Source organism: Cibotium barometz, chromosome 9 (assembly GCF_041138505.1).
Source record: "Cibotium barometz isolate CiBa-2024 chromosome 9, ASM4113850v1, whole genome shotgun sequence".
In the NCBI taxonomy this organism is placed as follows: Eukaryota; Viridiplantae; Streptophyta; class Polypodiopsida; order Cyatheales; family Cibotiaceae; genus Cibotium; species Cibotium barometz.
Genome location: NC_141054.1, coordinates 33,547,607 through 33,619,695, shown reverse-complemented (window position 1 = coordinate 33,619,695; position 72,089 = coordinate 33,547,607). Strand labels below are relative to the sequence as shown.

Below are 72,089 nucleotides of genomic sequence, written 5' to 3'. Positions count from 1 at the left end.
TAAGTCACCGTTCACATTGTATACTAAACTCCCCAAACCATGCCATTTCATGTCGAATTTCTATCTTCAAGCCAAATCTTGTACCAGCCAATAAAAAGACAAATTATTACAATAATGTTTATTAATGCCATACTTTGAAATTTTCCATCATAAGATTTACAATGTATTAAGTCTAAGGCTTTTGCCAAGAGTCTATCTTTTTAATTTATAGAGTCTATGTAAAGGAGACTGCTGTTATAAAGCCTTAGCCTTTTTTAGCCTTTTAAGGGATGTCAAGCTTAATATGAACACATTAGGCTGGGCATAGTATATAGGTGACTTTTTCACACATTATACATATTGTTCTTCCACATAATAGGAGAAAGCTCTTAGCATACTCATGTTGGGGGGGGGAGAGAGAATTCCATTATGTGTTGCATCTTTCATCTTTTTGTATTTGTGTGAGAGAGAGTGAGATATCATGTGACAGAGCAATTGCAGTGATGAGTGACATAGTGGAGCGGAAGAGGAGAGTAGTGTTATAAAACCGAATTATATCGTAATATTTTATGGAGTCCAGGGGCTGATCTTTTAAAGCCATGGTCTTTTTGAGTCTTTTAATAGATGTCCGGCCTAATGTGAGGCCTAATGTGAACACATGGGCATAGTGTATAAGTGACATCTTATTGTACATATTCTTACACATAATAAAGAAAGCTCTTGAGAAGAAAAGCTTGAGAGAGCATTCCATTGTGATGATAAGCTTGAGATAGCATTCCATGGTGTGTTGTGCCTTTCATCTTCTTGCATCTGTGTGTAAGGGAGTGAGTGAGAGTGAGAGAGTGAGCCATCTCATGTGTTGAAGAAACCACATTGCGATACATATGACGAGGAGAGTAAGCGACCAAACAGAAGTAGCACCTTGGAGCATAGCTCAATATGTATAAATGATAAGTTCCCAATGACAAGTTATGCACTTATTTTAGCTTAGACCGAGGTGGGGAGTAACATCTGTCGTTGTTGGGAATGGCTGGTTATCTTCTCTTTTCTTATTTGCCAACTAAGCACACTTGAGAGGTGTATTTCTTCTTGTGTTCTTTAAACATAGTGTTATAGTGGTATGTGTGTTGAGAAAATAAGAGTTTTTTCTATTGTAAAGTTATTGTTTTTAATTATTTTCATTGGCATTCAAAGGTGAAAACCATTGGAAATAGTGGGAAAACCAAGTAAATGCTCTTTCTATTTAATTTTGTGTTTAATCTCTTACTTCTTCATTTCTTTGATTTTTTAAATAAAAATTATGCATACCAATTGGTAGCAAAATTGGGTGCTTGCTACATTCATTGAAATCTAAAAACAAGCTTAAAAACTCACATAACTTTGTAAAACAAAAATACACATTAGACCTTGAAATGTATGTGTACAATTTATATTATACACTATACAATATCATATTTTATGTGATAAATAACGATGATCTTATCTCCCATAGTCAGAATTTTTTTTTGACATGTGGCAAATGAAATCAATTAATCATTATGTGTCATCTGTATCCGTACAAGTTAAAATTCGTATATAAGATTGAGCATGTTGATTGGGTGTCACTAATTGTTATCATGTCAAAACAAAATGGAAAGCTCAAAGTATGTGCAAATCTAAAAAAGTTAATGCCACTACCTTGAAAGATAACTATCCACTTCCATAAGTAATGAACATGTGCTCTAGAAGAATCAGTACGAAATGAGACTTATATCTTCTATGGCTTCTTGGGATACAACAAGGCATCCATTTCCCCTGAAGAACAACATAATATATTAGCATTCACTATAATATAGATCACTTATGGGACATGTTAGATACTATAAGAGCTTTATTGTGTTTTATGCCATACCATTATATAAACGACTTGTACTTTGAATGGAATGAAGAATGTCATAAAGCATACAAAAAATTAACGAGAGAAATACTAGTGCACCCATCTTAAGACCATTAAACTAGGATCTCATTAACGCATCAAATTTTGCCATTGGATGTGTATTAGTACAACCTAGACTATCTAGTGAGCTTTTGCAAGTCAAGTCAATGGAGAGATGAACTACACTACTATGGAAAGAGAGGAATCATCTATGGTTTATATAGTAGTAAATAAGCATCAAAATTACCATTTTTCTAACAAATTTACATTATTTTTGTTGACCATCAAGTGTTGTTATACAAACCTTGTTCAATTAAATGCTAGACAGTTCTTTTGATGGAATTTAGCTTCAGTGTTATAGTGTAAAAAGGTTACATGTGCTTGCTAATCATTTCTCAAGAATCCCAAATGGTAAAACCATCTATGAGAGCATAAGATAATTTAACTTTATAGGACCCATTAGCCTTGCTATAAGAAATTTACAAAAGCTTGCTATATTATTATAATGATATTTATATTTAACTAAATGGCGGGTTTGCCAATGTCGATATGCGAGAGATGGTGGTCCGCCTCCCATAACATGATGTTTTGGTTGAAGTAGAATTCTACCCATAGAAACTCTTGAAGATTGGATGCTACTCGGATGTGGATAGATCAAGGAGATTCAGTGGACCATCAATTGGAATGAACCAAGTGCATAGTTAAAGCTAACCAAAGGAAAAACCACTATTCTCTGTGAGGGAAAACCACTATTTTTCTATGCGAGGGAAATCTTGATTCACAAAATCTCCTGACTATCAAGACACTACCAACAATATCTAGGACTGATTAACCCAAGGGTGAAGAAAAGACTTAGATTTGTTGCGCAAGGGTATGGATAGAATTTCCAATAGCAAGTGGTAAGTTAAAGAAGCAAGCTATTATCCATTATAAACCTGAGAATAATATAATATTTAAGCAAACATGGATAGACACAGGTACACTAGTGTGTTAATTGCTTGTGACATGTTGCATTAGGATTGTGAAGTAAACTACCTTTTTGTATGGATATTTTGAGCATGTATTATACCTTAGTCATAATTTGGGAGAGTAGACTTTTGTGATTGATGCTAGTGTTGTATAAGATATAATTGTGCCTTGACAAGAATGATTGAACCCACTTGATGCCACATTCAATTTGAAGAGAAGACAATAATGTTCCTACTGAGGTAAGAGAAGTTGATAACAAAATGGTGTTATGAAGGGAATGAGATTTCCTCAATCTCACCAATAATAGGAATTCAAACTCAAGTACCGACTTCTATAGCAACAAGAAATTCTGACAGCAAAGAGTCCTTACATTGCTTTGATAAACAAGGCACAATCCTCGTCATTGCATGATAACCCTTCCCCATCTACATATAACACTACTTGAAGATAGAATCGACAACATAAAAAACTATACCATTGAGACCCCTTCCATAACAACTTTATAATTTTCAACCCAACCTCTCTGAAGTTGAGCACCAACTCACCAACATCAAATAGACCTAACTAACATCAGTGGTGGTAGATGCTCAAAAGCTTACTACTAATAGCTTAAGGTTGTTATAAAGAGTAACATGGCCAAAACTTACAAAAAGCATAGTCAGAAGCAACCAGTAAAGCCAAATATATCAAAGCAACCAACAACATAAATTCTTAATTCAACACCTTGCTCCTCAAGGGATGTCAAACAAGAGAACCACAAGGGTGAAAAAAGCCATGATGGGCAAGATAAATGCATGTGAAAATCATACAATAATTTCATATAGAAGCCCATTATTATAGATACAGTATATTCCATTTCAATTGACTCTCAAGGAAAACCTCAATGGATGATGCCTTTCAAAATTGGTAAAAAAGATCAAAATAGACCAAAAATTACCAAAAAATATGTCAAGAGCAAAACTCTTCTAAACGCATACACCACATAAAGTTTGCCATACAATACCAAACATATGTGTAACTTTCATATTATATGCACATGCATGCACAATATTTAAGAGCTAATGAACAATATGAACTGGTAGTACGTATATGATTTCACATATACAACGTATGATTCAAAATGTATGGTGTGTGTAACCAATGGTCTGTTTAGCCAAAAGGGGGAAAAAAATATCATATCTCTAAGTGTTTTCCCATTTATAAGAAGCCAAGGTTGAAGCTACCTTAACACATTGGGCTTTGGCCATTTACTAAAGTGTGTGTATCATGCACATATAACCCATCCACCATGATTGGCCTTATCTCACTGCCAATGATAAGATGTAAGCGAACATCTATCTGGAGATCATTAGAAATACCTTTCATTTGTATGTAGTGCTTGAGAAGTTCAAGAGATAAGCTCACAAAGAAGGATAAATTGGCTTTATGTAAATTGCAAGGGCCAAACTTGAAAGGTTTTGAATATGACAATCTATTGCCACATCTTAGTAGCCTCGACCAACTGAGATCACCATAATCAAACCAGTGGATTGATACCATAGATAACGTGGTATGTTAATCCTTAAAGGGCATAAGGGCCAAAACAAAAAGGTTTGAAATATGACAATCCACTACCACATTTAGTAGCCCCAGCTAGAGCTTTGCAGCTAATCATCATAATCAAACCATTGGACTCGTGTAATTGATGATACTAACCTAGCTCATTGGATCCATAAAAGGCAAGTAATCAACTAGGCCAGCTTTTATCTTAATGAGATTTATATAGTCGCTAAACAAAGTTCAAGAATCTATAAGTCCTTGCCAAGGTTCTCTATCATGCCTTGGCATGGTCTACATCGGAACTAGATGAAGAAGAAGCTGCAAAGATATTTGGAGTAAAAGAAGGGCCACAAAGACATTAAGCAAGCTACCCATTAAAAGGCCAATTATCACACCTTTGAATACTAAAGGGGAGCTACAACCCAGAGTAGAAGCCCAAAGCACTCCATAATCCACTCAATAGTAAGAGTTAGGGCCCCAATAGAAGAGCTAGAGAGATGCAAGAGGCTACCAAGGTGACACCATGGTAGCCCCTTACATGAAGTGGCAAAGTTTTAAGAGGCTACCATGGTGACACCATTGCAGAAACCATTACAAAGCATATGAATGCTTAAGGATACATAAAGCATATTTGGAAACTACCTGGAAGCAACTAAAGACTACTTTAAGGGTATTATCCATTTGTATGCAAATGAATGGAGTCTGGTGAAGAAGAAAGGAATGAGAAATACTTTAGATTCCAAAGTCAAGCTTAAAGACATGCTTCAGGTACAAGATTGATGCAACCACACTTTCCTAGAAGTTGGAAGCTAAAAATAAACCCAAAAGCAGGAGAACGTGCTCAACAAGCTAATGGACAAATAAATAGCTACTTGGAAAGCTCAAGAAGTAGACGTTTGTTGAAGTACTGCAAGAGCAAGAGCAAGAGCAAGAGCAAGAGCAAGAGAAAGAGCAAGAGAAAGAGCAAAACCACAACTATCCAAGAAATGTACTTGGACAAATAGTTTGAGGACACAACTATAAAAAACCAAGGAGAAAGAGCAAGAGTTAGCTGAGCATCTTCATGAAGCCAAAAAGCTTAGAAAGCAACTTATTAAGAGTGTGCTCAAAGAGATGAAGAAACTCAATAAACAATTAAAGAGAGAAAAGAAGAGATAGCCTGACTCAAGGAGCAGTTGGTTCACTGCAACACCCAAGAAACTAGAGAAGGCAAGGGAGATTGACAAAAGATGAAGCAGGTGCTCATACAAGCCACAAAAATTGGTGGGCATCCTAGTACTCCAAGGACACCCCTTCACTCTTATTCTCTTGAATATTCATCACAATACTCTTAATTCTATGGTGTGTACATGGACCTTTTTGCCATAGTATATTATGCAAAAGGCCAAGGCTCATGATGAAAATTGATGCATGTACACACCGTCGGGTTCTCTCCCGTGTGTGCGAGGTTCTTTTTCTCTCCTCCGTCGAGATTTTCTTCTCTTTCTTCTTTTATCTGTTGGAATAAACTCTTATGAGGAGATTTATTATTACTTATTATAATAAAAAAATGCAAAAAAAGAGAGGAGAAGAAAGGCAAAGGAAGAAGAGGAAATAGATGGGAAGAGGGTGTGGAGATGGAGAAGGGAAAGTTGAAGGGAATGCTCCCCCCTCTCCCTCACGAATTTGCACACAGGGACCGGGGGGGGGAGGGGATTTTTTTGCTGGCTGCCGGCGCACAATGCCCCCCCCACGTTTTCTCTTAAAAAAAAAAGGCTTTCTAAAGCTTTGTTAAAGCTTTATTAGCTTTTGATTAAAGCTTTAAAAAAAGAGAAAAAAAATCTTCAAATTCATGATTAAAAAAAAAAATCATGTTGAGCCCTTTGGCCTTTGGAGTCCAAAATTTTTTGACCTTTCAAATTTTGGAGTTTTTTGTCTCTTCATTTTCCTCAACCCTTGGGTGTCCACATTTCGGGGTGACCATTCACGTTTCGAAATTTTTTGACGGTTCGTATTCTAATGTGTTCGAGTTATAATAAAAATTCTAAAAAATTTCTAAAAATTCATGGAAAATTAGACCAAGGTTATATTCCAATTTTAAAAATATCCGGGTTTGTCAATTGGCATGTGGCGTGTCCATTTGGGCACCCGTGAGACTATTTGAATTCTTAAAAAATCTATTTTTTGCCCAAAAAATTAGTAATTCCATTTAAAATTGGAGATTTGATTGGATTTAAGAATTGTTAGGCAAAATTAAAAAATTTTACCGATCGATGGGATTTTGGGGGTAATTTTTTTAATAATTACCAAACTTAGAAAAATTCTAAAAAATATTTTAAAAATCCTAGAAATTGGTATTTTTAAAATATTAATTGTATTTTGGTAAATTTATCACTAAAATTAGTAAATTTTGAGGCCCTAGAAAAATAGAAAAAATTAGAAAAAAAATCATGATAGTTATTTTTTCTCAAGAATTTAATATTTTCGAGGGTATGTAGTGTTGAAGTACGTTTTTTACGAGCTGACATTAGGTAGATGCGGGTTATTCGCATATAATTAATGCGAGTGTGTCTCATATTTGTAGTTATTTTCATTTGGATTAATTCTAGACGGTGTTTTCATGATTTATTACTGTTGTTTAGCCACCAAATGCTAATTAAAGCATTTTCCCTTCTGTGCAGTCAGTTCTAGCGAATTGATTTGCTAGATCATTTTGGTCAAGAGTGGGCAAGTAAAGTTGGTTTGAGTAAATTGTGATTTTTGAAGAACTTTATTATGATGGCTCATATTCACTTCTCAGTCAATGATAATGTCGATGAGATGAGTGACCATCCTAGGTAGGGAAGATCTTAAATTTCAAGTTGAAGAAGAGGAGGCTGTTGGAAAGAGTGAATTTTTGGAAGTGGCATAGCGTCTAAAGGCAACTATTACCGCCATGACGAGATGGAGTCACTGAAGATGCAGATCTTGACTTTGCAAAAAGCTCTTTTGGCGGCACCTCTTGGTCCTACCAAAGCAGTTGCTCCGTCGTTTGCACTAAAGGTGTACAATGGTGAGAAAAAGGAGAAGACTAAGGAATGTGTAGATGCTTGGCTCAATAGGTGGACTACACACTTTGCCTTTCATCCATTCACTGATGTGCAAAAGCTGCAGATGACGCATGGCTTATTGAAAGGGAAGGAATTAACTTGATGAATTCGAAATAATTGCCAAGCTTGTTAAAAATAGCATGGAAAATCAGTCTTTTGACAATTATGTGCAGAAGTTTAGACAATTGGTTGCCAAAGCCAAGTCCAATGATCATGCCTTGTGTGGGATTATCATCAATGGTCTAGCTCGTGACTATCAATACGAGGTAAAAAAATGCAAGGTCAAAATGGCTAAGGATGCTATTTAGGCAGCTCAAGTTTTTCATAAGACTATAGTCGGTGCCAACACTTCAAAACCATCGTTTAATGAAAAGAAATCCACATTCACTTTTTCAAATAGTGGACAAAAAAGAAAGTTGGTTTCACACCAAAACCAAAAAATTATGACAACGCCAGCAAACAAGAAGCATAAAATTGTGAGCAAGGATAATATCACATGTTTCAAATACAAGGAAAAGGGACACACGAAGAAATTTTATCGTTTGAATGGAGCTACAACACTTTCAACGCTTGGACAAAAGGTGGCATCGAAGAAGTTCATACCAAAGAAATCTGTACACATTACAGAACTTCAAGGTAAATTTTTTGAAGTCAATATTACATACTTAAAGGAAGCCAATGTTCAGATTGTACTTTCAATAAAGGTGTTTTTGGTCCAAATGAATTATTTTGTGTTTATGGATCAATAAATGGACATCAGGTTCATATTTTGTTTGATCCTAGTAGTACTCACAATTTTATTGACAATGTTGTGGTATAGAGGATGAAGCTGGAAAGCACACATAATGATCACATGTACAAGGTCAGGATGACTAGAGAACAAGTCCAATTCTGGGACAAGAAGGTATCAAAACTACCGTTAAACATCTAGTTATACTCAGATAGACTTGATTTTCATATCATAATCTTGGGTCATGTAGACATCATTTTAGGAATGGAATGGTTTCATCGAAAAAATAAGGATTTTTCTGTTGATTGGATCAAACATTTTATGTATTTCCATCATAATGGAATCCTTGTTACTCAGGGAAACATTTTTTACCCAAGGAAACTTTTATTAATGAGCTTGAGTTAATGGAAAATCTTTTTAACTATGAACTTTTCTAATTGGTTATGGATCTAGTGTCTTCATATGTTCATTTTGGTGTAAACACTGTTTCTTTGGATGTTTGGAAAAGTAGAGTGTTAAATTCCATTAAGAGCAAATTTCAAGATGTATTTTTTGATGAGTTACCTCACATATTATCTCCTAAACGAGAGGTGCACCATAAAATTGAGCTAGTGCATGCAAAACCTGTTAAAATTCCTCCATATCGGCTTAGCCAGATTGAGGAAGATAAGGTAGCAAAGCAACTAGCAGAATACTTGAGGATGGGTCAAATTAGACCAAGTAAGTCTCCTTGGGGTGTACCAGTTCTCTTGGTTTAAATAAAAGATCAAGATACTTGGCGGATATGTATTGATTACATGTCTTAACAAGGTTATAATTAAGAACAAATATCCATCGCCTAGATTAGACGATCTTATTGTTGATAGGTTGCAACAAGGAGCTAAGTATTTTATAAAGCTTGATTTGCGAACCAGTTATCATCAGATCCATATTGCAGAGGAAGATGTTCCTGAAACTGCTTTTAGGACACGTTATGGCCATTCTGAATTTTTAGTGTTACCCTTTGGTCTCGCTAATGCACCAGCAACTTTCCAATAGATGATAAATGATATATTTGGGGATTTGTTAAGAAAATCATGGTGGTTTTCTTATATGATATTTTGATATACAATAAAACTTTGGCTGAGCATGAGGATCATCTTAAAGACGCTCTAGGAAGACTCAAGAAGGAGAAACTGTATTGTAAATTATCTAAGTGTGATTTCTTCAAAAAGAAATTATTATACTTAGGTCATAAGATCTCTCGAGATGGCTTAAGTATAGATTTGGATCGGATCCAAAAGGTTTTGGAGGCAATTCAGCATACGATCAAGCAGTTAAGATCTTTTTTAGGTTTCGTGGTATTTCTTTGAAAATCTATTAAGGATTATTCGAAGTTGATAGTGCCTTTTACCAACCTTCTTAAGGGTAAAAATAAGAAGTCTAATTCTCCTATTGAGTGGACTGAGAAGCTACAAGAAACTTTCAATACTTTGAAATATAAAGTTCGACTTAGGGGAAAATGCAGTACATATATTTTATTTGGAAAATATTATAATTTGGCAAAATCAGGGTCCAACTATGAGGTAGATTAAAACCTGGTGAGAATGAAGGAAACACTAACCAATTTTTTATTTAGAATGGTATTTTATATCGAAATAATAAGGTTTGCGTGCAGGATGTGCCAAAAATTAAATTGAGGATCCTATTTGAGTGCCATGATGTACCATCGACAGGACATCCGAGCATACAACGTACCTTGGCTTTGGTTAGGACTTTTTACGGGCGGGAAAGTATTTTCATGGATTTCATTACGGGACTTCCACGTACCAGCAGGGGTCACAATGCCATTTGGGTAGTCGTGGATAGATTGACAAAGATGGCTAGGTTTTTACCCATAAAGACAACAGTTAAAGCATCAGAATTGGCTTACTAATTTGTCGAGCAACTATTTAGACTCTATGGTCTACTTTCTGATATTGTGAGCGATTGGGACTCTAAGTTCATGGCTCATTTTTTGCAGGAAGTTTTAAAGAAATTAGAAACTACTTTGAGTATGAGTTCCTCTGATCATCCGTAGTCTGATGGGCAAACAAAGCGTGTGAATTAGATTGTAAAGGATATGTTTTGTGCATATGTCTCTAGAAAACCATTGAGTTGGGATAAATATCTTCCAATGATGGAATTTGCCTATAACAGTTCTAAGCATACGGCTACTGGTTATAGTTTGTCCATGCTTATGTATGGGTATCAACCCAAGGCACCTGTTAATGTCGGTCTTAAAGACATTGAGCTTGATGCATAGAGGGATTTCTTGCGAGATATGTAGGAAATGCCGACCCAAGCTCATGATTCTATCAGGAGTGCTCAAGAATAGAGCACGGATTTATGCTAATGGGGGACGCTCACCCTTGATCTTTTGAGCCAGGAGCGTTGGTTTATTTGAAAGTCCCTAAAGATTCTCAGACTTTGTTAATAGGAAAGTGCTCAAAATTATCTCCTAGATATTATGGTCCATTATGAGTTAGTACGTTGCATTGGCACGATTGCATATGAATTAAAACCACCTCCACATGTCAGAGTTCATCCAGTCTTTCATGTCAGTAGACTAAAAGAGAAGCTGGGAGGTGAGGATAACACAGTTACTCCTTAAGAACTCGTTGAAGTCAAAGATTTGTCTTATGTTCCACATGAACCTACAAAGGTACTTGAATTCATGGAAAGGAAACTTTGTAGTCGCTTAATCCGTGAGGTTAAAATTAAGTGAAAAGATAGGAAAATTGAGGATTCGACTTGGGAGTCAGTTGAGAACGTTCAGCGCAGTTTTCATTCTTTTCCTTGCAAGAGTGCAATGTTTTGAGAGAGGGAAAGTATGTTATGTGCACATTATATGTGCATATACTAGGAGGCTAACCCACCCTAGGCATGTGAGGACGGGAGCATGGGAACATGCTCTAGTGGGGTAAGGGTTAGGTCTAACCTTGGGTTGAGGTTAGGGTCAGGCAACTAAGGGTCACACATGGAAATGGAGAGTCAATAGTCACTTAAGGCTTTGGGGCATGGGGCACTCTCAAGGGATGTTCTCTTGTGTAGAGCATTGTATCTACTCTCTTGTCATTTCATGCTAGAGCTATGTGCTGCTGGAGTGAAGTCATATCTCTTGGTACACCAAGGTAAGTTATGTGGTACTTCATTGTATTTATGTATGCACCCTTGGGCTCGGGGGTGGTCGGGTGGATAAGTATATGTCTAGTTTATGCATGTTTATGCATAGTGATTAACTAGAGAGATCTTAGGGTTTTAACACATACAATGGTCCCATTGAGGTCAATAAGTTAATCTCATTGGTCCAAGTGAGAAACCAAAGATATCACACATGAATAAGAGAGCAAATTCATATATCTACTCAAGAAATATCAAGACATTTTTGTTTGGAAATATACATACACGAAGGGAATCCATCCAAAAGTTGTTAAACATGCCATCGCTATCATGGAAGGTGCCATACCATTTAAGCAAAGATATTATACAAGTATCATGGAAAGTGAATAACCATTCAAGAAGAGATATACAAATATCTAGAAGGTGAAAGACCATTCAAGTAGAGATCTTATACAAATATCATGGAAGGTGCAAGACCAAGCATATATTTCATACAAGTATAAACAAATGGTCAAAGACAACCCTAACAAGCTCATTGATGTATATTTGTATATGAGATCAAGCATATTGAATGGGTATCACCAATCATGGTTGGTTTCAAAAAGAAGAGTAGAAAACTCACTGCGCATCAACCTCAAAAAGGTTAATATTACTGTAATTCTTGCTCTTATACAATAGATCACATGTTGGAGAGAGTTATAGGAGAGGAAGTGGAGTTGTTGAGCAAGGTAAATCAAGCTACTTGGCTACCTTAGGGACCATGGTGGATAAGAAAGGTTGTCGGCCCAACGCATGAATGAGTAGGACAACTATCAGGCTGTAGCAAAGTTTGGGCATTTTTTAGCCTAAATTGGATTGGCTAAATATTTGTACTTCATATAAGAGGGTATTTATATGCACATTAGTCTCACTTTTCACAAAAAACATCTAGAATCTAAAAAATTTAAAAACCCAAAAAACATCCAAGCAAATTATAAAATTTAAACAAATAAAAAATACAAAGTCCAAAATATTATCTACTTCAGAATTGTGCACTAGCTCAATGAGCATTCAGCATAGTGTAAGCTATGACCAACTCAGGGGGAATAAATGTACCATTGATAGAATTGAATCTAATAGCCAGAGTTTTACCAAGCCCCCTTGAGGTCTATGCCTCAAGTACACCTTTCAATCACATCTACCATTCCTTGAACCCGTCATATGTCTTCGAGTGTGCCACACCACCAGGTTCCAAACCCTTAGTGACTCATATTTCCCTAATGACTACTCCTTCGCCAACCATAACGAGTCTCAATCTCCTTAACAACCCTTGTTAGCCTTAGCAATACTGGGACAATCTAGGAAGGGGGGTTGCACAAGAAATAAACAATGCTATAAACTCAAGAGGAGCTGCACACGGCCCGCGCAAGCTATCAAAAATTGTGGCCATAGGAATTTCCAAGATCATGGACAAATATGATGAATATACCTATCCTATTCAATTCATGCAATTGTTTGACCAATAGCATGAAGCTTTTGGAAATCCAAATTTCCCCACCAAGGTATATGCAATTAAATATGTGCTTAGTGGGAAAGGCCACTCAATGGTTCACCACTTTGATACCTCTGGTTAAGGCAAATTTCAAAACTCTGAAGAAAACCTTTATTTATGGATTTTTTAGGTAAGACTCTAGGAACATAACTTTACATAATAGAGCAAAAAGATGAGGAAACTTTAAGAAACTACATCTTATGCATAAAATCCCTAAACTTACGATGTGAGGACTGTGAGAAACTGACACACAAATGAAACAATATTTTATCTTGGGATTGAAATGATACACTTTGCATAACCTGATCATAGTCTCAAATCCATATTCTTTTGATTAAGGTTGCAAATAAGCAATTCGTTTAGACACAAGAACATGATGGAGGATAATTGTGAAATGAAATATTCTTTGTCTAAACTCGTAGAAGTAAGGGCTAAAGAGAGAATTGTTCTCTAAAATCTCAGTCACATAATTTTACACAATCTTTCTTGAAAACTTTGGGAAAAATCTCTAAAAAGGGGGTGGGATTTACAATCCCTAAAACTTCTTCCACTTATAGATGAAATGTGCTATATATAGTTCTATATGTACATTGCCAGCAATATTATCCAAATTCATAATATCCATACCCTAAGTCACTATGATCATTGCAAAATTTTGGGCCATGACATATCGCAGTATTGTGCAGAACTATACTAATGTCATCTTAAATCCAAGAAATCCCATGCACGTAGCAAGTCTCCTTGCTCCAAACAATTGAGGTGGGCTACTAAGACCAAAGGTGGCCAATTAGGATTTGTCTATTCCTCCTTCTTTTAGTGTCACCTAGAAGAGGGACCTACCCTACTCGTAAGGTTTCACTCTCCACGTTTCTACCTAATCTATCTGACTAATCTATCTTTCTAGAGATTTTTGGCATAAGTATTCAACGATGAGGGCACTTTGGGATCCGAATTTTGTAGAGTTACTAGCCTCTTACTTCGACTAGGTTGAATTAAGTATCCTAAAGATTCAGGAGTGAGGCATGATAAGCAACGTGGTGTGTGGCAATGGTGATGTTGCATGCGATATGTGATGGTGACATGATGTGCGATGTTGTGCAATGGTGATGTGGCTGCAATGCACGACATATGATGTGCAATGGTGATGTAGCATGTGATGTGCAACATTATGACACGTGATTTGACATGGCATGCAACATGTGACTGATGACATGATGTCATCGTGCATATATGTGATGTGTGATGATGATGACATGATATCGTGCACTGCATGATGTGTGTATTGTGCAACAATGGAAGGAATGCAATGTGTAATGGTGACATGGTGTGCAATGACATGCAAGTGCAACAAGTGTGAGAATGGTGAATCCACCCAAGTTTGTGTAGATGTAAGGCAAGCCATTCCACTCCCCTCTCTCCTTCTCCCTTTAGGGCAAAGCTCTCCATGCAAGTTTGTTTAGATGCAAGGCAAGCCACTTCACTCTCTTCTCTTTGTCTTCCTTGAGGGTAAAGCTCTCCACCCAAGTTTGTGTGGATGCAAGGCAAGCCACTCCACTCTCCTCTCTTTGTCTTTCTTGAGGGTAAAGCTCTCCATCCAAAGTTTGTGTAGATGTAAGATAAGCCACTCCACTGTCCTCTCTTCTTCTCCCTTGAGGGAAAATCTCTCTCTTCGTCTCCAAGCTCCATAAGGTAAGATGCACTAGAGATTTCTCTACAATTGTGGACTCTCACAACACTTTCCCCAATCCCACTCTTCACACCACACTTCCTCTTGCTATCTTATCTTCAAATCACAAGCCCATCTCTCTCTTCTCTTCCTTCTAGCTCCACCCTTCTTCAACCCACACTTCCTCTTGCTATCTTATCTTTCACTCACAAGCCCATCTCTCTCTTCTCTTCCTACTAGCTCCACCCTCTTCACAAGCATCACTCCTCACTAGTATAAGATTTCAACCCATATCTTTTTCCTTCACTCAAGAGAATTTTACGCAAGCTTCCACACACACAAAATTTAAACCTTAAGTAAATCCACAAAATCATGAAAAAATCAACATGCCAAGAGCTCCCACGAGAGCTAAGGCAATCACAAGTACCATGGAACAAGAAATAAAAAATTGCGATTCTTTCCCTTCCTTCACACACACACACACACACACACACACACACACACACAACTCAAATATTTCATGAGAGCTATGAAATCACACATACTTTCATTCTTGTTTTGATTAATTTTACTAAATTACATTATTGCAACATTTCACTTTGCTTCACTCTAAGCAAATCCAACCAAAAAGGTTGGTTTCAAAATTTGAATGGTCACCTTCTCCTCAGTCTTTAGAGATTTAAACCACTCACCTACTCTCCCGTCTCGTCTCGTGTGAGACTAAATGCTCTGACCTTGGGATAATGTCTCGTCCAATAATCGATGGCCATGATTTTATATGTATTTTCATACTAAAAAGAATTTTCAATTTTTTTTGGAGAAATAATAGAATGATTTAAAGAAGATTAGCATGGCCTACTCACCATATCATTATTCTTGGTCAATGTCTAGTATGGGATAATTGTGAGGCTTCCTCTAAGGATTTCTTATTTTGAGCAAGAAGGGCAATGATTTTAAGTTGGAAGGCTAATAATGGACTAAAGAATTGTAAGGGCCATTTGGTACAACCTCTTCATGGGAAGTTGGCCATGTGGTGGAGCAAACCCCCACAGTAATAAGTGAGTAAAGTGTAGGAACCTTAATAAGCTTAATTTTCCTATAAAAAGCAACACCAAGGTCATATGTAAATACACACTATGGTTTCAATTTACACTAGAGATGAATGATGGAGCCTGCTCTCAATGCAAGCTGTGGCTTCCGACCTATGGGTTATTCTCAGAAAATGGCCTTCCAATGACCATGGTTCCCAAGGCCACGTCCAGCACAACCCCTTCCTCAACTGGCCACCAAGAACTCAAGGAGAAGCTTGCAAGACTAGGATGCATTACCCACGAGTAAAGGTGCATTAACCGCACTGTAGTCGAGTGGTTAGGGTGTTTAAAAGAAAACACAGGCATTGTATAGTGAAGTGCACCACCTTTCACCATCTTATGGTTCAATGCTGTTTCACTTTATATATGCAACTTAACTCTTCCACCTCCAATCTCTTGGAAATACAAGTGATGAAGGGTGCAATATTTTGGCACTAAGGTAGGTAGATTTGATGTAGCTTTTGTAAGTCAGCCCTAAACTAGCCCAAAAGTATTGGTGGGAATAGATGAAAAAGGGTCAATCATAATAGCATTGGGTTTAAGATATTCAATCATACATCATATTTTCGACCTAAAAACATCCAAACAAACTTGGGATGAATTGGGCCTAAAGGGAAAAAATCTAAGATAAAGTTAAAAGTTCAAATTTTCAGCCTTACAACATTGAAAGTAGGGAACTTATTTTCACACATGTTAACAAGATGAAAGGCATATTGAATCAAATTGCAAGCACTGGTGCACTGATGGAAGAGGATAATGCAATAGCAATCCTTCTCAACAGCATAGCATTGGTGGCTACTCTTAAGAACTTTTCAAACCCAACATTTGCACGAGTAGAAGCTACTCTTATGGAGGAAGAGCAAAGGAACAAAGGCAAGGGTACATCGAACAACGAAAGAAAAGAAAGCCTTCTTCCCAAGAGCAGCACCAAAGTACAAAGAAGGAGCCAAGAGCAAAGTCAAGTGCCACTACTATGAGAAGGCAAGACACATGGTTAAGAATTGCCGGCATAAGAAGCATACCAAGGAGGCCACATGATGGTCACCAAAGAAGGAGACGACGACGAGACTTTCCATGAAGGAAGCAATCATGAGCAACTCTTCTAGGCATGACCCTCACCTTGTAATTGCAACCATATCTTTGTGCAAAATTTCAAGTCATATCTACATGGTGTGCCTATTGTATAAAGGCAACTATAGTTGTTGTAATCCATTCAGAGCATGTACCTTGGGGTGTAGACTCTAGCACATGATAGAGATAGGAATTCATCACTTGAGGGGGGTGTTGGAATACAAGTGATAGAAGGTGCAATAGTTTGGTGCTAAGGGGGGCATGCAACCTTAGGATATAATGGAGGTGGATTTAATGTAGCTTCTTGTATGCATAATAAGGAATGTAATATGAACAAGAATCAACCCAAACTAGCTCAAAAGTAGGTGCCTACTGGATGAGTCGTAGTCAACAATTAGCTGCAAAATAGCTCAAAAGTAGGTGCCTAGTGGATGCGTTGTAGTCAACAATTAGCATTTAATGCACCTAAAAATGGGGGGAGGTGGCCCTTGATTAGTGGGAGCTTGATTAAGCATGATATGGAGCTAGATTAGTGACTAATGATGATGTATTCTCAACCTGCTTAAGAGAGGTACCCATCTAATGTAGTGAGTGTGTTCATCTCATATCATTGCCTTGTTATTTTACTAATCTAATTGCTAATGATCATTAATACACTATTATGTTAGTTCTATACACTATAGTTTGCTCCCATGTTGGATTTCCATACAATTATCTACTTTACTTTTTGTTCTATAGTGCAAGAGGAGGGTACTAAAATTATATGCCACAAGGGAATATTCAAACCCTAAACCTCCACATAGGGAGGCAAGGGTGCTATCGTTGGGCTACAGCCTATGAAGCATTATTTCTACTTGACATAGAGGAAAACAGGCAAAAGTTGTGTCCTAGGCATGCCAAAAAAAAGCCAATGATGGTGGCGTCGCCACAAAAGAATCTACAATGAATTGTGCAAGCCCTCATTGACATTTAGGTAGATAGATAATGGGTATTCATCTAAATCACATGTGAGATGAACAATGGATTCTCACTTGAGTTGGCTCCCACAACACAAAAGGCTAAGCACTCATGTGGCTAATTTAATATGTTTCAATATGTTAAACTTCTCCATTAAAAAGATTAAGCATAGTGCTTTATGTATACACTTTTTTTTTTCCATTCCAAACTATACTCGAGAACATAGCAACTTGGTAGTGTACTTAACTAAGGAAAACCCAATCCTAGACATTCTGTTTTTTTTTTTTGGGGGGGGGGGGTTGTATTATGCACCCTGTACTCTTGACAAATTGCAGCTTTACAAACTTTTGCTCTCTTTTTGTGAATTTAAATGTTTGTTTTTTTCATATTACCTAAGAGACCAAGGTTTGAGCCTTGGAAATTTTCAGATCACGTGGTAGGCCTTATCCACTCATGTTTTCAAATAATATTAGACTTCTACATCGCTCAATCTAGAAGGCTCTCTTATTAATTGAGTAGCGGTGGTGCATTACTATGTATCAAAAATGTGAAAATATGGGCAAACATGAAATGGTAAACAGAAGGCAATTAAGTATTGGCAGAACTTTTAGATTTATATAAATCCTCGTGTTTTAGTGCCCCTTTTTTAAGTTGGTTTATTCTTAAACTAATCTTAGTTGATTGCACCTTAGCTTTTTCTAGTTAATGGTTCACCAAGCTTTGTTGGTGGTATATTGAGTGTACAAGTTCTAGTGCCTCTGCCCTCAAAGATCTAGACATCCTTCTAGACAAACAAACTGTTAGAAGTATTGTTGAAAGCGGCTCTTGAATGATCAAGAAAGCACTTAATTTTTCCCACATTCCATAGCATGTCTTAGTATCACCAATATGCTCTCACAGATAACAAAACTAGCCCATGGGCATGTGACCAGTGGTGAGGGATGCAGGCTTCCACGGCGGAAGGGACCCGAGTTCAAAACCCTTCCCAGCCTATTCCCATCGTGCACATCAAAACTACTTATGTATATCTCTCAAAAAACAAATGTAGACAAATTACATTTGTATCATGTATGAATTGACTTCCAAAAATACTTCTTCCACTCACCATGGGCCTTGAGAAGCCCAGTCCTCTTCATTGTCAAAGCCTTCAATACAAAAAGGACCAATATTCTGCCATGTAGCTTTTACATATATATATATATATATATAACACATTTTGACTTAAGGAAGATGTGAAGACAATTCCCAGGTGAATGTACTTGAGACACATGTACAGCTTGATGAGGAAAACCATAGATCCTAACCATGATTAAGATGGAACCTGAAATCTTGACGATTATTGAGATGGAACTGGAATATGATAGCATAGATTTTAAGTGCAGAGCAACATGTCCGGCTGGCCATTCAAAAAGTTGCCTTTGGAAGGTGTGCATCAAACCACTCAAAAATTTCAGTCGATTGTAAGCTTGTCATCTCGTGATAGCCATAGGCAAGGTTCAGTAGTTCTTGCAAATGCAGCTCCCATTTTCTTAAGCTAACTTCCGGCATCACCTGTTGCCCTTTCAAATGCACCATCCAGTTCATAGAACGGCCATCCCTGGTCATAAGACTCTTATTGTCAAGTAAACTACTGCCCTTCAAAGCATGATAGATCCGGTCCGAAGTCTTCATATCTATACCAGGAATTTTTGTGAAGAGTTGAGGTGTCACAGGTAGCTGATAGCACTTCACTTCTGCGGTCTCTACTCCCTTGCTTTTCAGCAAGTCCATAGCATCTTTTATCAAACCAGCCCTCCTTTTATCCTTGGCCATATGTACAAATAAGGTTGGTGGATAACCTCCCTCTACTTGCATTGTTTTGAACTTGCCCTCAGATATCATGATCACTAGGGCACTAAACTTGTGTTCTGTAGCCAATGCTGAGATGAAAAACCCGCCAGACGATGCTCCCAGAGCAACTACTGGGAGTCTTTCCAGTCCTTTCTCTCTGATCCAAGAAGAGAGTATGGTCAGAACCTTTGTCTTGTCAGCACGTAAACCCCAACACTCTCTTGTGCTGGATATTGCAACCACTGCATAGCCCTTGGTTACTGCATGTAAAACGATGGTCCGCTCTTCGGGAAGACCGATGCATTCAGCACAACTCGAGCTTTTATCCCAGAAGAAGGTTGCTTGGCAGTGGCAGCCATGGGCAATGAAAAGAACAGCCTTTGGAGATGATGGAATCTGCCAAACCACCTGTGTTGCTTGAACATACTCCAGATTGCCTGAAAGGATAGAAAGTGAGCTTTTCTCCTCCCATGCAAGCTTTCGGGACGTGAAGGATGGAGGATGGCGTGAAGCTAATATGAAGATTGGAGCCAGCACTAGCACTGTTGCAGCTAAGATAACTCTATGCCAGCAGGCACTAATTTGAGAACACATAGAATAAGCGATACTCTGTGCAGTTGGATGGCGAAAATCGCCTTCAGAGATCCGTCTAGCCATTTCACCTGCAAATTCTGCATATCATGGTGTTTTTGGAGCAGTTCAGTGTGAAAGACAATTCCAGAACTTGAACGAAAAGAAACCAAACCCATAACACCACATACCACAGCATATAATGACCTCATAAGGCTACACCTGCCAAGTACAAGCACATGTTAAAGGACAGGAGAGCCTAGAAATCCTCCTTCAAATCTGTTGTGCAAACTCAGAAGACTGATGAGAGTACTTTCGTGATTACTAAATGAAGTGGTAACATGGGCAAATCAGAATCTCCCAGAACACTCCCATGGACCTGGCAGTACATCTGCATGGGCTTACTTTCCTGCATCCAGAAGGTTCCTCTATTTTGAGGAAAAAATCGATGTCCAGATACTCCTGAGGGGTTTCAGCCTGCCTCTGGACCAGGCAAGCAAGAGGCCTAACCTCCTTGTGTCACATGCATCTGTTGTCCTAGAGTGCCACGTACACATAACTGTACAACATTACACCATCAAGTTACCTTTTGGGATGCGCACTGAACACGTTAGTGAGCCCTAGTCCAAGGACAAGTCGTTAGTTGCCATCTAGTCTAGGTCATAGGTGGTGTCAAGTCAGTGCATTGTTCAACAAGTCAATTACAGACCCACTTGGTTCATGCTTCCAGGCAGCTTATTAGGCCAGAAGCTGGGTGCCAGGCAAGTGTCAAGTCGAGCAAGTGTAGAACATCTAGCACAGATGCACGGCTAAATATCCCAGTTCTATGTAACAAGCAAGGCAAAGGACTGTGTTTTGGGCACCAGGCAAGGGCAGACAAAATATCAGTAATCTCGACAGCCAATGGGTGGCTCAAAGAGTGCCCAAACAGGTCATGGGCTATTGCATGAGAAAAACACAGTTGTGGAAAGCGTAGGGCTGCTCAAACAACTCAAGGGAGCAGCCAGGAACAAATGACTTTCCACTACATTCAAGTAATACTGCTAGGAGTTGTATTGGGACTGCAGGAGATCAGGGAGTACGGGCAGCCGGTAAACGCTCCGCGGGGGTGTCCCGGGCGAGGGGGATAGGAGCTGTAACATGCAACCAGTATGATCATGTAATGCACAGCAAGGCCTTCTTTATACCTCTATGTAGTGAGCATGAAGCAATCCACTTTATTCAAAGGAGATAGAGCTGTATGTAGAGACGACACCAGATTAGGTCCTAATCTATCCACTCAAGGGCCCCCTCCCGCAAGGAGTTTGCTATTATTGTTTTGGAGAACTTCTTTACAATGCAGCTTACTGAAGACGGTTGACTAAGGATTGCCAAATGCAAGGACGATATAGATCAAACGTTGGTTGAACCATCAAATGGATTGAAGACAACTGTGAAGCCACTTTAGAAGCCTTACGCACACCCAGATCTGCGATGGAGATGTAAGAATGAAGGCTGAATGCTGAAGAGAGCTTCGGGCTGCCTTGGACTATAGCACAATGAAGTGCTTGGCTGAGATGATATATGCACAAGCCCTAAGACTCAAGCAGACATGCTTGTGCAATTGTTTACTGCTGAAACTATGAAAGAATAAGATGATTTATGCCAAGGGGCTGAGTGGCTGCTTATATATAATCATTTGCTGCTGGTCGGTTCTGCTTACCGCTGTCGGCCTGCTATTATATGCTCACGATTACTGAAAATAAACATTAAATGCATCTCCCATGTCAATGCTTCACACGTGTGAACTAGGCTGCTGTCCTACTGCTGGCCAACCACACTAATACTTGTCAACTGGATAAAGATCACTTGTATGCCGCTTTTTGGTGGCCCATATGCAAGGTTCATAGGGCTGGCCTTGAGCCTTGAATCCATTTGCTAACAATGCTTCTACATGCTTCTATCCATGCCTAGGCTAAGATGACCTACATGAACTGACTGTTCTCCAAGTGGGTTAAGTGATCGACTCTGACACCTAAGGCTTGGAAAGACATATATAGCTCGTGCCTGACATGTCCCTGGACTAGGGCTCACAATGGGGTCACGGCATACGACAAATAAACCCAAAAAAGGTACGGCTCTATACAAGTATGGCGCTGATGATGAGCCAGTGTGTCACATCAACATGGCACCTTAGTGCAGACTTGGCATTTTTTTTCCTGTAAAAAGGGTTTATTAGTCCACATTTTCTGGAGCACACAATCAAGAGCAACCATCTTAGGGATCAGTGGAGGTGCTGCAAACAGATCTGCAGCAAGGCATTGGGCTGAACACTAGCATCTACCAGCAGCATTAGGGTTGAGATCAGAGATCACCTTCTCAGTAACATTTTGTAGCCCGTGCATCACATCACTCTTCTCAACATTATGCAACAGTTCGCTTCAGCCTGGCACATCTCTCCATACAGCCACCCAGCCCAGTATTTCTGTCGGTACTGTAACCTATCCATGTAACCCTTTTAGCCCTGCGCATATGCCCTTATGGCATACAATTCTCAGCCATGCAGACCTGCCCATACATCCCCTCTCAATCTGGTACATCTGCCCGTACAGCCCTTCAGCCTGGTGCCTCCCACTCAGCCTTGTGCCTTCTCTACTCTGTAAAACAGTCCATACAGTTTACCTCTACTGTGCTTTTCCACTACATTCAGATTGGTAACACATCACTTGGACAATCTGTGGACACCCACTACCTATTCATGGGTTTGAAGATGGGTACTGCTCAAGGGGCTCTTTAAAAACTGACTTGGAACATGCATCTCAGGACTAATTCATGTGACATCCTCTCCTGCTTATCTTTGACCAGGAGGATGGAATGTCTATGAAGATGCTCCATCTTCGAAAGGTATCTTTCCAGCTGCGGTTTTGACAATGTCCATTCTTCAAGATCGTTCCATTGTCTCTCCTCACCCACCTACCCATCCCCACACTGAACCATTAACAAAGAAAAGCAGTATTGACAAGATGTACGTAGGACACGGGAGGTGGAAGACACTTCCAAATCAAGAGTTGGTGAAGCCAAGGGATCACGTGGAGTGTTAAAGACTCTATCGCCTCCTTGGTCCAAACTCCTTAGAAAATTATGTACTTTAAAATATTATCTATTGGGAAAATGTTACGTCCAGGACAAAGTCCATACTAGGCGCCTAGCCCAGGCCACAGGCTGGGTGTAGTAAGCGCCCAATAGGAGATAAATCAACCCACAAGGGAGGGGGCTTATAAGCGAGGGCATAGTTATCATATGTTATAGGGTTATTACCTAAAGATAGCACTAGAGCCAGTTATAGAGCCCTTTGGCCTATATAAGCATAGCCTAAAGATAGCACTGGAGCCAGTTCTAAGTTACGGGGTTATTACCTAAAGACGGCACCGGAGCCAGTTATAGAGCCCAATGGCCTATATAAGCATAACCCAGGCTCAGTTATTACGATCGTTGAGTCTGACTCGTACTCCATGGCCCATCCGGGATGCTCACCGCGACACCTGTGGGGTGTGGGTTGGCGATATGGGACACCAGGTCTTACTGTGGGGGAGCACTTCCCAGGATGTAGCTATGGCCACCAGCTCGGGGGTGACTCTATGGCTGGGAGGTGAGCCTTAAGCCTTGCTCCTATGTGGTTCCATTTCTTGTGATCTCCTAGGCAAGGTCATGTTAGACCTTACACTGGTATCAGGAACTCGGATATGGGAGGTAATAGGTATCATGTCATGGCAAGAAGAAGAAAAGAAAAGGCACCGCCAGCATGAAACCTCTGGTTTCTACCTTTGCTCAAGAGTAGCAGATGGGATAGGCGGGGCTGGGGTGGGGGCGGTGGGTGATGTTTTGTATTCTGGGTATGCAAGGTTCATGCGTGCTAGCGACAAGGGCTTGAGGGGCGGTCAGACAAGGCGGCTAGGCCCACCCGAGCTACCACATCCATGGGGCAGCACGAAGGGCTGGTTGGACCATCTGCACAGTGGGCTGGCCAGCCAGTTTAGCACGCGGCCATGAGCCTGTTGCTGCTAGGCGCATAGGGAGTTTCCTATAGGCAAGGGTGCAAACAGTTGGCAGATGTGGCTAGGCCATAGGCCAACCAGTGCATGGACAGCAAGTGGCAGTGGGCCAGCACATTGGGGGAAACGAGCCCACCAACGTGAGAAAATCACAGGCAGGGGTTCGTGTAGCAGAGGAAGAGCTCGCACGGGAGTGGTGATGCTCCAAGAGTCTGTGCAGAGAGAGAAGGGCAGGGCAAGGTGCCGTGTAGGCACGCCAAGTGAGCATTAAAAAAAAAGCACGTTGTTTTTAAAGCACCATTGGGTGAGGTAAAGACTTTAAAAAGCCTACATATGTTGGAAACATGGCCAGGTCTAAGAGGGAGCGAGTGAGAGTGGAAGGAGAGGTGGAGAGATCAAGCCATGGTGTGTGGAAGCATAGACATGGATATGGAAGAGAGAGAAAGAAAGACACTAAATTAATGTCTTCAAAACACCACTAGGGTCTATGAGACAAAAAAAGGTGTTACAAAGTATCCAAGTGTTATACTAATCCTGGTAAAACAGAAAAATAAAACATTGGAAAAAGACTACTAGCTACAAATACAAGTAGCATCCTTAGGAATACATCATCAGGAATACAATAGCACGATGACCCAAGGTCCAAGGAACATCCAGCTAGGGTGGCTGGTGGAGAGGTCTCATCATCATCCTCAGGAACTGTGTAAAGGGCATCAATGTCCACATGCATCTCTATATCGCCAGAGCATCTCTTGGACTTGGAGCTGATGGGCGGAGCCAGTATAACTCAAGTGAGAGAGAGATTGCACATGAACACAATGATTGTATTATGAATGATTATACTCCCACCACGTACAATGCTTTTATACGCTCTAAAGCCTTATCTTCTAATGTAACCCTTAATAAAGGGTGTTCACACCCACACTAGTGAGGCTTAGATAATTCCAACACCCCCCCTCGGAACAAAGGTGGTGAGACCCGAACGCAAAAGAAGCATCCAACCTCCAACTCCATCACATCACTGTAGAGAACAACAATTACTACCCCTTCTTGTGCCATAAGCTCTGATAAGACCTTTCTGAAACTCCTCAACTCTGCCCTCTTGCTTATCATCAAATACCATTGCGGCGGGCAAAAGCTGAACAACATTGGTGATTGAGGGCGAGGGCGGGGGCGGAGGGGGTGGTACAGCTGGCAGTAGCCACAACTGTAGAGGCTGGTTGTTTGCCTTTTTCCACTTGCCATGTGGCGGTAGCCACTGTAGAGGCTGGTTGTTTGCCTTTTTCCGCTTGCCATTTGGTACAATCCTTCTTTGCATGTCCCGTGTGGTGGCAGAAAAAATAACGGTTCTCTTTGAAGTATCACTCCTCATCGGACTGTAAGAATCCTCCGATAAGGCCCTCGATCTTTTCTTCAGGGGTCTTCTTAGGTCCATCTTGTCGTTCCTTCCCAGTAGAAGAGCTATTCAGGCCCTTCTTCTTTTGGTCTTTGTTGTCGGGAGTCCCCTTACCTGCTGCTGCTGCTGGTTAGACGCCTGGTTCTGTGGGGTGGTCTGCGTTTGTTGCTGCTGCTAAGGTTTGGGGGTGACTGGAGCAGTCTTGGACTTGCCTCCATTAAGCATCATCTCATGGTTCTACGCAAGAATCAAAGCCCTATCATAAGTCTAGGGTTCAAAATTTCAAACACGGAACCAATTGTTTGGATCCAATCCCCGAATGAATTGCTTCAGCTTCTCCTCCTCGAACTTGCCCAAACTGTTGAGTTGATGTGATCACTTTGTTGGAGTAGGTGAGCACACGGGAACCGTTTTGGGTGAGTTTGTAGAACTCGTCTTCGAGATTCATCATGTAGTGCGGAGGTAGAAACCTGGTCTTCAGATCGGACACGAAGGTGTCCCAATCATAGTCCGGTAAGCTAGTGTAAGAATTTGTGCGCAAACGGGACAAATGTTGCCACCAAGTGACAACATCCCCAATGAGATGTGGAGCCACCAGATGGACTATCTTGGGTATCTGTGATCTTGGAGAGTGGAAAGTGAGCAACAAACTGGTGAATAAACTGGGTCACAACCGAATGGTCGCACTTGCTGTCGTACTTGGTGAAGTTCGGTGAGGCACGGGATAATTATTGTCGAGGCTATGGCTGGGGTTGTGGAGGACTGAGAAGGGTGGAAAGAACTAACTAGAGTTCGGAGTGTCTGTTGGAACTGGTCCCTCAAGTCTTCTTGGGCTTGGCGCTCGTGGTTCACCTTCGCTTTGAGCTCTGCTCGCAATCGCTCCCCTTTGGCCTTGCGTTTGTCTTTCTCTGCCAACTGTTCGACTAGTCTTGCTTCACGGCAGTCTCGCTCTTCTTTTTCAGTCATCCATTGACACCACTGTTCCATTGAGGAACTTTGTTCTTTGGGTGCCTCTTGTTGGGCCAAGGTTGCTTGTAATTCTGCTATATTTTTTTCCATTTGGACTCTTTTGAGTCTAGAGTTGCCTTATATCTGCTCCTTTAACTTCTAGTTGTCTTCATCTTCTTCTTGCGGAAGTGTTTCTTCGATGGTTCTTCTTCTTTAATGATGTTTTCAGAGCTTGATGCCATGGTGGATAGGCGAGTGGTTTTTCCCAATCTCAACTTTACCATCCATAGGATGCTCTCACCCTAGATTGCCTAGTCAAATCACGTCCCAAGCTATCATGTGCACAGAGTGTATCTACCGTGTGCAACACGCACACAAGACTAGCTTCAAGGCTGGTTGTTCATAGAGTCTCGCGAGTCTATGCGAGAGCTTTGCGGTCAGGAGCTTGGATCTAGTGTAGACATGCACATGCTTCATGCAGCCGAGGCCGGCAGCAATCTCGAGGCCCGCGAGGGTAGCTCCGTGGCGGTATGGGACGTCATGGAGTAGAGATTGGTCGGTGCGTCTTGCTAGTTAGCTTAGTTCGTGGCTCGGTGGGGACAACCAAGACTTGTGGGTTTTACCCACGGCTGCCATGGTTGGAGGGTGAGTCAGGCATGCACCCCCCTTCACATTGTTTGGCTTTGTTTTGCAGGTTTCGAGTCATGTTTTAGGAGCTTTCTACGAGGAGATCCGTGGGGATTTGACACAAGCTCTGATACCAATGTAGCACACGCCAAGCTAGGACCGTGTGAAACAACGAGGCCTTCTTTAAACTTGAGTTAAGTGAGTCTTTAGCAATCCTTTAAACAACATACATGAATCTGAAAGATGTAGTAGAGACGACACCAGATGGGGTCCCAAATTACCCACTGAAGGCCCCGCCCCCTGCAAGCAGGAGTATTTGCTTTATTTCTTCTTTTGGAGAACTGATTACAAGCTAAACTGTGCCCACAAGACTGAGTGGACAAACTGACCGATTGACCGCCAAACACAAGGACAAAGCAACCAAACGTTGGGCAAAACTGTGCATAAGCTGTAGGCGACTGTGAAGCTATCTCCGAAGAGGTTACACTGGCCCGAGACTGAGGGTGGGTGTGGAGATCTCTTGAAGAAGCTGAGCTTCTTTTGTCTTGGGCTGAAAGCACAAGAGTGACTGTAAGTATGCAAAGGCTGAAGCCTATGCACACATGATTGATTGAATTGGCCGACTGCATGCCTAAGCCAATAAAGGTTGTCGACTGGTGGCTAGGGGTATTACCTACCCCCTTGCAAGGCTGCCCACTTCTTGGGGCTGCCTTGGGGCTAGCCCCTACTATTATACGAGTGCAACTAATATGCCTTAATGCAGTCTACTCCTATGGTTGACACCTACATGCACCTACATGATGATCATTTTCTGAATTCTCTAAAGTGCGTTAAGAGGACTGACTTGACACTAACCTCTATGGTTGGGAGGCTAACCTACATAGCTCGTGTCTGACATGTCTCGGATTGGGGCTCACAAAGGGGTCACGGCATATGCCAAAATATCCTAAAAGGTACTACTTTTGTACATGATTCTTGCACTGTTGATGAGCCACTTTGTCACCGTGTACCACAATGCATGGGTGCACACGACATTCCCTCCTGTTTAGCTTGGCGGCAGGTTCATGGCTTCGAGCTAGTCCGCCAATAATTGTGGATACTCGAGGAAGAACACTTCATCTAGCCAAATGGCTTCATGGGTCCCTGCTATATGAGTGTAACTAATATGCCTTAATGCAGTCTACTCCTATGGCTGATATCTACATGCACCTACATGATGATCTTTTGCTGAATTCTCCAAAGTGGGTTAAGAGGACTGGCCTCTATGGCTGGGAGACTGACCTGACACTGGCCTCTATGGCTGGGAGACTGACCTGACACTGGCCTCTATGGCTGGGAGATTGACCTACGTAGCTCATGCTTGACATGCCCCGGACTGGGGCTCACAAAGGGGTCACAAAATATTCTAAAAGGTACTACTTCTGTACATGATTCTTGCAATGTTGATGAGCCAGTTTGTCATCGTGTACCATAGTGCATGGGTGCACGTGACAACAAAAAACTCCAAAAGATATCCAAAATTTCAAATTGGACAACCCGAGCAAAGAACCCTTGACTCAACATAGAATAGAAAATAGATTAAAAGCTAGGGAAGAATCTCCCCTCCCTACCCCGAACATATGTCGGTGAAGATCCTTTTTCTGCAACGTTTCCAAGCAATGGATATATATATACCTAGATGAATCCAAGAACATGCTCAAATTCACCTTTTAGGAATGTGCATGTTATATACTCATGGTAGTCAACCCACAAGACTATATAACTATCAACTCCATTATGCATAGTATGGACTAGATACTACAACATACCCACTAGCGTCATCAGTGCCCAATAGTGGGTGTAGAACTCTGTATCAAGATATGCTCTCACACATGCACTCCACACACACACACACACACACACACACACACGAGCATATATTCACACAAAGCCCTTCGTAATGAGTTTTTGTTAAACCTCCGGAGATGCAGGGCAGACTTAGCCATAATGAAGCCTAGCACTAAGGGGAGTAGCAAATAGAAAGAATTAGTACAGCAAATAAGTAGTTGATAGGGCAAATGCACCGCTAAAGATACAAAGAATAAGCACAATATCAACTGGCCGCAAGTCGGACGAGAACTTCACAATGGATACTTGGGTCATCCTTTTAGGCTCATGAACCAAGGCACAGAACCTGAAGTTAGATAAGGTCTTTTACATCGCTAGTGGATGCATGTGCATTTGCTTCTGGTGTTACTTCATTCATTCTGCTTGCTTCATCATGATGGGAAAAACGCAGAAACCCTAAAAAATGCAGAACCCTAAAAAATGCAAATCCTAAAAACGCTGAAGTGAAGAAGGTGAAGCATGGCGATGGAATGGAGCCTAGCTCTGATACCATGTTGGAAGAGTGGAAGGAGAGGTGGAGAGATCAAGCCATACTGTGTGGAAGCATAGACATGGATATGGAAGAGGAAGAGAGAGAGAGAGAGAGAGATGCAATAGAACTTGGTGAGTGTGTCTAGAGGTGACAGGGGATCCATCTGGAATAGCCCGTCATATACATGATGCTCATATATGTCTACCAAGTCATGGGTGAAGTAGAAAGTTGAATGCGATGCCTGTGTGGGTGCTGGTGTGGAGCTCGCCAGTGACAGTAAGAGGTATGTGTGATCCACACCAATAGGACGGGGGGATGGTGAAAGATGTTACTGCCTGTGTGGTCTTCATGGACCCCATGATGTAGTCCACTGTGCTACCCCATGATGTAGTCCACTGTGCTAACCCCCCCTATCATGGAAAGCATGTCAGTGCTCCTGAATCCTGCCATTGTCTCATCCCGTTATAAATAACGAGATGGTGTCGTGCTCCCAGCTCAAGTAAGTGATGACCATATTGGTGTTATCTGGCCCCATGTCCTCTGACACCCTGCAAGCTCCCGTGTCCTCCACCTCTAATGTGTGCATCACCTCGGGGTGCTCGAAATCATAAATGTCGCATTGTCGGCTCTGTGTCCGTGCATTGATGACACCAGATTGGGTCCCAATTTACCCACTGAAGGGTCCCCCCTGCAAGTAGGAGTATTTGCTTGTATTTCTTTGGAGAACAGTTACAATGCAGAGAACTTACTGAGAATTGACTCACGGAGACTGCCAAACGCAAGGACCTTGTAGACCAGACGTCTGTTGAACCATCAACAGTTTGAAGCCACTTAGGATAGTCTTATGCACACCCAGATCTGCTGACGGAGGCGTACTACTGAAGGCTGACTGTTGAGGCAAATCTTCGGGGCTGCCTATGGACTGAAGCACTAGGTGCTTGGCTGATATTTATTCATGCAAAGACCAAGGTCTTCAAGCATACATATCTGCACTGTTTTCTATGACTGAAGAATGAATTATGAGATGATTTTATGCCAGGGTAAGGGGCTGCTTATACAGTGCCATATGCTACTGGTGAGTGGCTTTATGCTGCTGTTGGCCAGCTGATAAATGCCACGACTTGCTGGTTATAGCATTAAATGCCCCAAAATAGCATCTCAGCTTTACATGTGTGGTGCTCGTGCTGAATAGCTGCTGGCCGACTGCTGAAGACCTAGCTGACTGCTATCCTAAGCACACCCAGGCTGCTGACTGGACCTTTAAGTCTTTGTATGCCTCTTGGTGTGACCTTTGATGCCCACCAGCCCAAGGCTCCCAGGCTGGTCTAAAGCCTTTTCATCCTTCTGCTAAGCCTCTAAATGCTCCTAAAAGCTTGCTAATGCTAGGATAACCTAAGTGAATGACTGTTCTCCAAGTGGGTTAAGTGATAGACTTTGACACCTAAGGCTTGGAATGACTTACGTAGCTCATGCCTGACATGTCTCGGACTAGGGCTCACAATGGGGTCATTGCGTACGACAAGTATTCCTAAAAAAGTACTAAATTTTCTATATAACTATAGCAATGTTAATGTGTCACACTGCACCTCAGTGCATGGTGCATGTGACATTCCCCCCTCCTCAACCTGGCAGTAGTTGCATGGCCTCCAAGTAGTCTGCCAATAATTGGGGGTGCTCCCGGAAGAAATCCTCGTCTAGCCAAACAACTTCCAGAGTGACTTGGTCCTTGAACTTTGTACTCTCTGACTCTTTGACCAAAACCATGCTTCCACTTATGGAGGAGAATCCACTCAAGATCGATGATTTTTGATTCGTCGACCAGTTCAAGTTGCTGCTCCTTCAATACCTCTTGTAAGGATGGTCCATGTCACCATTTGGCTGCCCAAGTGGTCTTCCTCTATTTCGTGCCAAGGTACGTGAAACCAAACAAAGACCCGGAGCAATAAACAAACACTTCAGATGCTAGCAAAGATATGAAAATGCAGCGGAAACAACTATAAGCAATATCGAAGAGAACACAACACTGAGCCGAAACGGCCAGCCCCCTGTAGAAACTACTTTATTCCAATGAATAAACAGGTTACAAGCAAACCAAGGTGTGGGGTGAAAAACTACACCGGATTTTCGACAAAGCTTCCTCAGCAAATACTTGCACAGGAATCAAAGCACAAACCGCTCCAAGAACCAATACGAATCGTCAGCCCGGTGCGGAGTCAAACTCAACGCCGAACTCTATGCCAAAAACGGCACTGAATAGGCTCTCAAAACAATACTAGATCTTTCCAAAATAGCCCCGGGAAAAGCTCTCAAAACAATCCTTGATACCCTTAAACACAATCCCTAAATCGATGGTCAGTAGGGAGTGGTGAAGAGAAAAGAATCTGTCTAGCTGTTGTAGCACTGTACGGCCTGCTAAAGAGAGAGAAAGCTAAAACCGGCTACTGTCCACTGTACAACCAGTGCAAGGGAGAGGAGAAGAGCTACCCGGCCTGCTGTACTACTGTACGGCCAGCAAAGAGATCAGACTGCTGCCCCTTCTGTACGGCCAGCGAACTGAAGAAAGAGAGAAAAAGCTACCGCCTGCTGCAGCCCCCTTCTATACGACCGACAAACTGGGAAGAGAGAGAGAAAGAGAGAGAGAGAGAGAGGAAAAGCTGTCCTGTAGAGAGAGAAAACTGCTGCTGCAACAATTGGCCTGTAGAGAGAGAAAAGTTGCTACTGCAATCGGCCAGTAGAGAGAAAACTGTACGGCAAGTAAACAGAGAAAGATTGCAGTCGGCCAACCCTGTCAGCTTCTATGGAGGCAGCGACCAGCCCTGTAGCATCTTTGGAGCAAGTCCGCCAATTGAAAACAGCCTAGAATTTGCTGTATGGCCAGCGCAAGAGAGAGGAGAGAGAAAATCTGTAGTCAGCCAATAGAGGAGAGAAAGAGAGAGAGAGAGAGCTCCATCGGGATGCACATCTCCAAAAACTGCCCCAATCCCTTCTTAGATAGAGTCGACTAGCTATATTTGAAGCACTTTTCCCTTTTTGCCCAAAATAGCTGAGCTTGCCCAAAAATATCAACTTTTTAGCTTTTCTTGGCTTGTACTCTTTAGCCCAAAAATATCAACTTTATGCTTTCCTTGGCTTGTACTCCAAGTTTTAGCCCAAAAATATCAACTTTTATGCTTTTCCTGGCTTGATGCCCAAGTTTCATCTAGGCGCCTCCTTTCGTCCACCTGTCCAAGCCCAAAATAATAGCATGTCCAGACCGTCTTGAATGATGTGTGAACACACTGACTCATAAATATTATAAGTCACTTTGATGAATAAAATCCCATGCTGCTTTTGCTACGTGGCCATCTTTTTAGGCCAAACCATGCTAGTATCAGCATGTTGCCCCTTCTGTAACGACCAACGAATTGAAGAAAGAGAGAAAAAGCTGCCGCATGCTGCCCCCTTCTATATGACCAGAAAATTGGGAAGATAGAGGAAAAGTTGTCTTGTAGAGAGAGGAAACTGCTGCTGCAGCAGTTGGCCTATAGAGAGAGAAAAGTTGCAGCTGCAGTCGGCCTGTAGAGAGAGAAAAGTGTACGGCAAGTAAACAGAGAAAGATTGTTGTCAGCCAGCCCTGTCAGCTTCTATGGAGGCAGTCGACCAGCCCTGTAGCATCTTTGGAGTAAGTCGGCCAGCTGAAAACAGCCTAGAATCTGTTGTAAGGCAACGCAGGAGAGAAGAGAGAGAAAATCTGCAGTCAGCCAGTAGAGGAGAGAGAGAGAGAGAGAATTCCAATGGGATACGTATCTCCAAAAATTGCCCCAATCCCTTCTTACCTAGAGTTGACTAGCTATATTTGTAGCACTTTTCCCTTTTGCCCAAAATAGCTGAGCTTGCCCAAAAATATCAACTTTTTAGCTTTTCTTGGCTTGTACTCTAAGTTTTAGCCCAAAAATATCAACTTTATGCTTTCCTTGGCTTGTACACCAAGTTTTAGCCCAAAAATAAAAACTTTTATGCTTTTCCTGGCTTGATGCCCAAGTTTCATCTAGGTGCCTCCTCATCTAGGTGCCTCCTTTTGTTCACTTGTCCAAGACTAAAATAATAACATGTCCAGCCCATCTTTAATGATATGTGAACACACCGACTCATAAATATTATAAGTCACTTTGATGAATAAAATCCCATGTTGCTTTTGCTGTGTGGCCATCTTTTTATTATTTATTATTTATTATTTTTTCCAACTGGCCTTTGGCCCAAGATCCTCCCATAGTTACCAATTTTTCACCATCCGTAAGCGGCCGCCCGTTGGCGCTTATTTATCCACCCGTAGGCGATGCCGCTGAGGAAGCACCAAGGGGGGTTTTGAACCCAGGACCTCTTCATTCTAGGCAAACACCTTCACCACTTGAGCTATCATCTCATCTTTTTAGGCCAAACCATGCTAGTAAAGTGCTCTAGCTTTCTTCTGTGGAAAATCCCCGTTCACACCTTGGTTCCAGACAGTGTGTGAAACACTATTCAAGACTGGTGAGGGAACCAAAATGGTGACAGTATGGGAGCTAGGGAGCTTTGTGTCACCCGTACTGAGGCCACGTTCGCGTCACCTACAGGAGGCCAAGCCTCGTGTCACCCGTAGTGTGCCAGGACGTGGAATCCACTATTAGGGATCCCAGTTTAGGCTTCCCACTAAGCCAATTCCGTGCTTGGGAAGACCTGTTATTTACAAATTCCAAGAACAAGAGATGTATCCATTGCATAATGCATGTGCACGCATCTCTGCTTGCCTGAAAATGATTTCGTGTGACTTGTTTTCATGTGAATGCCTACTATGACGTGTCCAGTTCACGGGCCAGGGATACCCACTCGTGAGCCATATGAATGCCCTATATTTTGACATAGTTTGTGGCACGTGAACAAATGGTAAGTATTCATTTAACCTTTGTTTATTATTGTAAAGGTTTTATAACCTTAGTGGTTCACACTATTAAAGTTGGGCATCAGCCACCACTGGCCCAGTGCCGGGGGCCCAAGGTTAAAAGTATGGCCAACCCAAGCTCTGGGCACCCACACATGGCCTCATGATTGTGTGGACACTTTAAGGAGGTGCCCACCATTAATTATGGTGGGTTGTGCCACATGGCACAAGGTGCTTGGAACCCTCCACCTCCTCTCCCCCATTCTTCTCCACCTTTTTCGCCTATTTCCCTCTCTTGCAAGATGGAACCCATCACTCTCCCTCTTCTTGGCTGAAAGTCGACTATCTCTCTCTTCCTCTTTCCTTTTCTGTTGGTCGACGACTCCCTTGGTGGATAGCTACTGTACCTACTGTAGCTGCTTGTGGTACTCGTCGCTGAAACTGCTGCACCTTTTGTACCTGTGATGCTCTCGGAGAGTGTGAAGTTCTTTCATTTTTAAAGTATAGTACTTCTGCTTGAGAAAGACGTTAGAACTATTTATCTTGTTTTCAAACAAATTCTCAAGCTTATTCCATACCTGTCAATCGAGGTGGTGTTACGGTGTATGAGATCGTCAGCGAGACTTGAGACCAATATGTACGAAAGCTCTATCATTTCAGTCGTCCCATGCTTTCACTTCAAGAGATGTGGCTGCTCCCTCTGGTTTTTCCTCAGTACCTTTAACAATGCTCCAAATCCTATCTCTCATCAGGAGTAACCTGATCTTAGTCTACCAAGCTGGGAAGTTACTTTCATTGAACTTGTCGAATGTGATGCTGCTTCTACCGAGATCCATGGTAGTGCAAAGACTAATGGCAGTTCTAGGCAATAGCACAACAAGATGTGCATAGTTTCAATTAGACAATTTTCACCTTATTATTAAAAAGCCAATAAATTTGATTTCCAACGTGGACTTTTGCGGTTGTGGCACAGGTGACACAGCTATTCTTGATGATGTCACGCTACTGTTGGTGTAATACTAGAGAGCACAGAAGACACAATCCTGTGCAAGAGGCACATATGATGGACAGCACTTAGGAGGCAAGCAAGAGGAGAGAGGTAGGCAACTAGTGCCATGTGTGAAAGAGTGCACAGAGCGGAAGCAGAGTGGCACTAGAATGTGCTGAACAGAGAGTGCAAGAGAGAGAGAGAGATATGGAGCAAACTATGCTGAATATACTGAACCAAAACAGTCCCAAGCAAGAGACAGTGATAGTCTCATAAGTGAGGGAGCAAATAAGTACAAGACTCTATGAAAAATGAGAGGCCAGCACCCACTATTTATAGTGGGGAAGAGCTGGCTGACTGGAGCATAGAAACAGGCCGACTGGAGCTGTTGGACATGGCTCACTAGAAAAATGCCAGAATGGCTGGGAAAAATCCCAGAAAAATACTAAAAAAGGGGTGGCCAGCCCACAAGCAAGGGCCATACAAAAGGGGACCAAATGGGCACCATACAGAGTAGAAACTGGGGATGAAAGTGCTAACACCCCCTCTCAGCACCAGATGCTGAACAAACTCCGAGAATCCGAAGATGAGGAGCCAAGGAAGCCTGAGAAACCGGCTTGGTGAACAAATCTGCAGCATTCTCCGCGGAAGGAAAATACTCCAAACGCAAATCTCCAGCAAGAACCCGTTCACGAACATAGTGATACTGAATCTCAATGTGTTTCGTACGAGCATGAAACACAGGGTTCTTGGCGATGGCGATGCAACTCTGATTGTCACACCAAAGAAGAGTAGATCCGGTAGGAGGACAGCCAAGCTCCTCCAATAATCTCCGCAACCATATCGCCTCACATGCAGCATAGCAAACTGCACGGTACTCCGCCTCGGTAGAGGAAAGCGCCACAGTAGGCTGCTTTTTACTGCTCCAAGAAATGGCTCCAAACCCAAGTGAAAAAACACAACCAGTGGTCGAACGCCGTGTATCTGGATCTCCAGCCCAATCTGAGTCAGACCATCCAACAAGAGTGCGTCCTTGGCCATAAAAGATGCCAAAATCCAGAGTGCCACGTAAGTACCGAAGAACTCTGAGAGCACATCGCCAATGCTGCTGACGGGGGTTGGATGAGAAGGAACTCAATAAACTGACTGCGAAGCATATGTCCAATCGGGAGTAGGTCAACCATACCAAACAACCGACGAGAACCCGATACTGTCCCTGATCAGTCCCTGGAGAAGCATCAAGTGAAGAAAGCTTCTCACCAATATACAAAGGAGAAGATACTGGTTTGCACCCAGTCATCTGAAATCTGTCGAGAATCTCCCGAGTGTACTTCTGCTGAGAGAAGAAAATGCCCTTCGAGGTCTGCCAAATCTCAAAGCCAAGAAAATAGTGCAAGAGGCCCAGATCCGTCATCTCAAACTCTGTCTCCAAAGCATCCATAACAGAACGGATCCGCACAGAATAAGAACCTGTAAAGATGAGGTCATCAACATAGACCACAATGATAACAATCAGCCCCCTCTCAAGGAGGATATAAAGGTTCGAATCTGCATGAGAGCGGCGCAGGCCGAGCTTCTGAAAGAACTCATCAATCCGCTGGTACCAAGCCCGCGGAGCCTGCTTTAGACCATATAAAGCCTTCTTCAGCCGGTACACATGATCCTGTTTGCCCGGAACAACAAATCCTGGCGGCTGATCAACATAAACCTCCTGTGTAAGCTCTCCATTCAAGAAAGCCGACTTGACGTCCATCTGGAAAACGGGCCATCTATGATGTCCTGCAAGTGCAAGAACGGTGCGAATGGTAGTCATTCGGGCCGTTGGAGCGAAAGTCTCATTGAAGTCGACACCAGGGCGCTGAGCATAAGCCTTGGCAACCAACCTCGCCTTGTGCTTGTCCAAGCTGCCATCAGCTCGGAACTTTGATTTGAAAATCCAACGCACACCAATCACCTTACGCTGCAGAGGCCGAGGCACCAAAATCCAAGTGCCATTCCGTTCGATAGCATCCAGCTCTGTCTGCATAGCATGACGCCAAGACTCATGTGAAAGAGCCTCGTCTACAGAAGTGGGATCAGAAGGACCATTAATGATTGTAGACATAAGAGCATAATTAACAAACATGTTGCCCTCATGAATTTGTTTCCCTGTAACTTTGGAAGAACGCCGAAGAGAACCAGGCGGAGGAGCAGAAGGAAGCTCACGTAACCCAGAGTCACGAACTGTCTGATAATACCAACCAGGTACAGATCTGCTCGAACTCGCCGGAGGAGGAGCAGGGTCATCATCATCTGACTGAGAATCCTCAGCTGGAGGTGTAACAGTAACAGCGGGAGCAGGAGGAGGAGTAGGAGGAGGAGAAGGAGGTGCAAGAAGAAGAAGCTCACCACTCCCCTCTGAAGATGTAGGAGTCTCGTCGAACACCACATCACGGCTCACAACAACTTTATCGGCTTGAGGATCATAAAGACGATATGCCTTGGACACAGTGCTGTATCCGAGAAAAGTCATGCGCTGAGACTTCGAGTCCAACTTGGAGCGGTGCTCCTTAGGCACATGAACATACGCCGTACATCCAAATATCCGGAAATGAACAACGGAGGCCTTCTCACCATGGAAAGCCTCATATGGAGTTTTGTCGGGAAGAGCAGCAGTAGGAGACCTATTCTGAATGTAGACAGCAGTGGAAGCCACCTCAGCCCAGAAGCGTCGAGGTAATGAAGAATGCTCAAGCATAGCACGGGCCATCTCCATAATGGTCCTATTCTTCCTCTCGGCAACTCCATTCTGAGATGGAGTATATGCAGTAGTAAGCTGTCTCCGAATGCCATGTGTCTTGCAATATTGCTGAAACTCCTGGGATGTAAACTCACCCCCTCCATCGGTCCTGAGAGCCTTGACCGAGTGACCGGTCTCTTTTTCCACCTCGGCTTTCCAATCACAGAAGTGATGAAAAGTCTCATCCTTGGTCTTCAGAAAGAAAACCCAAGTATATCTGGTACAATCATCCACCATCACGAGCATGTACAACGCCTTACTCAAAGACGCGGTACTCATAGGACCACATAAGTCTACATGAATGAGAGCAAGTGATGTCGAAGATCTGTGTGTCGCCTCCTTCGGAAAGGCGGCTCGGTGCTGCTTCCCCTGCAAACAAGAGGAACAAGGAGAAGACGGAGCCTTGATGGTTGGTAATCCATCAACCAATCCATCCTTCGAAGCTCGCTGCAGAAGCTGATAGCTCAAATGGCCAAACCGAGCATGCCAAAGAGCAGAAGAAGCACCAGAAGAAAGCAGAGCGGTCAGTTTGTAGAGGCCACTATCTTGGACTCCCTGAGCCAAGATGCTACCAATCGCTTTATCACGAATGGTAATCTCATAACGAGAAAAGATCACCTCCGCACCCTGAGCTGTAAGAGCACTTACTGACAAAAGGTTAAAAGCCAAATCTGGAATATACAGAACGTCAGAGAAGTACCTCTTGTCCTCTTCAGAACGGAAGATGGGGATAGTGCCATGACCATGCACTGGCACAGAAGAAGAATCACCCAGAGTGATCTCGCCTGATCTGGCAGTGAAGTCTTCGAACCAATCTCGATGGGGTGTCATATGAGCAGTCCTTCTTGGGTTGAGACACCGCCGTTGAGGAAGAGTTCTTTGCTGCTTCATCACGCTTCTTCTTGTGACATTGGGGTGACTTGTGACCCTTCTTGCCACAATAATGACATTCAATGTCCTTATTCTTTGAAGATTTGTTGTCTTTATCCTTATCGGAATCCTTGGAGTTCTTGTCAGAACCCCCTTTACCTTTCTTTTGTTGAGACTTCCCTTTATCTCGTGCTGCCAAAGCTCCATCAGGGCCACCGGAGGTGCCAGCCCGCTCCTCAAAGCGAGACTCTATCTGCATAATGGAGGGCAGAACTTCCTCCCATGTAACTGGAACAGGACGAGGAGAAGAAACCAGAGACTGAAAGTATGCATCAAACCTCTCTGGAAGTTTGGAGAGCAGCCGAATAGCCATATCCTCTGTGGAGATGTCCTTGCCACAAACAGCAAGCTCGTCTCGGAGATCTTTCATCTTCGAGATGAAAGCAGATAAAGATGGAAACGCAGAAACTGATAAGTTCATAAGTTGCTTTTCCAATGCCAAAATCCGACCCGGAGACTTAATCTCATAGAGATCTGCAAAAGCCTTCCAAACTTCATGTGCAGCATCAGCTGTACGCACATGAGAGAGAACAGCATCCTGACAGTTCAACATCAGGAAGGAGAAAACACGTCGATCATTCGACTGCCAAATATCAATGTGCGCCTGAGTCACACTACCGGAAGCAAGGGTGGGAGGGGTGGCATTGGCTGGTGTAACAAGCCAATCCCAGAGATCCACGCCACGCAAGGCCGATTTCACCTTCACCTTCCATAGGGTGTAGTTGGAACCATCCAACTTGGCAGACTCAGCAAACATATGAAGAGAAGTGGGAGCAGCCATCACAAGAGCTTGGGCTCAATCTCAAGAAATGCACAATCTCTGAAGAAAAGGTGTCCTCCACAGGTACCAAGAGTGCCACCAAAGCCTGCAACACCACAAGCCCCCTCTGCAAAGGGAAAGGACCACTGGAGAGGAAAACGCAGCAATGAACAAGTGCTGTCCTGTAGAAAACAGGCCGCCTGCAGTCCAATCTCCAAGTGGGCAATGAAACGGTGATCTCCAAGAGCCAGACGGCTGAATCGGTGAAGCCAATCTGAAGAAAAAAACGACCAGCAGAGTGCTGTCCAGAAAACGCAGCAGCAAAAGCTATGGATCTGGAAGAAAACGCAGAGGAGGTGGTGCTGAAAACAGGGCTGAATCTGGGGCAGCAGAAAGGTTGCTAAACCTGGAGCTCTGATACCATGAAAGAGTGCACAGAGCGGAAGCAGAGTGGCACTAGAATGTGCTGAACACAGAGTGCAAGAGAGAGAGAGAGAGATGGAGCAAACTATGCTGAATATACTGAACCAAAACAGTCCCAAGCAAGAGACAGTGATAGTCTCATAAGTGAGGGAGCAAATAAGTACAAGACTCTATGAAAAATGAGAGGCCAGCACCCACTATTTATAGTGGGAAAGAGCTGGCCGACTGGAGCATAGAAACAGGCCGACTGGAGCTGTTGGACATGGCTCACTAGAAAAATGCCAGAACGGCTGGGAAAAATCCCAGAAAAATACTAAAAAAGGGGTGGCCAGCCCACAAGCAAGGGCCATACAAAAGGGGACCAAATGGGCACCATACAGAGCAGAAACTGGGGATGAAAGTGCTAACAATGTGGACAAACACAGGCGAGTCAAAGCAGTGGACAAGGCAGAAGCTCGGTGCTGCAGAGGCAAAAGGCCATAGGTCTCGCGTTAGGTCGACACAGGGGAGAGACACTTGGCGAGGCTATACATAAAGCATATGGACCAAAAATGGGCCAACCAGGCAAGGCTGAAAAGCGACACGACTGCGGAAGGGCATAGAAGGTAGCGCAACAGAGAGCTGACGAGTAGATGAGGTCGACCACGAAAGAGACGCAGCTTAGCCGGGTGTCTTGTTAGTGGTTCACTGGAGGGAATGGTAACCCGAGTTAAAGGAGGCGCACGAAGAGGTCGCCAGGGTGAAGGGGTTGTGCAGGTAGAAATGTCAGTTGGACATATGTACAATTAACCAAGAAATCCAAAAGGATGATAGACCCTTCATAGCGATGCTGTAAAAACCTAGATGTGTAGAAATCCGCTCTGATACCAATTGAGAGCCCAGGTCCGATGCTTAGCAGGAATCGGCTATGGCAGATGATGCTCCATGTTCAAGCGAAGATAGAGTGAGAGAGGAAAAGACTGATGAAAACTTGATGCAAAGACAAATGATAGCACTGTACAAATGAAAGAGTGATTGATGTGTAAACCTTCCAAGCACGATACTCTTTTATAGACTAAAAGCCTTATCTTTCTCAACATTCTACTCACTCAGGCAGTGACACTTGGCTAAACCAGTGACATCACTGCTTACAAACACATTAGATGGCTATAAGTCCATGCTCACACACTTAACACACATATACCTTTTAAAGGGTATTCACACACAAAGTGTCAAAATACGCAGCGGAAATGATAACCAAACTTGAGACCACAAGAGCAAGTAGAGTGCAGAAAATAGACAGCACAAGAAAGACAGAGAGATAGGCCTGTAAACTCTTCTCTATACACAAGATCCCGAGAAAAACTGAATGAATACAAAGTGGGGATCATGGGGCCTATTTATATGGCCCCATGGATGCAGTCGGCCAGCGCATGAAGTGCCACCAACCCTCCACGACTGGGCAAAGCCAGTCGGCCCCAGCAGAAAAACACCACGACCTCCTCTAATCAAGTCGGGCAGTCTTCACGAACACATGAGTGCAGTCGGCTAGCATCAGAGGCTCCTGCCAGCTTGTGGCATCCACCCACACCAAGGAAAAATGGAAAAAAATGGGGAAAAAATACAGGGAGTGAGGAAAAATGATAAAACACCTATACAGGGTGGGCACACCCACAACAGAGGCCCTGGTGTCTGATTAAGACAGGAGATGACTTCTAGCACCCCCTCTCAGCTCCTGGCTGTGAAATCAACCCAAGGGAGCTGGAGTGCCGCCTGAGCGTAGCCTGAGGTAGAGACTTCGTGAAGAGGTCCGCCGCATTGTCCTCCGTCGAACAATAAAGGAGCAAGGTGTCACCAGCCAAGATCTTCTCACGTACAAAGTGATACTGTATCTCTATGTGCTTGGTCCGGGCATGGAAGACCGAGTTCCGAGCAATAGCTATACAACTCTGGTTATCGCACTGGATGACTGTGGGCTCCTTCTGTGGAAACCCAATCTTGCCTAGCAACCTCCGCAACCACACAACCTCGCAAGCAGCACCACAAGCAACCCGGTACTCTGCCTCTGTCGAAGATAGGGCAATAGTTGGCTGCCGCTTACTGCTCTAAGAAACTGCTCCTGAGCCAAGGGTAAAACTGTATCCTGAAGTAGATCTCCTCGTGTCTGGATCTCCTCCCCAATCTGAGTCACTCCAACCTTGGAGTCTGACTCCATCCCCTCCTGTGTAAAAGAGTCCTAGATCCTTCGTACTCTACAGATACCGCAAGATCCGCAATCCTGCGTCCCAATGAGACTTCAATGGTGTCTGCATAAAAGAGCTCAACAGCCCCATGGAGAAGCTCAAGTCCAATCTGGTGTTCAGCAACCAGATCAATGAACCAACCAACTTCCGGTATCGCGAGGCATCGACTGGCTCACAAGGATCATTAACGGTTAACTTTGTGTTTGGGTCCATCGGCGAAGTAATAGGCTTGCAGTTCTCCATCCCAAAGGCCTCAAGCAACTCATGAACATACCGCTGCTGAGAGACAAAAAACCCCCTCTGGGTCTGCCAGATCTCCAATCCCAAAAAGAAGTGGAGTAAGCCTAAGTCGGTCATCTCAAACTCCTTTGACAAGGCAGCCTTCGTCACACCAATGTGCTCCACATGACCGCCGATGAGAATGAGATCATCCACATAAAGGATGATAATCGTAATCATGCCGCATTCCCGAAAGAGATACAGGTTAGGATCTGCAACCGATCTCTGAAATCTAGTCCGAACAAAGAAGGAATCAATCTTCTGATTCCAAGCCCTGGGAGCCTGCTTAAGACCATACAAGGCCTTACGTAACCTGTAAACCTTCTCTTCTGATCCTGAAACAACAAAGCCTGGAGGCTGCTCAACATACACCTCCTCCTGCAGGTCACCATTAAGGAACGCAGATTTGACATCCATTTGCTACATAGGCCACCTCTGAGAAGAAGCAAGGGCAAGAACGGTCCGAATCGTGGACATCCGTACTGTCGGTGCAAAGGTATCCTTGTAGTCGATGCCTAGCCGCTGAGCATAACCTTTAGCCACAAGTCTGGCTTTGTGTTTGTCCACCGACCCATCTGACGCATATTTGGTCTTAAAGACCCATTTGACACCAATGACTGACCGTTTCGACGGCCTCGGTACCAACTCCCATGTGTTGTTCTTCTCGATGGCATCAAGTTCCACCAGCATGGCTTTCCTCCAAGTATCCTGTGAAAGGGCTTCCTTGACGAAAGTGGACTCCTTGTCCCGCATAATACGAGACATCGGAGCATAGTTTACCTGAAGAAGCTCCACTGTATTGCTTTTGTCTCGGACTTTGTGTGATCTTCGAGGGCCGTCCTCTGTGGTCCACTCGGAGGGTAACTCCGTGACACCTGACCCCCGAAGGGTGTCCAACAACCACCTGGGTACTCGAACAGATCGTGGAGCCTCCTGCTGTTGCGGGGGCTCTACTCCAGCTGCAGGCTCAACCTCCTGTGTTGACTGAGGGTGATCAACTGGAGCAATGGTCTGGGAATCATCATCAGACTCCTCTGGATCTCCAAGAAGTGGCGGCTCCTCGACAGTGGATATTGGAACATGCTCATCAAAGACCACATCCCGACTGACAACAATCTCATTCTTGTCTGGATCATACAATCTGTATCCCTTGGAAAGAGAATTATACCCCACAAATATAAGCTTGCGTGACTTGGAGTCAAGGTTCCCCCTCTGCTTCTTCGGAATATGAACATACGCATCACTCCCAAAAACACGAAAGTGCGAGACATCAGGTTTCCTGCCAAAGTATGCCTCAAACGGAGTCATATTAGGTACTGAAGTCATTGGAGACCGGTTGAGGATATGGACAGCCGTTGCCACAACCTCTCCCCAAAGTGGACGAGGAAGATCACGATGCTCCAGCATGGTCCTCGCCATCTCCACCACAATCCTGCTTTTGCGTTCTACAACCCCATTCTCTGAAGGCGATCCGGTATTGGCCAGTTCCCTCTTGATGCCATGGTCTGCACAAAATCTGAGAAATACAGTCGAGGAGAATTCTCCCCCTTTGTCAGCCTTGAGAGTCTTTACCTGCAATCCAGACTCTTTCTCCACCATCACGTGCCAATCCTTGAACCGTGCAAAAGCTTGGTCCTTCTGTGAAAGAAAGTAGACCCACGTGAATCTGGTACAGTCATCAACAAGCAGCATAAAATAGAGAGATCCTCCCAATGATGGCGTCTGCTGAGGTCCACACAAGTCAGTGTGAATCAACTCCAACGGTTTCAAAGCCCGCCTGGAAGCCTGCTTCGGAAAGGATTCCCTGTGCTGCTTACCATGTATGCAAAAACTGCAACGTCCTTGCCTACTGCCAACAACTAGCAAGCCAACCACTATCTGGTCTCGAAAAGCTCGCCGCAATGCATCCACATTTAAGTGGCCAAAACGAAAGTGCCACAAATCTCCGACCTGAGAACCTGTCAACGAGGAGAGTGCAGAGCGCTTGTAGATAACATTCTCCACACCACCTTCCCAAACAACCTGGCCAGTCTCACGGTCCCGTAGAGCAACTCAATGCTCCTCAAATTCCACCCGAAAGCCAGTCTTGCATACTTCATGCACTGACAGAAGATGAAAACCCAGAGCAGGGACATTAAGAACACGGGAAGCATGCTTGCCCCCCCTGCCGTCGGGAATAATCTCCATCCAGCCCTCATTGTGTATCGGAATAGTGGAGTTGTCGCCAATAAAAATGCGACCTGACTGCCGTTTCACATCCAAAAAGAAGTCACGGGACGGAGTCATGTGCCTGGAAGCACTACTGTCAAGAATCCATTCCCGGGTATCCTTCGCGGTGAAGCCAACTGCCTCCTCGCTCGAAGACGATGAAGCATCGGAGTCCATCATCTCTAAGTGCACAAATGCAGGAGTCTTTGCGGCTGAGGCTGAAGAATCGGCACTCTTCCCAGTCCGCTTAGGACACTTCCTCCAATAGTGGCCTTTCTCGCCACAATCATTGCAGGATCGTTCGGCCTTTAGCTTCTCTCGTTCTGAGTCGGGCTTCTTCTCAGAAGACTTCTCCGATGAAGCCTTCCCTTTGCCCTTGTTGTTATTCCGGCCTTTCGACCGTTGGCCAGTTAAGGCCTCCGAACCTCCGTTGTGAGGAGGGTTTGTGAAACGTTACTCCTGGTCCAAGACCATTGGCACAAGCTCCTCCCAGGTAATGGTGTTGAGCCTGCCACTCGTAATCAAAGAGGAGTAGAAAGCAGAATACTGAGCAGGCAAGTGGGACAACAAAGTAATGGCCATGTCTTCAGATGATATCTCCTTCCCAGCTTGGAGGACTTCCTGCTGAAGGGCTTGCAGCTTGTTAATGTGCTCCCGCATCGTCGATGACTTTGCAGGGTTCATAACCCGCATCTGCACTTCCAAGGAGATCCTCTTCATAGGTGATACCCTGTTATAAAGATAAGCCAAGTGCTGCCATATGCCTCTGGCCAACGTCATGTGCTTTACGTGATTGATTACTTGTGGTGTGCAATTGAGGAAAATAAATGACCGGACTCTGGCGTTGACACGATCCCACATCTGTGCCTGTGCCTCTCGGTCCTTCTTCATCGACAGTAACTCCGCTTCCTCTACTTCCGGCCGTGGAACCCCGATGACGATGAAATCAACGTCATATGACTCTAGCACAGACTCCATCATAACCTTCCAGATGCCGTAATTGTTCCTGTCCAACGGACGGTCCACTGGGAATGTGGGGAGAGTCGGGATCTTCACATGCTTCTCAGCCATCTCTAACAAATCTGCCATCGCGGGGATGTAACTGTGAAGGGGTGGGTGGGTGGGGAAAAAAACTCTAAACCTGCAAGTGGCTGTCCAGCACCTTAGCCCGCCTTCCTCTTGCAACTTCTCTTCCCGAACAGTCCAAAACAGTCCACCAATCAGCAACTTAACTATCCCCCTCTTGCTCAGAAAACTCCCAAGATCTATCAGGAGCCTAGGGCTCTGATACCATGTCAAAATACGCTGCGTATTTTGACATAAAGCTCCAAAATACCTAACACTATCCGATGATATATTAGTGCATTGATTAAAGCTAAAATATTTACAAACAATCCTACTGGATCTATTGAAAATTAACCTGCTTACTAAGTTCTTTGCGAAAAAGCAAAAAACCCTCAGCTAGTCCTCTTCTAGTTGCTAAAATATGATGCAATATGAAACCTAGACTGATCCAGATCAATCACTACCGTTCCAGCTGATTTTGCCACTTTCATGGCTAATCTTCTCTCTCTTGACTCGTTGCTCCAAAAGACTTGAAGAAGATGTGTAGAATAGGGAGGGAGGGGTCCTATGTATAGGAAAAGTATGCCAACTAAGACAACTCATTTGTGTTAGTTGCCTTAGCATGCGTTTTGCATTAATTGCATTCGCACATTGGTGGACAAACTACTCGGTGCCCTACCTTACCTCTATTGTCCCTAGATAGATTAGGACTCACAAGATGTGTTGATTCCTCTGCAAAACCCTAACTCTAGCTAGTAACTTAGCAAGAAAGATGCATGAAATGAATGGGGATGATGCATGTGGCATCATGGTTTCAGTATTCACCAATATTGGTACAATGAATGTGCTGGAGAATGAGTTAAGGGCCATCTTTGTGTTCTTTTTCCCCCCCTAGAGTAGATCCATCTGTGGTAGCAACTTGCGTGCACACCCGAAGGTGGCTTAGTCTCCGGGCCCGGATGGCGAGAATTTGAACTCGAGACCTCACCCTAACTAGTCACAAACCCACACGGCTAGGCTACACACCCACTGCAGGGAACCCAGATACTTTTGGGACACTGATACTCAATTGAGCATTAGCAGTGTCACAAAGACAATCATTTTTGTGCCTGACCGAAAATGAAGAAAATATCACAGGCATGAAGAAAATCACATCTCTGAAAGCACCAAATAAAATAAAATAAAATGCTGAATGATTTCAGTGGATGCATGGATGGAGGGTTCAACTAAAAATCTTATAATTGGAGAAAAAATTCAGAGAGAGAGACAGAAAAAAAAAGAACTCACAAATTGGCCTCCAAGCTTCCACGTTACTTCGCATCGCACACGGCTTTGCAGAAATGCTTTTAATTTTTACTCCTTATAATAGTTGCGTTTTATAGGGGCATATTAACTAGACCTCAATCTTATTTAATTAAACCCCTTCAATGTAGCTAAGGTTTGCTTCTTAGCCTTTGTAGTGGGAAGGTGGATTCCTCCCTCGACTCACAAATTACCCCCGTCACATAGCTCACTCGCATCGAACCTGGGCCCCACCCAACCGTTCTACCACTAGACTACGCGCCTGTGGGAGCCTAAAGCTCTCACTTTATCATAGGTTGTTAGGTCCCTTATCTATCTATGTAATATGAGGCCGGAGATTCAGTTTGGGTTCTCCGAATTAAGCATGTTTATGCACATTCCCGAAAGTAAGCATTGGGAAGGCTGCCAATGCAAGCAAGTATTTAGATACTTACATGGCACTCATTCCCTTGGCTTATTCTATGATAAGGGGGGTGATATTCAGTTGTCTATTTTCGTAGTGATTCCGATTATGGGCTGGATGTTACGACACGCTAGTGGTTTTTTCTTTTAGTATCCTGTGATTCATGTATATTATGACTGACAGTGACCACTTTGGGTTGTGAAGCTGAGTATAGGACACCTTTTACAATGACTATGGAGTGTGTATGTCTTAGATGCATTTTAGCAAAGCTTGGTGTTGGACAATAGTCCCCTACCTCCATCTTCATTGGTAGCCAAAGTGCGTTAGCTTGCGAGGAACCACACAAAGCACATTGAGATGCATTATCATTATGTCAAGGAAAGACTCATTAGAGAAGATATTAGCCTAGCTTATGTCTTTATACACGATAATGTGGTAGATATGTTCACGAAGGCTCTCTCTCATGAGAGAATTTTAAAGCATTTCGTAAAGCTTTGGTCTTATTGCCATTTGCGGATTGATCAACCACATGATCCTTGTACATGTTTACTTGTAGTAAAGTGTGGACGTAGGCTAATAATGGGTTGAGGCACTTTAAGAGGTTTTTTCCCCTGCGCATATATACACACTGTTATGAGAGTGTATAAGTGACTTTATCATGTCACTTCACTTGTACTTCACTCATTCTTATCAATCTACTTTGAGTGTTGTGTGCTTCCATCTATCTCTGCGTGCTTGTTGTTGCATCTATGCATGTCTTACTACCTTCATTTCCACTCCAACAAGAAAAACATTGGGTTTAACTAGATAGATAAATGTCAAAAGGAATTTGAAAGGCTCTTGAGATAGGGAAACCATTTGTAGTTACTTGTGACACAAGTGGCAGCACGAAGGGAGTAGACAAGCTGTGTGTACTAACTAGAGATGGGAAAGTGGCCTATGAACCTCAAAAATTCAAGTACCATGAAAATAGGTACTTGACTCGTAACATAGAATAAGCAGCTATAGTGTTCACATTCTCAAACAGTGGATACACTGTTTATTGGGAACAAAATTTAAACTAAGAATAGATCATCAAAGTTTGAAATACTTGAAGTTTGAAATACTTGTTCACCCAACCTCTGCTTAATAATGGACAGTGGAAATGGATGGATTTAATGTATGAATATGACTTCAACAACAAATATCTTGCTAGAAAGGAGAATCAATTGGTAGATACAATCAGTAGAAGACCTATATACAATTGAATCTCAGTGGTGAGATCTGATCTAGAAAACCAAATTAGGAATGCTTTGAGAGTTTACCCTTATTTCGGTTCTATCCTAAGTTCATCAACAAATTTGACCACTAGGGTTGCCCTAGCAATGGCAGAGACTGATGAGCTTTTAGCAAAAAAGTATGTAATCCATGATGGAAATATTTACTTCAAATATAGACTTTGTAGAACAAGCAGTTGTAGTTCACTTCATGCTCTCAAACTTTGTAGAACAAGCGGGCTATAGTTTATAAAACATAAACTTTGTAGAACCAGTAGTTCACACTCTTAAACATTGGAGACACTTATTGTTCGGAGAAAATTTGAAATTAAGAGTAGATTCCAACCTCTCCTCAACAATAGACATTGGAAATGGATGGAGTTATTGTGTGAATATAACTTCAACATCAAATATTTTACTGGAAAGGAGAACAAGGTTGGAGATGGTGCCTTAGTAAAAGACCTACGTGCAATGCAATGTCAGTGGTGAGATCTGATCTAGAAGACCAAGCTATGAATCTTCTATCCTAATACACCTTGCAACTAGACTTGATGAGCTTTTAGTAGAACAGTATGTAATCCATGCTAGAAATATGCAGGTCAAACATAGACTTTGTACACCCGATCTACATCAAAAAAAGAATCCTTGCATACTGCCATGATGTACCTTATTTTGGACATGTAGGATAAGACCTATTGGAAGGTAAGAAAATCCTTTTTTTGGCCAGGACTTAAGGGGAATGTCATTAAATATGGAAAAATCTTTGTATGGTCTTAAGCAGGCTCCCAGAGCATGGTATGAGAAGATACATGCATACTTGGTTACATAAGGTTCTTGCAATAGTACTACTAACAATACCCTCTACATTAAGAGAACTAAAGATGAATTTTTGGTCTTCGTGCGATAAGTTGATGGCATGCTGCTCACAGGCCTTGATGATGATCATATTTCAGCTTTCATAGTTCTTGATTTATAGAGGTCTTTTGAAATCGTGCTATATGTTGATGACATGCTGCTGAAAGGCCCTGATGATGATCATCTTTTAGCTTTATAGTTCCTGATTTACAAAGGTCTTTTAAAATATCAGATCTTGGCCCGTTGTGCTATTATTTGGGAATTGAGTTTTGGCAACGTAATGATAGCACTGTTAAGCTACGTACATAATACATAAAGGTATTTTTGAAGAGGTTCAATCTTAGAGACTGCAAACCTCTTGCTAGACCTATGGAACATGGTTTGCGACTTAATCTTGAAGATGCACGTGACCCCTTTGATGTCGGCATGTATCAAGAAGATGTTGGATGCCTTATCTTCTTATATAACACGAGACTTGACATTCAATATGGGGTCTCAGCATTGAGTAGATTTATACATAGCCCATGCATAAAGCATTGGCAGTCTGTCAAATGGGTGTTCCGTCACCTAAAGGGCACCAAGTACTTTTGGTTGTTTTATCCCAAGGGGATAAATCACAGCTATATGCATTTATAGGACTCAGAATAGGCTTGATGTTATGACACATGAGTGTCCATAAGTGGTTACAACTACATGCATTAACAGACTCAGATTAGGCTAGATGTTATGACACACAAGTGGTTTTTTCTTTCTCCTTGATGATTTATGTATATCATGGCTCAACAAGAAGCAACCCACTGTGGCCACTTCTAGCTATGAAGCTGAGTATAGGGGAGCATTTACAGCTGTACAGTTGAGTGTGTTTGGCTTAGATGCCTTATTGTTGATTAGGGTATTGGCAAGTCCTTAGGCACTACCATATTTACTAATAGTTAGACCTATAGCAGTTGTTGGGAATCCTTTCTTTCATTGTTTACCAAAATAAGCATACTTCTTTGCAAAAGAGAGGGAAAGGAGAAGAGAAAAGAGAGATTACAAGGGTCAGCTCAGGAACAAGCACTTAACCAACCCTGATGAGGGTTAACTCCTTGATGTGAAGTCGCTAGGGGCTCACTCCACCACCACTTGTGTCACCTAAGTGGAGCTTACCTCAAGCAAGGTGAGGAGGAGTAATGAAGAAGCATCTATGGAGAGCTCAAGTACTAATCAATGCCTTCATGTTGTGTGCAAGAGTGGAAGAGAGAGAGAGGGTAAGAAGAAGAGAAGAGGCAAGCAAAGAGAGTATCACCTACATGCACACACTCGCACAATCCAGCAAACAAGCATGCATGCACACAAGCTTACCACCATAGCCACAAGAGCGAGAGAGAGAGAGAGAGGGGGGGGGAGGGGGGAACCAATTGTGATAATGGGATTGTCCCTTTTCATATTTCATAACTTATATACATAAGCTCTCTTTTTACAATGGCCAACCGCCCATTAAACAATTGGGGGCCCAAAATTGATTCGTGCAGCTCTATGTACACCTAGGCTTATACTCATGGCTGGCATTACACAAGTTGTAAGCTCGGTCATCCCATATATCTTTTACATGAAGCATAGCATGGTTTACATCAAAATGAGTTACACGAAGCGTAACCATGCTTTAAAATAATGTTAACCAGTGTGGTTAATATACCTCCCTCCCTATTTCCTTTCGAGGAGTAGGGAGGGAGGTATATTAACCACACTGGTTAACATTATTTTAAAGCATGGTTATGCTTCGTGTAACTCATTTTGATGTAAACCATGCTATGCTTCATGTAAAAGATATATGGGATGACCGAGCTTTTATAAAAAGATGGCTTGAGGAGGAATGGTTGCTGCCAAACTGGCTGCTTGCCCATAAGATCGAATGTTAGGGGGGCCGAGCATAAGAGTGCGGCCTGATGTAGCCTGCGCGTTGTGTGTGTGCAAATGCTAGCTCTTCCAGGTGGCATGCTTGGCGTTGAGGTAGAGCTGGAGGACATGGATATCCATGCAGTCCGTGATCTTGGTGAGTGGCGCCTGTTGGAGTTGCCAGTCGATCAGGATGCGTATGGCCTACTCAAATTCTATGCGGTCCAAGGGGTCATGCTAGTTGAGGGGATTGAGGGGGTGATCCAGCTCCTTGTGCTCCTGTGGAGGTTAGGGTGCCTCCAGGGGGTGGGCGAAAGGAGGCCGGCTGGGTGAGGTTCTTGAGGTGGAGGGGTTTTGGAGGAAGAGGGGGCGGTGCCTAGGGAGGCATCAAGGAAAGGGGGTAGGCGTGCCGATGTAGAGGGAACATTGGTTGGGGGTATAGGTAGGCCCAATCTAAGATGGAGGGGTGATGGTGGTGTTGGTGAAGGAGGTGGCAAGGGAGTTTGACGAGGGGTTTTGGAAGGGGAGGGAAAGAGGTGTAAGGTTGCAAGTGTGAAGAGGTGGAAGGAGGAAAGCTGGTGCCTGCTATGAGTCTTATATGGGGGGTGGGGGGTTTGAGGGAATGTTGGTGGGCACCAGTGGGTGGGGGCAATTGAGAACTGGGGCCGGAATAGGAGTGGGAATGTGGTGGGGGTGGAGGATGAGGAGGGGGAGACTGGGAGCCGAGGGTATCTGATCTTGTAGGAGGATCGGTGCCTTTGTCCATACCATCGTTGTCTTCGTCAGGGTCATGAGCCGGGTGTTTGGAGAAGAAGAAGGTTTTCACCTTGCGGGCCTCTTTGATAGAGATATTGTAGGCAAAGGCGATATGCGAGTTGTCAAACTGGATGATGCCGATGGTGGAAATAATTTCCAGTTGGTGGTAGAAGCGGTAGTAGAGAACGAGGCCATAGGGGGAGTATGCTGGGAGGTTTCGACGGCAAAGTGCCTTGTAAGCATAGTAGATGGTTGTCCAGCCAAGCCACTCGAAGAAGGCAAGAGCGGCAAGGGATTTGGAGGAGTCGTAGGGGTACAAGAAGAGGCCATGGGGAATAGAGAGATCAATAGAGGCATCGGTATCGGTGGCATGCCCGTACTCCAGAACTGTGGCCCAGTTGATTAGGTTGGCAGTGATGGGGTGGATGGGAAGGGTGAAGAGGTTGGTGGGGTTGTCGAAGGAAACCTGGGTTTGGAAAAAGAGAAGGTGACGAGGAGGTTAAGGTAAGGGCAGGGGAGTTTGGTGGATGAGGTAAAAGAGGGTGGCGTCATCAATGAAAATGTTGTGTTGGAGAAAATTGAGGTGGAGAGCAATGTAGTGGAGTTTGACAAGGTGTAGAGGGTTTTGGGGTGGGGTGGAGAGGGTGGGGTGGAGTGGGGTGGGAAACTCAATCGTGTAGCATCCATTAATGCATGGACCTTGCGTTGCAAGGTGCTGGACATCTACCTAGTAGTTGCTGATTGAGATTGGAGGGCACGCTCCTTTGCTACCCACAACTAGGCATCCTTCTACTGCAAACGTGTGCTTAGCCACCTACTTATAGGAGTCAAAGGAGGTGCGAATTCTATTGGAGCCATCCTTGGCAATTTGTGCTTGGCGGTAGAGGTCCTGAGCTTCATTTTGGGTGAGGAAGAGGGTGTGGTTTGCGGTTTGAGCTGCTTGTTGGGCCGGATGGATCTGTTGATGGAGTTGGGTGATGGTGGCCAGGGCGGTGCAGTGAGAGGATAGTACATTTGACCACGCTAACATTTTCTTAAATTCATCTTGCTTTTGTGTTAGCCCAAATCCTTGTGTATAAATCCTCATCAAGGTTCTATCAAGGGTACCTTTTGGCAATCCCAAGTGTACCTTTTGGCAATCTGAACCATAGTTTAACTTTGAGATGACGTATAACAACAAGGTCTATTTGAAGTAGCCAAGTTCACACTTTGAGTAGCCATTCTAGTCTACTTATCATTTTGCTTCAACCAAATAAACTAGTCTCCAACAACAAATCCTCTAACCTTTTCCACCTCGACAACGAGGAGCACCAAAAAGCTAAGTGTATCTTCTAGCAATCTAATCCAACAGTTGATTGTGATATGACCTATTGCAAGGTCTATTTGAAGTATCCAAGGTCACACTCTAAGTAGTCATCTAGTCTACTTAATAATTTGTTTTTCCATGGACCCTCACCACTTAACAACCAAAGGAACTAATCTCCAACAAAAGATCCTCCAACCTTTTCCACCTATAAAACTAAGAGCACCAAAAAGCCAGTTAAACGAGTAACACTAACAAGAGAAGTCAACATGTATGTATGTATGTATGTTAACCCATTCCTGGGGTTAACAAGAGCTACTACCATTATCTTATATCAAGGAGTCAAGGTAGATACACCAAAAGGTTATACATTCAAGCTATGAAACAATGGTGTGCAAATCTACAACTTGGGCGGGCACCTGAATTTACAGAGTAATTATAGTGATTCCTACTTCAAAAGCGTGTGGTAGTAAGTTAGGATGAAGTCCCAAGTGATGTACTTCATGGATATATTATGAGAGTAGTCATTGTAATAGCATTAGGCCTTTTATGCGTCCAAAGTGCCCGACCGGCCACAGTTTAAGTGAGTGTGAACACTTATGGCCATGTATATAAGCGAATTTCTCTCATAATACAATATACTCTCCCATTGTGCAATTGAGTCTTGTTGTTGCTAATCTCCCTCTCTAATGCATGCTAGTGTGTGTGTGTGAGTAATGTGAGGTGAGAGGAGGGATGAGTACACGTAATGCAACGCGAGCTGTGTGACAACGCTCACGGGAGATGTGGTGGAATTACTTCTCAAGGAGTTGTAGAGCTTGGAGACCTCAAGGGTTACGAGCTCGGCCATTGGAAACGACAGTTGCGGTTCACCAGGTAACCTCTTGTGTTGGATGTGTTTCAAGGGGGGTTAGGGTGAGCCATAACTTTTTTGGCGCCATTATCGGGGAGCCATCCCTTGGCTTTTTCCATCGTTTTCTCTAATCCACGCATTACCCATTGCCCATTATCTTGATTAATGGTTTCCCATGAAAAAGATGTGGATTTGATTGAGATTTGTGTGTGATTTTGTGACAAAAAGCTCTCTCTTTTATTTTGTAAAGAATGTTTTTTTGCTTAATTTTTAGCTTAATTTATTGTTTTTATTGTTGATAATGTTCATAGGGCTTGTACATAGAGTGTGTTACGATTAGTTTGTATCCATTGCATCAAACAATGCAATAAAATGCAATTGTTAGTGAATGTTAGCTCTCTTTAGAGTTAAACATAGAACTAGAATCATTAATTTGAGCTTAAATTGTGTGTTTCTTGTTGGAATTGTATGCATTAGAGTGTTAGCAAGCATTAGGAGTAGCTTAATCATTGAAAAAAACTTCTCAAAACCATCAAAAAACCCTTGAATTCGACTAATTTCTCTTAATGGACTGGTTTTTGTCAATAAGGGTGAGTAATCTTGTTTAAGAGGCAAAAAATTTAGAAAATGTGTTATCTGGGGTCCAAATTGATCATTTAAGTAGTCTAAATTAGTGTTTTTAAGTGTTTTGAGAGCATCTAGATGCATCAAAACACTATTTATATCAATTTCTTCATCAATTAGAGGAATTTGGCTCTCATTTGCTTAATTTTGCCTTAAAAGAAGAGACCAAAATTAAGAGCTTAAATAATCTCTAATTATACATTAATTTACACATTAGTTGATGCACATAGCCTAGCAATTCCTTGCTCTATCCAATGATGTGCTCAATTGTTTGAATTAATTAGGAATTAGTTGTTAATTAGAGTCCTTGATTAGTGTAAAAGATGAAAAGATTAGTAAAGGATTAATCTTTGATTAATTCTTAATCACTTTTTTACATAACTCATTAAGGCTAATGAGCATTGAATTAGTAGATGCCCATGAGTTGTCAAATTGTCCATTTTGGGGGTCATTTAATGAAGGGTGTAAGGGAGTGTCATAAAAAGGTTGACTTTTTTGATTCCCACTTGCCTTTTTGGGATAATGCTTGTATCTCTTTAATTTAAAATTCAAAAAATATTCTCCCCAAACAAGGAAATTCAAATTTCCCACTAGACTAAATTTTTTTTTCAAAAATCAGTTCACGCGTGAACCATTTTTGCACTCTTACACCTTGAGGGTTCACGTCCTAGGAGCCCGTGCCCAAAAAAAAAATCAAAAATCAATTCGTGTGAACCATTTCTGCACTCACGCCTTAAGGGTTCACGTGCTAGGGGTCCGTGCCAAAAAAAAAAAGATAAAATCCCTGAAGTCTGCTTCACGCCGTGAACTGCACCCTGCTAGTTTACGTGAAAGGGGGTCCATTGGCAAAAAAAAAAAAAAACCACCCCTATTTGGAGGCTCGTATCTCCTAAACCATGAGTCCGATAAAGACGCTCTAGTACTCATCATCGAGCTTTTCAAATTTGGTCTTGACCATCCGAAGGCAAAATCGATTGTTTGGCCTCTAACCAGCAGCCTCAAAATTCAACCCGAAAATCAAGGCAAAAACGGTCAACGCACTAAAAACGGCCCAAAAGAGCCCAAAAACGATTGGGAACCATATTCGGGCTACTTTTTGAGAGTCTAAATGACAAAATCATGAACGACTTAGAGAGACAAAGTTGTTATACTCCAAAAATACTATAACTCTCTCATATAAAGTTTTTCTAAATTCCTTTCGGAACACAATAAAAAACAAGCTGTGAAACAAGGAAAAAAATTCTTGATTTTTTTTTTTGTCGTGCCAATGATGGAAAATAGCTTTCAGGACCTCCTCTTCCGTCTGGGAAGCTACTAGCATGCACTTTTTTCGAAAAAATATCCCTGAGGTTCACGTGCGTGTAGCGCCTAAACTAATTAGGGCAAACGGACATTGGTTTGACCCAACGAAGAGTACGCGAGGCTTCCTGAGGCTATAACGGCCTATGAGAAAATCTAAAAACAAAAACAAAAACACGTGTGCTTGCTCATTAAGGAGCAATTGACAGCGTCAGACATGGCAACGATAGAGAGATTGTGGGCCGACACTCTCACTGAATCTAATGGCTAACATCTTCGATCCATTGAGATCCATGCCGCAAATGGACCTCCCAATACCATTCGCCATGCCAACAACAAACGTGTCATCGGTTTTACACCCCCTGTCTCTCCAATCCCACTGGGCTTTGGTCCTTTACTTAACAGTCCCACAAATCCTATAGGTACCAACCCTTTCCAATCCCTGTGGATGCCCACACCTTAGACATATTGACTAATCTAGGAAGGGGGGTTACCCAAGGACTAAGTGAGTTCCTACCCATAAGAGCACTCACATACGACCTCAGTGACTTACAAAAATATGGACGTACAGATTTCTAAAATTATGGGCAAATATGATGGAACGATTGATCCTGTTCAATTCAAATGTATGAACAGAGATATGAAGCCTTTGGAAAGCCCAACTGCCCCACCAAGGTACATGCGTTGAACCTATGCTTAGAGGGAAAATCTAGTCGATGGTTCATCAAAGCGATCAAGACCAACTTTAGAACCTTGAAAACATCCTTTATTCACAGCTTTTCAAGACAAGGTGATCGGTGGAGTGCAGCGAAAGAATTATATTCAATTAAGCGTAAACTAAACGAAACCATTAGAGACTTTATCCTTTGGATAAGACTCTTGGACTCACGATGTGAGTCATGGGAAAAATTAAATGATTCTCATTTGAAGAGATGTTTCATGATGGGCTTAAAGAAAAACAGCTTACACAACTTAATCATTGTATCTAATCTAGAAACATTTGATCAATGTTGTAAAGAAGCAATACGTTTAGATGACAACATGATGGAAGATGATCATGATATGAGATGTTCCTCATCTAAACCAAGATGATCATGATATGAGATGTTCTTCATCTAAACCAAGTGACGCAATGGCTAAAGAACGATTGATCTCGGAATTGTCATTCTTATTCTATGCAGCATTGCTTAAAAGCTTTCAATTGACATATCTAAGAGAGGATGAGATCCTTTAAAACCAAACATCCTTAATGCCTCTCCAAGTGATGAGTGAAATGCCTTGTGTTAAGTGCAATCACTACAACCATCCCAATCCCCATTGTGCGTACAAGGCACCTATTTTTCTGTACTGCAAAACCTTTGGTCATGACAAAACCCTATGTCCCAACTCAAAACCTCCATCTCCCGTGCAACAAACAGAAACAGTCCAAAAGGTAGAAACTGATCAGGAAGTAGTTAATCAAACACTTCAGTGTTTCTATTGTCATAGACCGCACAAGGTGGCTGATTACACAGTTTGAAATACTTCCATGCCCACAATCACTGACACTTTGCAACCCCTATGTGAACGATGTGGTATTGATCACATGTTCCAATATTTCCCAAGGCAAGTTGCTTCACTGCTACAGCCTGTTTAAACATCTTAAGTATACAAAACAGGCAATTTTCCATGGTACCCTGAATGTGCTTACATGCTTACATGCTTACAAGCCAAGGCACAAGAAACAGTAAAAAGAATGCAAAAGAGAACACTTTGAAATGGGTAGAAGAACATGTCTTAACGCAAAAACCAAAAGAGAAAACAAAACCTTTTAAACCTAAGAAAAACAACGGACAACAAACTATCGAAACCAAGGTTGAAAGAGAGGACGGGGAAAAGGAACCTTTGGAAAATATAAACCCAAAAGAGCCAAATGCTACACATGATGCAAAAGCATCCACCTCAAAGGCTACCACACAAACCACAACACCCACATGTACGACACAAAATACAAAAGCCCAAAGGAAATTCCGTTCATGTCGCATAGGCAAACATAATGAAAACCTGACAATCAAAAGACGGTCAGAAGATGAAACTAGTTCTAGTACGTCACTTAGTGAAGATGAAATAAGTTTTGACTCTTCACTCAATGCACCTCCCAGACCAATCCAGAAACTAGAACCCACCCAACCACCCCGAATTGCAAATCATGATCACATGACATATGCACAACGCAAAAAGCAAGCTCAAGAGAGCATGCTTAGAATGGTTGAGTGTCTTACAGGATCACCGGTTGTGATTGAACCTAGTAATGCCAATCCTAAGAAAGCAACCAAAATACAAGAACCAGAGGAGTATCGCTTCCCCTTTCAAGAGGAGGACATATTCTCTACATAAGAGTCATTAGAGCCAGATACACAAATTATGCGTTTGAAAAAGCACATGAGGAGTTTAATGAATCCCTTACAAAATTAAAGCAATCTCTCAAATTCTCATTTGGAGAAGTGTTCTTCTCTCATGGTGAAGCCATCATAGCATCAACACTTGCACCTTTAAAGGCTCAAGGTGAGTTATACCAAGACATCAAGAGCTTCATATAATGGGATTGTATGGATTCACAAGTTTCCAAACAGACCTCAATTAGAATTGTCAGAGGACCGAGTGTGCCATTATACATGTTGGGTACTCTTATAGAAAAGCTGAGAGCCAAAAAGAGAATGAAAGTGAATGGGAATATGAATTCAAAATGGGATCTGAAGCTGAAATAAAAACTAAAACATCCATGGTTCCTCTTGAAGATTCTATCATCATGATATGGTTGGATTTTCCTACATGATATGGTTAGATTTTCCTATCATGCAATGATGTTAAACATAAACGCGCATTGATTAGCCCTCGAGCTAGTCATAACATCTTGACAATAGACACTTGGGTGTCATTGGGACAACCTAAAATCACCCCTAAAGATAACGGTCTTGCAAGAGGTGCCAATGGAGAAAACATTGAAGTTCCATGTTACTTCAGCTATGCTACTTAAACAATCGGTGGAGATGTGGAATTTAGATTCCATGTTACCATAGATCCCCTTAAATATGATGTCATCCTTGGTGGAACTTGGATACGTGACTCGTTGTATTCGCTTGATGAATCCATGCAAACAGTTACCTTGAATACTCCTGCAGGCATTGTGCAATTGCTATTACAAGAGGAAGACACCTTGGAGGAGCTGGAACTTCCAACATATCTTCATGAGAATATCCCAAGAATTATGGTTAGATTAGATCTTTCCAATAAAATCACCACAATCCAAGCACAGCTTTATCCAACATGAGAACACAATCTCATGACCCTCAACTTATGGGATTTATTAGGTCAACCAACAATCACGGTTCATCCTGAAAGAATTCCATTCACACAAGACTTGAACATGCCATGTTTGGGGTACTTTGAACATACAATTTATATTGAAACTAACCCCCTTACTTGCAAGTTTTTTGTGGTTAAGTATGTGTTGGAAGCAGATTTAATCTTGGGGCATAAATGGACTGTTATTGCCCAAGCACCACTGTTCTTTGCTAGCGATAGGGTCATCATGATGGTCAATGACATAAAGTTGACAATACCATAGAGCAAGAAAGAGGAACCAACCCTAATGAATTTCTATGATACTAGGCAAAAAGTTACAAGCCTCTTCCTTGGAAGCCCCTCTACACAAAGACCTATGATTTGCATCAATGACCAACTCGAACAAAGCATCTACCCCTTCCACTCCATCCTCACCAACAAAATCCAATGCCAAAAACTCACAATCAACAGTTGTTCCTGAAGAAGATCCCCACAACCGATACCATCTATCTCTAAAATGGAACTCAAAGGGGAGCCTATGCCTCTTCATCCACAAACCTCACCAACAAAGAAGATGGCTACATACTCAAAAGCATCATCATCGAGACAGCCACTCCACACAAAACTCTAGCCTCATCATCATCAAAAGTGCGCATGAGTCCCAAACATGTAACCTCAGTGCCAACCAATGTCAAGAAGAGTCCCAAACCTTCCGTATTAACCAAAAAGAAAACTGCACCAAGACAACCACAATCAAGGTATCTTAATGGTATAAAGATGCGGGTGGAGAAGCATCTACTTGTAGCTCAAGGCTACTATGAAGGTGCCAATCAAATTTGGGTGCCTCGATCATCAAAGCTTCTTCCTCAATGTAGCACTCAGAGGCCAAGGAAAAAGAAAAGTACTCTACAACACCGTCCACAAAATCCTATGTGAGTTCCTCAGCGAACTCCAACATCTCAGCAAGTGTGGGTACCCAAAAGATTACTGCAAGTACAAGGATACTACCAAGGAAATACCAATGCTTGGATTTCTAAGCGCATCACAAAGTCCCCTAAGCTTGCACAAAGAAGGAAGCCTTAGACCCAGACCCAAAAGCATCAGCCAACCAATTTATAATGTTCATCAAAGATGGGTGCCTGTGCACGTGCTTCAACAACAAGGATACTATAATGGTAATCCCATCATATGGTTGACAAAATCGAACAAAGTGACTGTTGGAATTAGGGTTGCAGGAATGCACACACAACTTCAAGAAGATGAGGAAGCTTGAGCACAACACAGTAGTGTATTATGAGTGCCAAAAATGAAAGATAACAAGCCCTAGAAGATAATGGGCGTATATACAATGCACGGGGGAAAAAACCTCCTAGTGAGGGAAAAAGTGCCCCGGCGGTCCTAAGTGTGTTCACACACATCACTACTATAATATGGTAACAAATCCCCCCTGGAGTGATGCGGTGAACAAGAGCTAGCACTCATGTATAGGGAAGTGTCTAGCTATGTGGACGAATCCACAAAAGGGAGTAAGCCCAAAGCTTTGCGAAAAGCTTCGAACTTCTCACGAGGCAGAGCCTTTGTGAAAAGGTCTGCAAGGTTATCCTGTGTTGGCACATAAGCCAAACTGATCTCTCCTGCAGAGAGTCTCTCCCTGACATAATGGTAGTGCACCTCAATGTGCTTCGTACGAGCATGGAACACTGGGTTCCGCGCAACTGCCAATGCGCTCTGACTGTCAGTGAAGATGGTGGTGGCAGATGGCTGCCCAACACCCAAATCAGCCATAAGGCGTCTGAGCCACACACACTCAACCGTAGCTGTGAAAGCTGCCCTGTACTCAGCTTCACAACTAGAAGTGGCCACAGTAGGCTACTTCTTGCTCAACCATGATATGCATGAGCTTCCAAGCATGAAGCAAAAACCACTCGTGGACACGCGTGTGTCATAACAACCAGCCCAGTCAGAATCTGAAAAAGCATGTAAATCTGGCGGCAATGATCCCCCCTTGGGATAAAACAACCCAAGATGCCGAGTACCACTCAAATAGCGAAAGATACGCTTCACTGCCTGCCAATGCTTAATGCCTGGGCTATGCATAAATCTGCTCACCTGTGAGACTGAAAACTGAATGTCTGGCCTCGTAATGCATACATAAATGAGGCAACCAACAGCTGTCTGATAGAGTGTGACATCAAAGTGATCTCCAGCATCATGAAGACTCAACTTCAAACCTGTCTCCATTGGAGTAGCAATAGGCTTGCAGTCTTCAAGGCCAAATCTCCGCAACAATGTTTCAATATACTTTGTCTGACACAAAGCAATACCTCCATCACACTGCTTAAATTGTATCCCCAAATAATGATGCAAATGCCCCAAATCTGACATCTCAAAAGAGGCATTCAAATCAGCCTTAAAATCAGCAATATGACTCTCATTTGGTCCTGTGAGCAGCATGTCATCGACATAGAGAGCAATGATTAGATGTACACCATCCACACGTTTAACATACAAAGTGCTTTCTGTTGGACTATTCTGAAACCCATGTGCAGTCAAATATGCATGTATTTTTTCATACCAAGCTCGTGGAGCTTGCTTTAAACCATATAAAGCCTTTTTTAACCTGCACACTTTGTTTTCCTGCCCTCTTTGAACAAAACCACGAGGCTGCGATACATACACCTCCTCATGCAAATCTCCATTTAAGAACGCAGTCTTTATGTCCAGCTGATGTACATTCCAACCATTATGAGCTGCTAATGCACAGATGCTACGAACAGTGGTCATACGACATGTGGGAGCAAAAGTCTCATCAAAATCAATGCCCTTCTCTTGAGCATAACCTTTTGCAACAAGCCTAGCCTTATGGCGATCCACTGTGCCATCAGGCGTACGCTTCAATTTGTATACCCACTTAGTGCCAATGGCCTTCTTGCCAGGGGGCAAGTCACATAAAGACCATGTACTATTCTTCATAATAGCATCGTATTCTGCTTGCATAGCAGCCATCCAATTTTCTGAACTTTGTGCCTCATCAAATGAAACAGGCTCACTTTCATCGCACATACTAGAAACAGCCAATGCATAACAATCTGACGCATAAGAGGCACCATGAGAGCCAGAACGAGTGCGACTAGACAAAGGGGCATCCAACTTGCTGTCACGCAAAGTCTGCACCAGCCATCTAGGCATATTCCTAGAGCCCTCAATCTCTTGTCTCTCATCCTCAAGTGCATCATGCACATCTGCATCAGATATAGGCTGATCTGTGCCATCATTTAAAACCTGCATAGGCTGAAAAACTGCCTCATGAGGTATTGCACTTGACTGTGCACCACTGAAAAGAGGCAACAATGTATCATAGACATCACGTGAGCTGATATCTGTCTCCTTAGTACATGAAACCAAGGGCTGAACTGCATCTTCCACAAATACAACATCACGGCTAACCAAAATGCGCTTTGTCTGTGGATGATACAAACGATAGCCTTTGCTCTCAGCACTATATCCAACAAAAATACATTTGACAGCTTTGTCATCCAATTTTCTGCGATGTTGCACAGGCACTAATGCATATGCCAGGCAACCAAAAACACGTAAATGGTCAACAGATGGCTTGCGGCCATGCCAAGCCTCATATGGAGTGACAACCTATAATGCTTTGGTGGGACACCTGTTTAGTACATAAGTGGCACACATGACAGCCTCAAGCCAAAAACCATGTGGTAGACTTTGACTCTTAACCATACATCTTGCCATTTCCATGAGAGACCTGTTTTTTCTCTCAGCCACACCATTTTGCTGTGGTGTATACGGCACTGTACATTGGTGTTTTATCCCACGCTCAGCCAGAAATGCATTAAATTCTGAAGACATATACTCCCCCCCTCGATCTGAACGGAGGGTGCCCATCTTACTTTCTGACACATTTTCAGCCATAACCAAAAACTGTTTGAAGCACAAAAACACTTCGGACTTTGCCTTCAAAGGATATACCCATGCATGCCTGGTAAAATCATCAATGAAAGTCACGAAGTAAAGGTAGTTTCCAAATGATGGAGTTTGCATGGGTCCACAAACATCATTGTGAACAAGCTGCAATCTGCGTTCAGCTCTCACTGATCCATCTTTGGGAAAGGAAGCACGCTGCATTTTACCCAATATGCAGCCCTCACAAACATGCTTGACAGGTGCCTCAAGCTTAGGCAAAGAAGACACCATTTCAGATTTCTGCAGGCGCAGCAAACTTGCAAAATTCAGATGACCAAAACGTGCATGCCACAGTTTTGCATTTGAAATAGCCTGCGTATCCATAATAGCACATGCTGAATCCTCTACACATTTGCCATCCATATTGAGCTTATACAGCCCTCGACATAGTGAACCAGATGCTACAATGATGTCACCACAAGAGAGATCATGAACAGTACATCTGTCATCCACAAATTTTACAACCAAACCTGTTTTGGCAAATGCGGAGACTGACAGCAGATTCTTTTTGATCCCTGGCACATACAATGCATCAAAAAGTGTAAAGGTGTTGCCATTTGCAACATTCAGCACAATCTGTCCAACTCCTTTAACGGGATAAGAGGAGTTATTGGCACAAGTGACAGTATTCCCTGTGGGAGCAGACTCAAGGAAAGTGAATAAACTGCGCTGCGAGGTGATATGCTTAGTGGCACCACTGTCAAAGTACCATACATCTGAATCTACTGCAGACATACATGTGTCATGCAAAGATGGGTCATAACTGCACTGCGCATTGAATGCCCATTCTGTATCTAGCACAACATTAGCAGATTCATTGTTAGAAGGAGAGGCATCTGCAACAGCCATACCAGCCTCTTTCTTCTTAGCCTCTTTCGCAGCCAGCTTGGGACACGCTTTGATGACATGATCATTTCCCTTACAGTACTTGCAAAATGTCTTCTGTTTGTCACCCTTCTTCTCATCTTTGTCTTCCTTCTTTGGTTGCGCAGCATTTGCAGATTTCTGCTTACTAGAAGAAAAGCCAGCTTTACCTTTCCCGCTTCTCTGACTAGCAACGAAAGCTTGATCTGCGACACGCATATTATTCCTGTTTTGCCTTGACTGGTCTTCTTGCAGCAAAACAGAAACTAACTCCTCAAATGATAAGGCATTGGGATTGCCTTTCATCATCAAGCGAAGAGTGGAAGCAAAACCCTGATAAGAATCTGGTAGACCATTCAAAACAGTCTGCACAAGTGAACTGTCTGACAGGATTTCATCTGCAGAAATGAGCTGCTCTTTGAAATCCTTGATCTTTGTCAAAAAGCTATCCATAGAATCACCTTCGTTCATATGCTCATTCTCCAACTGTTTTCGGAGATAAGCAACACGAGCCTCATTTCTTGCCTGATACAATGTGGCAAGTACATCCCAAGCATCCTTAGAAGTCCTGCAGGAGCGAATATGTGGGATAATGGTACGTTTGACAGACAGCGCAATCAAGGCATGAGCCTGCGCATCTCTACCATCCCAACGAATCTGCTCTGCTGAAAGTGGTGGTTCTCGAACAGCTGCTACAGCACTTGTGCCTGCACCATCATCTACAGTACCTGTTTCTGATGTGTTTGCAGCATTCCCAGCCACAATAGGACGTGCATCAATACCCTGCACAATGTTCCATAACCCCTTTGCTACCAATACATGTCGCATCATATATGCCCACAATGGATAGTTGGTGCCATCCAACTTATCCTCAGCAGCCAACATGCGGAATACATCATTGTTGTCAGCCATGGCCAATGACTGTACTACTAGATGTAAATGCTGTCTGTAAGAGGTGAACCTGTATAAAATCGACCTGTGCTATGCAGCACAGCCCAAAACAGACGAATGGGCACCTGTCCTGCAGATTTTAATCTTGACAGAAAATCTGCACAGTAGGACGATTTTGCCTGCGCAGTACTTGGAATGCAAAAACGGAGGGCGAAATGACTTCAGATCAAAATTCTGAAACGACCTAGCCCTACGGGCTCTCCCACGGCATATACTAACCTGCAGACGCTCGTGAAACCTCGTTGCAATCGGAGGAGATGACGCGGCAGGTGCCGGTGATGCTGCCCGGGAGAAGGAAGCCTGCTCTGATACCAATTGTTGGAATTAGGGTTGCAGGAATGCACACACAACTTCAAGAAGATGAGGAAGCTTGAGCACAACACAGTAGTGTATTATGAGTGCCAAAAATGAAAGATAACAAGCCCTAGAAGATAATGGGCGTATATACAATGCACGGGGGAAAAAACCTCCTAGTGAGGGAAAAAGTGCCCCGGCGGTCCTAAGTGTGTTCACACACATCACTACTATAATATGGTAACAGTGACGACAGCCTCACCCACTGACTTTAGCCCCAACACCTTTACCTAAAGTTTGATAAGAATGGAAACCCAAGCAACTCTCTCAACCACTCTCATGCATTTAGCACCTACACAAGAGGCTGTATGTTCAATCAATCCTAATGGTAACCAACTAGAAGCCTCACCTACCACCTCAACAACAATTGCACCACAAATTCAAGATTCAATTCCCACATTTGCAATAGAGACTTATGAGCACATCAAAGACAAACTCACAATGCTATTTTCACCCCTTTGGATGTGAAGTATAAGTGCAGATGCTACACGGTAGACATAAGAACCTATTCTCTCAAAAAGGAGAGTAGCCACAAGAACGTGTTGCTCAAAAGGTGGTTTTTTTATTTTTTTTAAACACCCACAACACAAGGGAGTCACACATATGGCCTACCTAAAAATGGTAGAATATCACAAGCAACTCCCAAGATCTTCAATAGTAGCCAATACATTTTTGTTAAGCGTATAGCTTACTTTTCTTTTGGCTAAGTTAATGTAGCAACTGTTCCATGAGTACATATCCATACTCATGCATTGGAGGACATTTGCACCAAAGCCTCACCATATTGACAACTTAGGATAGGAGGGCCATGGTGGGCAAAAGCCTGGTCAATGGTACAACCCATCGCCTGGAATTTTCCTTCAAATTGCAAACCTCTCCAAACCAAGCTAGAATCTTTAAAAAATAATAATCTCCAATCCTTCGTGTGATGATATCTATCTAAACCTCGCAACTCAATGTAATTCTTTTAAGCCTCGCCAACAACTGGCTACTTCAATAAGCAGTAGCTCAATAAGAGTCTATGCGACTCAATTCTTGTACTTCATGTATATCTGCTTTATTGGAGCACTTAAATATACATAAAAGCATAAAAAGCACATGGGAAGAAGTATGCAGGAATAGATCCTACTCAACAACATTTGACAAGAATCTTGCCATAAAAACAGACTTCATCAAATGATGAATGTATCAGTGAATTTCTCTCATAATACAATATACTCTCCCATTGTGCAATTGAGTCTTGCTCTTTCTAATCTCCCTCTCTAATGCATGCTAGTGAGTGTGTGTGAGTGCTGTGAGGTGAGAGAAGGGACAAGTACACATAGTGCAACGCGACGGTGTGACAATGCTTGCGGCGGGAGGTGCGGTGGGATTGCTTCTCAAGGAGTTATAGAGCTTGGAGACCTCAAGGGTTATGAGCTCGGCCATTGGAAAAATCCTCACGACAGTTGCGGTTCACCAAGTAACCTCTTGTTGAATGTGTTTTAAGGGGAGTTAGGGTGAGCCATAAGAATGTATATGTGTGTGTGTGTCACACACACACACACACACACACACACACACACACACACACACACACAAAGAGAGAGACATCGAGAGAGAGAGAGAGAGAGAGAGAGAGAGAGAGAGAGAGAGAGAGAGAGAGAGAGAGAGAGAGAGAACACCACATCAATTGCAACAACAAGCAAGCCCAAAACTATGCTAATATTGGAGGGTCATCGACACCTCTTATCAAGAGCACCAACAAACAAGTTCAACAATATAAAACACAAAACCACGTGAGGATCAAGAACTCTCATTCTTGTTCTAATGGTTTTATCCTTGCTCCTCTAGAATCCCCCTTTCCACTTGCTTTCCTAAACTTTTTATTTTAATCACTTGTAACTTCACATCCTCTATCATGACTTACTAGCCATTTTTATACTAACATGAGCATTGGTGATTAATTGCTGCAAACATTAAAATTTACAATTTTCATATGTCGACAACAAAAAGAGGCAACAAAGAAAAATATTTTAAAAAGAAGGGGAAAAAACACAGACAAAAGAAAAAGTCCTCTAAAAAAAGCAATGAGTATCAAGGAGGCATAATAGAGTTAGGCATAAAGCATCATAGTTTTTCATAATACCTACGCTCAAGAAAATCAATCCATGAGTAATATCTCACTCCTAATTCGCTAACCCCTTCTCCCATTAACTCTTCTCTTCACAACTGGCTTCCCCACTCCATCTCTTCCAAAGGGGAGACAAAGACTAACAATGCCATAACTTCTCCTACAGTAACATCTTCTTTAACATCATATCCACTAATCACGAGGACACAATCAAGTTTAGAAAGAGGGGTGTATTAACCACTTATGTTAATATGGAGCACTCTACCGAGACAAATTTGCAACCAACAATCATATATTCATAGGGATCAACTTAATTCCATCAAAGACGTATTTATTCTAATATCGTTATATTGTAAAAGCGTCTTTGCCATGTTGTATCTGAATAATGTCTACACATCTTGTGCATCAAAAGCTTGTATCATAATGAAGTGGAAAATAAGGCCAAACCTACATAAAAGCATATTTGCCATGTTGTAAGTATCTAAATAATGTTTACACATCTTGGGCATCAAACTTGTATCATGAGTATGTAGTAAATAAGGCCAAGCCTGTATAAAAGAGCTAAAACTAGCAAATAAGTGCTCTCAAGTCACTTATCTCAGGCGGCCTAGTGAGAAATGACTTATGAAGTATAGAAGCCAATTCTTCATGTATAATACTCTATCTTTCCATTCATACAACACAATTGAATGCTCTCTGCTCTCTCTCTCTCTATCTCCCTTGCAGTCCTTTGTTAGTGTATGTGGCATGCCATTGCTTAGGGTTTGGGAAGTCAATGCCCTCCTCTAGATCTCACGGTCCCTTTCTTCTCCCTTCGCTTGTTTTCTTATGAGTCTAAGAATTAGAGTGTGTGGTTGGAGATTTCAAGAGCCACATTGACCATGACTTAGAGTCGATGCTTATATCTGCCTCGGTGTGACAAGTGCGAAAGAATCGCTTCAAGAGTAGATTTTGACACAAGAAGGTGACGCTCTCGCAGCTTTCGCTCAAGCTTGGCATTTGGTAAGTCCCTAGCAACCCTTGCATGCACAAAGCTAAACAATATGTATTAAAAGAAGTATGAAGCTGGTCACACCATATCAATTGGTATGTTCTCTCAAATGTGATTAAAATCTTTTCTCACATGATATCAAAACCAAACACATCTTCTTTTTCTACTACCTAGAAATATATCTCGAAAGAAATGGCTAAAAGATATAGCCACCTATGTTTGGAGTAAGAGGGAAGTTTTACATGTTAGAGATAGAGTTTCACACATGAAGGTCTTTCATTTATGAGGAAGGTGAATTTTTTCTATAAAAAGAAGTCCTACATGATAGAGAAAAGGAAGGTGAAACACAAATTTTCTCCACCAAAGCAAAGTGCAAAGATGAAAAGGAGAGGGAAGGCAAGAAGGGGTATTCTCAACTTACATACTTGGATCATGAAAATGGCATGAGTCAACACATAAGAGGGAGCCAAAAATGCATTAGTACTATAGAGGGGGTGGCTAAGTAGTCACAATCAGCAACGACACCAAAGGCACGATAGAAGGAACATGTGGTTTCTCTACTTTAGAGTGGTGGTATATCTTTAGGATGCATGCATAGGAACATGTGCTTCCTCTACTTTATAGTGGTGGTATATCTTCTTTAGGAGGCATGCATAGGAAGGATTTCAAGACCTTGGTGTTAGTTTGCATTGTCGGCAAAGCAACACAAGCACAACTTCCCACCTTATGAAATTTAACCACGCTTGCTCCAAATGAGTTGGAGAAGCAAGGTAAGGGCACTAAATGATATAGATTGTTCACTTCATGATTGGAAATAATCTAAGGCCTATTTCATGTGTCAATTTGAGGATGAGCAACAACCCTCTATGCCAAAAGATACCATAGCTTTTCTTTGGCACACATCTGTTTTGCAAGTTACTGTCCAAAGGAAGTTAGTTCTCAAGAGGAATGGTTGAACAAAGAAACTAGGAGCGGGTAGCCATCTTTTGTAACCAAAATTTTCAATATCATTCCCTATCTCGATTTATGTGTTTTTTGAACTCTCTATGTACATAGCACGAAAAGCTATGTGTGATTTTTGTGTTATGTGTGTACACAATTTGCAAGTTCTTCCTAAAGACCCTATAGAATGAGAATGTAGCACATACATTCAATGCTTTTAATATAGTTCTTTCAAAGGCATTTTCTCTATAATTTCTTTTTTATATAAATCATTCCCCTTTTCGTTTTTGGCTACGATACATTTTACTCAAAGTTTAGAGAGAATGTTTCTTTTTTCATCCATAAGAATTTTATTTCTCTCACCCAAGAAGGTGTACTAACAAATTTTGTCTCAACTACTACACTTAATGCTAAATATCTTCAAAGAAAATTGTACTTTGGGTGAAACCACTACTTGTATAACAGCTTAGTGCACGAAGAAATTTGTATTTTCTTGACAAACATTTGAGGAATGTAAGCGACACAAAGCTTCTATAGTAATCCTTCAAGATGGTCATGCTTTGGGTTCACTCTTTTTATTCTTAATTAAGCACTAGGTATCCACTTTGAGCTCATACAACATCATCCGATTGTCAATTTACTTCACTAGTGACACTCCTTACAAAATTCTACTCTACTATCTCTCTTTTGGGCATCAAAAGGACCAGCCACAAGTACATGATATTATTCTGCAACAATCATGGAACTACTTACAGAATAGTGATAAACCACCTAGGATGCATCCTTACTATATTTCATCATCTAGTGAAACTTGGATAACATCACCATGAAGATTAAAGCTTATACATGAAGGCATTCCATGTGATTTGAAATAGTTCTCAATTAACATGTAAGTCTGTCCAGACAACTCCGGTAAATGTCTCCCACCATGTAGGAGGCGTTCAAAGTCCCAAATACAGGTCACCGGCAACAAACCCCCCGCTAGGTCAACGCACCCAACATATCTCACAACAAGAAAAATAAATTTGTACATGTTAAGCTGGTTAGACTAACTCCTTCAAGCTCTAATAACCAGCCTATAACAAAAACTTTTTAAGGATCTAGACCATTCTCTTTACCATGTCTATTATAGCACCTCTTTAATCAAGTTAGCAACACTGTACAGAACACAATCAAGGTAGGGGGCTGATCAATAATGCATTGCATTCTATTTTATAACTTAGAGCGTTGGCACTTTTCACCCTCAAATGATGCAATTGGAACTAAGGCTCGCAACCAACTAAATCTTGATAGACGAGCTATCATTTGTCCCACAGCAGTGCACTTGAACTCATGAGCTCCATGTGTACACTCTACAGACATCTGCAGCGGGGATGGGGTGGGGGTGGGGGTGGGGGAGGGAGGGCAGGGGAGGGGAGGGGAGGGGAGATCAGAGGACAACCAGACAGAGAGCTGCCAACAACCAATAATAGAACTCAAAACTATAGCTGCCGTTGTGATATGGTTAAGAATGGACAAGTAGGAACTCCATTAATCACAACTGGACACGAACTCCATTAACATTTGAACTCTATCAATCACAGGGACCAAAAAAGGGGCCCTCAGGTTTAACTTGAATTCATCCTGGAATGTGATGTCATTCACTACCGTTTTCAGGAGGGTACTACACATAAATAAATATTGCACTGCCTCCTGCCATGAAAAAAAAAACTGTCTGAGCCACTGGCTTAACTACTTCCAGTAGGCAGGCAAACGCTGACTTTCTACTATAATTAAACACAGAACAGCAACTTATCTCCCAAAGACAGCACCATTTCATCTTATACTACCAAGTGCTGTGGCCAGAAGATTTTGAAGATTTGAAAAGTGAATCCTGTGTGAAATGGGAATGTTTGCTAGAACCTCAGCATGGTGTTGATTGCAAACTGTTTAAGCCTGCCAAACTTGCCCACTAGTAAATGCCAAGCTGCATTACCCGAAGAATTCAATCCACAACTCAGTAAATATAAGTTGTAGCCTTCGTCAGTTGCATCAGGTCAGTGAGGCTCCACTAATTCTGTACAAA

General features: G+C 42.5%; 2 protein-coding genes across 5 annotated transcripts in view; both read right to left on the bottom strand.

The window, feature by feature from the left end:
- Positions 1-18,514: 18,514 nt before the first annotated feature.
- LOC147635501 (uncharacterized) lies at positions 18,515-47,390 on the bottom strand. Of its 3 annotated transcripts, XM_086802799.1 has the most exons (3): positions 47,257-47,305; positions 20,249-20,279; positions 18,515-20,158 (listed from the first exon to the last, which is right to left on the bottom strand). In XM_086802799.1, the coding sequence occupies exon 3, from the start codon at positions 20,142-20,144 to the stop codon at positions 19,062-19,064; it is 1,083 nt and encodes a 360-aa protein (XP_086658925.1). In that variant the 5' UTR covers positions 20,145-20,158; positions 20,249-20,279; positions 47,257-47,305; the 3' UTR covers positions 18,515-19,061. The 3 variants fall into 3 exon arrangements, with proteins under 3 accessions (XP_086658925.1, XP_086658926.1, XP_086658924.1); XM_086802800.1 differs by lacking the exons at positions 20,249-20,279; positions 47,257-47,305 and adding an exon at positions 22,412-22,430; XM_086802798.1 differs by lacking the exon at positions 20,249-20,279 and having other exon boundaries at positions 18,516-20,158; positions 47,257-47,390.
- A 24,164-nt stretch (positions 47,391-71,554) lies between these two features.
- The window catches only part of LOC147635500 (uncharacterized), a 5,522-nt gene continuing 4,987 nt past the window's right edge, over positions 71,555-72,089 (bottom strand). For both annotated transcript variants that reach the window (XM_086802804.1, XM_086802805.1), the window contains exon 6: positions 71,555-72,089. This exon is cut by the window's right edge. The gene's annotated coding sequence lies outside the window, so the exon portion shown is untranslated.

Bases quoted from the DNA above. Each gene is read 5' to 3' on its own strand.
- LOC147635501 (XM_086802798.1), bottom strand. From the start codon at position 20,144: ATGGCTAGACGGATCTCTGAAGGCGATTTTCGCCATCCAACTGCACAG.